This window comes from Pygocentrus nattereri, chromosome 2 (genome assembly GCF_015220715.1).
Source record: "Pygocentrus nattereri isolate fPygNat1 chromosome 2, fPygNat1.pri, whole genome shotgun sequence".
Lineage (NCBI taxonomy): Eukaryota > Metazoa > Chordata > Actinopteri > Characiformes > Serrasalmidae > Pygocentrus > Pygocentrus nattereri.
The window spans coordinates 21924020-21983517 of NC_051212.1; the positions used below are offsets into that span (position 1 = coordinate 21924020).

Genomic DNA, 59498 nt, shown 5'->3' on the forward strand with positions numbered 1-59498 from the left:
GCAAGTGTGCATAACCACAGATAACACGTCTAACATGATAAAGGCAGCCGACATAAACCAGTGGACCAAAACTTTCCAAGATTGAGCAGGCAGGCCCGCAAATATCTTTGTGCACCAGCAACAAGTTCACCCTCAGAAAGGCTCTTTAGTGCAGGAGGCAACATTGTGAACTGTCAGCGTTCATGGCTTAAGCCACAAAAGGTGGACATGCTCATCTTTTTGGGAAGAAACCTGTGATCACTGGTTTCTGTCTATACATGCAAACATTTGATGATGCTACTTTTGCCCTTAATGTGATTTACTGCTGTTTATTTTGTAGTTAACTAGTCAGTTACTGATGTTGCAGTTAAACCATTATGCGAATTTCTGTATATTTTGTTGTTCTTTAAAGGTGTTGAGTTTTAAAAATAAAACTGACAACTGCATTTAATCTGACAACCCTGACAATATTTTTTTATGTAGAAGTTTATTATAGTTAATTATATTTGATATTTGAAACACTAATACAGGTTTAGGATTTAATGGATTAAAAATAATCACAATTTAAATCGCAATATTCTGTCGAACAATCGCAATTAGATATTTTGCCCAAATCGTGCAGCCCTACACGGATGTATGCATTTTTTTATGTGAGAGGGAGAGAGAGAGAGAGAGAGAGAGAGAGAGAGAGAGAGAGAGAGAGACACAGACACGGATGTATGCATTTTTTATGAGAGAGAGAGACGGATGTATACATTTTTTATTTGAGAGAGACACAGACCCGGATGTATACATTTTTTATTTGAGAGAGACACAGACCCGGATGTATACATTTTTTATTTGAGAGAGACACAGACCCGGATGTATACATTTTTTATTTGAGAGAGAGACACAGACCCGGATGTATACATATTTATACCTACATACACTCAGAACACTCCGGCTCCGACTTACCGTTCCTGCTTTTGGATCTGCGACGCAAACACAACAAGGATTTTCAAGCAGTACTCGCCTTTTATAGCCTCCGCGACTGTGATGTCACCGCTGCCCGAACGCCCCGCCCACATTTCGTCACCATGGTTACATGTAAACAGTCGAGCAGCATCAGGTTTTTACTGTAAATGAATGAATTCCCAGACAGTATCAGCCGCTGGATCCGCTCAATCTATGGTAAACGGCCACCTCAACTCCAGTGACCAACAGTGATGTAATATAAAATCTTAGCAAAAGACTAAATATAAATATATATAAAATAATAAACAGATCCTTAATGTAACATTGAGCCTGAGACTTCCGGTGTGACGCAGCATGGTGTAGCCGTGTTTTTGCAGCTCTCCGCCGATCGGAGTTTTATTTTAATGTTTTGAGGCTCGTTTGCACTTCTTGGTTGGTTTGTCACTGCACTTAATGTCTTTGTGAACTTTGTGGACTTGTTTGGTGGTCATTATGCCTCCAAAAGCCGCTAAAGCTACCAAAGATCCCGGCCCCTCTCAGCTGCTTATACGGCCAGCTCTCCAACACACAGCCTCGCCGTCGAGAGCCGTTACTCACCCTACGGCTAAGTACCTCACTCCGGTTGAGACGCTGGACACCTCCACGCTGAGATCTGAGATCCCGCAGGCTGTGGCCGAAGACCTGAGGGCAGTGATAAAGTCCGAGCTCCACGACATGAAGGTTGAAATTATTCGCGATTTCACTGCTCTAAAAACTGAGGTCTCAACTCTGAAATCCACGGTGTCGGATATGGAGCACTCGTTGACCACGTACTCAGGGGATGTGTTAGCACTGGATGCTAAATGTGATGAGCTGGAGTCCAGGTCTCGCCGCCAGAACATCAGGATCGTCGGTGTCCCAGAGGGGGAGACGTTCTCGCTCACCAGCTCTGCAGTGTCAGAGTTGCTGCCGCAGGCCTTTGACTTGGACAAAGCTCCTGCACTGTAAACCCTAACAAGTTAAGTCTACTCAAATTATTTGAGGTAATTCGTTGCCTCAAATGAATTAAGTTTTCGAAACTCAGTTTTTTTTGTAATTTGTAAAACTGTATTGAGTTGAACAAACGCATGTCTTAAGTATCAAATCTTATTTATTGGAAAAGAGCAGCACACAAAGAGTTCACTTTGAAGTTTAATTTTACGTAAAGTGTAAAATCAACCAAATGTTTTTAAGGTTAACATTTGCACAACTTGGAGCTTTGTGAGTTCCTTTTACCTTTTTCAGTTTTATGAAACTGCTGCTCTTTTCCAATAAATAAGATTTGATACCATTGACTTTATGTAATTTGGATGTTTTTGCAGTTGTAATATTAGTGCCACCTGAATTTAGAATATTTTGGGTATAAAACCAGTACGATGTGCATATTTTGATGAGTGACAATAACTTTTTATAATAATAGCAATAAATTTACACAAGCAAGTTAGATCAGTTGTGCAATAGTTAGTATGACTTAAAAAGTTAAGTTACAGGTCCAGTACATATTGAGTGTCAATTACTGAAGGTTTGTCTGTTGAACTTAGACATGCGTTTGTTCAACTCAATACAGTTTTACAAATTACAAAAAAAACGGAGTTTCGAAAACTTAATTCATTTGAGGCAAATTACCTCAAATAATTTGAGTAAACTTAACTTGTTAGGGTTTACAGTGTGTAGTGGTTAACACCTCTGCCTTCTACACTGTAGACTGGGGTTCAATCCCCACCTGGGCAAACACCCTACACTATACCAATAAGAGTCCTTGGGCAAGACTCCTAACACCGCCTTGGCCTCCCTATGTAAAATGCCAAATGCCGTAAATGTAAGTTCAAGCTCGTTTAGCACAAGCTTGCACGGTCCTGTCCACAGATGTCCCCACTCAGCGGCCCGTTTTCATTTCCGGATTGTCCTGAGAACTTTTTGCCTTTAGTCTCTTGTTCGGTGTGTGAAAGGACACCCACTAGCAAAGCTCATTCAGTCAAGAACTTCCATCATTTTGGTTGTGACAGATTATCAGATGTTATCCCATTTTAGGACACGCAAACCAGAATAAGACCATATTAGAACTTAATCCTTTTTTACGATTTCTTTTAGCCATAGTGCAAAACAATACCATGGCTTGAGAAATCAGGGATCAACGTGTTACCTGAACACAGTGCTGCAGTGTCTCTACATGACCAAAGACTTCAGCAGTACAGAGGTATTTCAATTCATTCTCACTGCATCTTAAATTATAGTCCTGACTCCTATTTTTTATTTTTAAAAAATCAATTCTTTTATTTTTCTTTTTGATATAAATTGCCATTATTTTATTATTCTTTTTTTTATTTGGCCTAAGATCATATCTCACAAAAGTGAGTACACCCCTCACATTTCTGCAAATATTTTATCTTTTTGTGGGACAACACTATTTAAATGAAACTTGGATATAACATACTAGTCAGTGTACAGCTTGTATAGCAGTCTAGATTTACTGTCCTCTGAAAATAACAACACGGCCATTAATGTCTATATAGCTGGCAACACCAGTGAGTCCACCTCACAGTGAACGTGTCCAAATTGTGCCCAATTGTGTCGTTGTCCCTCCCTGGTGTTGTGTGACTTGTTAGTTACGAGGTTCCAGGTGTGAATGGGGAGCAGGGCTGTTAAATTTGGTGTTTTGGGTACAATTCACTCATACTGGCCACTGGATATTCAACATGGCACTTAATGGCAAAGAACTCTCTGAGGATGTGAGAAATAGGATTGTTGATTTCCAGAAAGATGGCCTAGGCTATAAGAAGATTGTTAACACCCTGAAACTCAGCTATAGCATGGCAGCCAAGTTAATACAGCGGTTTTCCAGGACAGGTTCCAGAAGTTGAGTTCGTTGGGGGAAACATGAATTCCAAAATGTACTGTGACATTCTGAAGCAGAACATGATCCCCTCCCTTCAGAAACTGCACCACATGGCAGTTTTCCAACACAATAACGACCCCAAACACACCTCCAAGATAACAACTGCCTTGGTGAAGGTAAAGGTGATGGACTGGCCAAGTCTGTTTCCTAAACCCAATTGAGCACCTGTGGGGCATCCTCTAGTGGAAGGAGGAGGAGCACAAGGTGTCTAACATCTACCAGCTCTATGATGTCATCATGGAGGAGTGGAAGAGGATTCCAGTAGCAACCTGTGCAGCTCTGGTGAATTCCATGCCCAAGAGGGTTCAGGCGGTGCTAGATAATAATGATGGTCACACAAAATATTGTCCCTTTGAGCACAATTTGGACATGTTCACTGTGAGGTGTACTCACTTGTGTTGCCAGCTATTTAGACTTTAATGGCTGTGTTGAGTTAATTTCAGAGGACAGTAAATCTATACTGCTATATAAGCTGTACACTGACTTTAAATTATACCCAAGTTTAATTTCTATAGTATTGTCCTATGAAAAGATAGAATAAAATAATTGCAGAAATGTGAGGGGTGTCTCACTTTTGTGAGATACTGAAGCAGGTCGTGAAGTAAGGAGGCTCAAGTTAGTGGAGAATCCCGCGGAGGGAAAACTTTAATTTAATGAGACAAAAACGAAACTCTCAACTCGCTTCCAAAACAACAACTGAACTTAAACCAACTAGAGCCTCCCCCCTCGAGTCTCTTAAAGGGCTAGACCCCGTTGAGTGACTTAAAGCCTGTCCGTTGCGGATTCGCTCCAGTCGCGAGTAGTAGCCCCTACAATACTGTATATTTAAATTGGCACGTTTAGAGTGACTTAAACATGTTTTACCTTAAAGTTTTTTTATTTTATTGTAATGTTAATTTTTTAGACTATAATTTAATATATATGGTGTCATTATGGCATATATGGTGACATTTCATTTTCTTCTCTTAATAACTGCGTATTAGCTTTAAACAAGGTCCACAGGACTCCAACCAGGGAAATGCTGGTCTGTTGTTACAGCTGCAAAATCTCTTTGGAGAGCTAAACAAGGTCAATGCCACCACTGAAGGAATAACTGAAAGTCTTAGCATCAACAACGGTGAGTTATTTTCCATGTTCTTAGTCACGTGCTTGTTGTCTGTGTTGTTTACATTGTCCTATTTATTTTTAGTCTATGAACAGCAGGATGCAGTGGAATACTATCAGAGAATCCTAAAACAAATTGTGCCACAAGTGTCCCAGGTAGGCTTCCTATCCTAAAATTCTCCAAAAGTCAGAGAGCACGCTTCATTTATTTAATACAGTCAAAACAACCATTAAGTGCAATTTATTAATTTTTCAGAATCAGGAAAAAGCTGAAAACATATTTATCAGAAAATTACACAAAAGACTCAACACCTAAATAAAACCTCAATTATTTATTGTGTTCAGCTTTTGCCTTTATCACAAATTCCATTTTTTGGGAGACTTGCTCAGTTTTAAACAGAAATCTGCGAGAAGTTTTTCCGCATCTTCTTAGAAGTTGGTCACATTTTTGCTTTTGTCAACCCAAGTAATGCCAAACACATTCAGTAATGTTGAGGTCTGGACTTTGGGGTGGTCAGTCCATTGCTCTGAGAATATCAGCAGCTTCTTTGTTTTATTTGCCTTTTTTGATCTATTTCTTTTTTCAGTAAGGGCTTCTTGAGAGCTACACATCGTTTTAGGCTCATTCATGAAGGTTTTCATTCCAAAATGTTTATACATTTGTAACAATTTTAAAAGTAAGCAGACTCTAAAAAAAAAATATATATATATATATATATATATGTGTGTGTGTGTGTATATATATATATGTGTATATATATGTGTGTGTGTGTATATATATATATATATATATATATATATATATATATATATATATATATATATGTGTATGTATGTGTGTGTGTGTATATGTATATGTATATGTATATATGTATGTATTTGTGCTGCTGATATAATTCATAGTATGGCTCTGATATTTCTTGTATGTTTAAAGCTCACTCACAGCAACATATATTACAAAAAAAGCTATAATGTGTTTTGTAAGGAACCCCTTCACATACTCTTGACTTCACACATCTGCTGTTTCAAGGTCTTTGAAGGAAAACTGAGTAACAACAGTAAATGTCCAGATGGACACACATATCAGGAGAAGTGTCCCTTCATCACAATCCCTCTTGCCATAGACACTGGACATGATAAAATATACAATGTGGTAAGAAGACTTAGTTGTGGTTTCTCTGATCAGTGGGATAAGAACAAATATCTGATATATCTTTTTAATATACACATGCAGTTGTTGAAAAAGTTTTTTCCTAACAGAAGGAGGGACTGGAGGCTTTTTTCCAATCTTCTCAGTTAGATGAAGACAACTGGTTGTACTGTGACCAGTGTGACCAAAAAACAGAAACGGAGACTGTGAGTACATCTAATAATCTGGGTAAACATCAATGCCATCTCAGTATGAAGAGGGCTGAAGTCATTCTCTTACTGTGGTGTATTAGTCAGTCCTGAATCAACCAAGCCTGCCTCCTCTCACATATTTTATATGGTGGCCTTATTATTCAATTCGCAGTGGAATGAAATAGAAGAGTTTCCCACAGTCCTGACTCTGCATCTGAAGAGGTTTGACTTTGACTACATGCAGATGAGGCATGTGAAAAAACACTGTCCCATGGAGATTTTTAACATTAAACATTAAACATTTTTAAACCAACTCATTAAATAATATCAGTATTAATGATCCAGTAACACAATTACAGAGAGACATACATATGACATTTTCCCTTAGCAAGAATTAGTACTAAAACGATCACTTCTACTGTTTCTGAGGTTAACTGTCTTTTTCTCCTCAGGATTATGAATATGATCTTTATGCAGTTGTTAACCACAGCGGTGATCGAAATGGAGGCCACTACAATGCTGCCATCAAGTCATTTGAGGATAATCAGTGGTACTGCTTTGATGACTCTTCTGTCACAAAGGTAGTTACAATAAAGTGCTTGTTATTGTCCTGCTTTGATTTTCTATTTTCTGTTATTTACATTCTTTTTATCTTTTGTGCTATAACGCCCCCCCAACAGTATTCAGTGGATGCCCTACAAAAGTGAGTACTATATTTTAGGAAATATTAAAAAATATTCATATTTTATGTAAATTTTTTGTTAAGTAAATTATAATCTAAATTATAAAATTATATTTGACTAAAATGTGTAATTTTCAATGTTGCAGGTCACGGTTGGCCTACTTACTGATGTACAGACAAAGTGAGTAAAAATCAACAAAATCAGAATAACTACATGTCTTCTGTAGCTTTTTCTTATGCTATTTTTCAGGCATTCAGGAACAAATATGTAAATTTTATAGTTATATTTGATTTATCTGAGCTTTTCCTTACAGCAGCACCAAGCCGAAGAAATTTTGCACTGCAAAAACTCCTGAAATTACCTCTGCACTGCACAATCGCATTATCATAGCTGGAGTTGCTTAGAAAATGGATGGATGGATGGAGTTGTTATAACGTGTCTGGTAACAGTCATGTGGAGAATGTTCAGGATAAGATTCCCTAAATCATAGTGACCATAAAATGTCACATTATCTATTATATGATCATTGATTGAACCTTCTTCAGGCAACTTCATTGCTCAACATGTTTGTGAAAGAAAATGAAAAATATAGATGACTCACTTCAAAAGTGCTGGCACATCACAGAACATTGAACAGATGTTTTGTTGAGAAGCCAGGCAGCCCATGATAGGCTAATCAGCTCTGTCAAATAATGATCAACTCCAGAGATAAACAACTTTGCTTTTATGTTCTGAATGTATGACTGAGCGTGGTTTGTTTGTTTTCTCTTTAAGTAATATTAAATTCATTCTGTATTCAGTATTTAGTCTTTTTTCTTTAGTTAAGTTACTTAGTCAAAAAACGCGCGCGCGCACACACACACACACACACACACACACACACACACACACACACACACACACACACACACACACACACACACATATATATATATATATATATATATATATATATATATATATATATATCAATCACTGTTGTCGGAATAAAACCTCATATCTCCATTTTTGTCATTTTAGACATAAATTGAAAATGGATGTGGGCCTTTGTATTGTGATTTTATTGGGATTTTATGTGATAGACCAACACAAAGTAGCAAGTGATTGTGAAGTGAAAAGAAAATCATACATGGTTTTCAAAATTTTTAATAAATAAAAATCTGAAAAGTGTGGTGTGCATTTGTATTCAAACCCCTGTACTCTGATATTCCTAAATAAAATCCAGTGTGACCAATTGCCTCCAGACGTCACCTAATTAGTTAATAGAGTCCACCTGTGTGCAATTTATTCTCAGTATAACTAGAGTTCTTCTGTGAAGGCCTCAGAAGTTTGCTAGAGAACATTAGTTATGAAAGAGCATCATGAAAGGCAAGGAACACACCAGACAGGTTAGAGATAACATTGTGGAGATGTGTAAAGCAGGGTTAGGTTATAAAAAAATATCCCAAGCTATGAACACCTCATGGAGCATTGTTCAATCCATCATCTGAAAATGGAAGGAGTATGGCACAACTGCAAACCTACCAAGTGTCACGATTGGCCCCTCCTGGTCTTGTTCATGTGTTCATGTTTTGTTTTGGTCTAGTATATGTGCCATTTGTTTTGAAGTCCAGCCCCTTGTTTGGTTACTACGCCCCTGATTGTCTCCACCTGTGTTTTCCACCTGTGTCTTGTGAACTCGTTAGCCCTCTTGTATTAAAGTCCTGTGTTTTCCTTAGTCTAGTGCTGGTCTTTGTTTGAATTGTTTGGTTGTATGCTCGTGCTGTTTGATTAGTTTGGTCTGTTTCTCCATTGTAAATTTCAGTCTGTGTTTATTGCGTCATGTCTGTACCCAAATCGATCCGTGTTGGCTACATGAACCTGGACTGTCTTGACCCTGATTTTGGATTTGCCCATAATAAATCTCACTTGTCTCTGCACATGCATCTGCCTCAACATAACTCCATGTTACACCAAGACATGGCCGTCCACCTGAACTGACAGCCCAGGCAAGGAAAGTACTAATTAGAGAAGCAGCCAAGAGGCCCATCCTCACTCTGGAGGAGCTGCAGAGATCCACAGTTCAGGTGTGAGAATCTGTCCACAGGACAACTAGTCGTGTACTCCATAAATATGGCCTTAATGGATGGGTGGCAAGAAGAAAGCCATTTTTTGAAAGCAAGCCATAAGATGTCCTGTTTGCAGTTTGCCCTAAGCCATGTAGCTAACACCGCAAACATGTGGAAGAAGGTGCTCTGGTCAGATAAGACCAAAGTTGAACTTTTCAGCCTAAATGCAAAAGGCTATGCATGGTCGAAAACAAACACCACACATCACCCTGAACACACCATCCCCACTGTGAAACATGGTGGTGGCAGCATCATGCTCTCGGGATGCTCCTCTTCAGCAGGGACAAGGAAGCTGGTCAGAGTTGATGGGAAGATGGATGGAGCGAAATACAGGGCAATCCTAGAGGAAAATCTGTTAGAGGCTGCAAAAGACTTGAGACTGAATGGAGGTTCACCTTCCAGCAGGACAACGACCCTAAACATACAACCAGAGCTACAATGGAATGGTTTAGATCAAAGCATATTCATGTGTTAGAATGGCCCAGTCAAAGTCCAGACCTAAATCCCATTGAGAATCTGTGGCAAGACTTGAACATTTATGCTCACATCCAATCTGACTGAGCTTGAGCTATTTTGCAAAGAAGAATGAGCAAAAATTTCAGCCTTTAGATGTGCAAAGCTGGTAGAGACATACTCCAAAAGACTTGCAGCTGTAATTGCAGTGAAAGGTGGTCCTACAAAGTATTAACTCAGGGGGCTGAATACAATGCACACCACAGTTTCCAGATTTTTATTTGTAAAAAAATTTGGAAACCACTAATTTTCTTTCCATTTCACAATTACTTGCTACTTTGTGTTGGTTATAAAATAAAATCCCAATTTCACAAAATCACAAACTTTCCTCTCTCTGAATATTAACTTATCCATTTGGACTAACCCTGACTGTAACGTGGAACAAGGCAGCGGATGCATGTGCTGAGTAAAGCGAGTTTTATTTTGGGCAAATCCAGGGTCGTAGTCAGAACAGTCCAGGTTCATATAGCCAACACGTAGCGATCAGTGGGCAGACATAACTCCAAGAACATACAACAGAGGAGACAGCACGTCAAATAAGCATACATACAAACAATCAGCACATACAAAGACCAGCGAAAACAAAGGGCAAACACAGGGCTTAAACACAAACAGGGCTAAAAAGGGACAGGCGGAAACACTCAGAACAATCAGGGGCGGAGTCACAAAACAAGGGGCCGGACTGGGGATCAAAACAGAAAACATGGACTAGACTAAAAGGTAAACTAAAGGACATGAGGAGACTGGGAGGGGCCAAGTGTGACACTGACTTCCTTGTAAAAAGTAAAAAAGCACTGCACTGTTCTTTCTGGATTGATAAAGGCATTATACACGTTAAACATATCTTTCATAACAATACCCTGGTATCATTCTCATATCTTCACCAGAAACACAGCATTAGCACCAATCAGTTCCTCAAATTCCACCAGATAAAATCACATATTAATATATTATTATATATTAATTATATAAATCATAATTAAAGGGACTGAAAATCTATTAGATCTACTCCTCGCATTTTCTGATTTTTTAAAAATATATCCTCTCCAAACACACTCTTATAGAAAATATACAACCTAGTTTCTAAATCAGAGGCAAAAATAACCTTGTCGATTACACAATGGAAAGAAGATCTATCCATCACTCCCAGTGACGCTTTCTGGCTACAGATAAGCAGAAATAACATAAATCTGATCTCAGGATCTAATCTGCAGATCATACAGTATAAAATCACCCACAAAATACACTACACTGAACAAAAGATGTTTAAAATGGGATTTAACAGCACTGAAATCTACTCTCATTGCACACTGAATACCACAGATAATTATATCCATGCCAAGTGGCACTGTACACCTATAAAACAATTTTGGCAAGAAATTATTAATCAGCACTCTGTTTAAATATCACTATCCCCCTATGCCCAGAATTATGTCTGTTAGGAGACATATCAACAATCAATATGACAAAGAAAACTTCCATTGCCCTACTCACAGCCCTAACCATCACCAAGAAAACCATCCTCATGAACTGAAAGACAAAAAACACCATTACTGTCACCCAATGGAAAAATTTACTACTGAGACATCTATATACGGAAAAAAAATCTACTTCCATCAGACACAAAAACAGTCAGTTTGACTCGACCTGGACTTTACTGGAAAAGCTGAGATCCAATACTCAGTTTCCAAACTACTCTATACAATCATAAACTCTCCCCCCTTTATTACCATACCCACAAACACACATACACATGCTGAATTCTATCTTTATACAACAAATCTAATTTTTATGACACTACTGGTGTTGTTAACGTTTGTCCTTCATCAAGTCCATTATTCTTACTATTATTATTATTAATCTTATGTATTTTTTTCTTGTTTTTTGTCTATCTAGCTGATTGTTTTTGCTTATATGTCATCCCTCATTTTTCAATTTCAATTCGATTTTTGCAGTGTAGCCAGGGTGATGTATTATTCAGTGTTACTTACGGCTGTAATGATTAGTGGAGCTAAGTTTTTGCCCCCTTCATTTTCACCAGGACTGAAATATGGGTAAAGCCTCTGAGAGAAAAACTGCCCAGTGAAAGAGTAAATGTGGTACTTGGCTTCAACATCATAAAAGGAGACAACTCCTTGCATATAATCCACAAAGACTCCAACTTTTTGGGGCTTCTCTTTCAGGGAGAGATGGACAGGCGGTATCTCATTTGCATCATACTTATTACCATTCCTCAGCCATATAGTCCAGGAACCGTTCTCAGGACCCAACTCAACATCCCCTTTCCTGTTTATAGACTCAGTGGCCATGCCTAAATCCCATTCGGTCTTCCCACTCACTTGGACCTCATAGTACAATCTTCCTCCAGAGAACCCCTCCTTTCCGAGGACACAGGAACACCAATCAAACCTGGCTGGACTGTTAGGGACATTTTGTGGTTTGCCTCCATTCCACACCTGCTTCCCATCATCAGTCAAGAGGAGTTCAGGATGGGCTGTGTCAGGGTCTAAAGTCACATCAACTGTGGGGGAGGTATTAAATACTCCTTGAATAGTCAATAAGGCAAGCCAAGTATTACATTATAGCTCTGTGAAAGGCTCATGTTATAGAAAATAAATGTAATAACAGAAAAATAAATCTTGTTTTAAGTAAAAGAGTTAACATTGTTTCAAAATGTACCATTCACTTCCCAGTCCATACAATCCATAAATGGATTGTATAATTTGTTCAAAGTCACAGTTGAAAACACATTTTGGGCTTTTAACAGAACATTTCATTTTGTCACTACCAAACAGTAGCAACCCTACCAAATCCTGACCAAATATTTCAGTAATGACAGTTTCAGTAGTTATAATTTAAGATAATTTTTTAACCCAAAAACATTATCCAGTACATGACTAACAAATGGGAAAGGGATGCAGTCTCTCTTCCTGCTCTAAAATGCAGAGGTGTGGCCTCTAGACTAAAACCTTTTGTGTTATGGTAGTGATATGAAAATGTGGGTAAGCATTTTTTTCAAAATAAAACTCATGAGAAATCTACACAGTTCAACTTTCCTTTTAAAGAAATCAGTAAAATCATTTAAAATTTTTAGTTGAAGTTCCATTAAAATGTGAAATGTAGGGGTTGTGGTTTGGGACAGCCGCCTCCCAACAGAAAGAACCCTACAAATGATGATTAAAGATCTCTGTTAATGTTTTGGATTTAAATACATCATAACATAGTCCTTGTATATATCGAAGGTTAGCATGTGTGATTGATTCTGTAGATTTTTTCACACTAGAAATAAGCTGTTTTTTATTTTTGTGTGTGATGTCACCAAAGCAATGCATTTACATATATCTGCCTATTCTGTAGTTTAGCCCTGCCCTTTCACATTGAAGTTGTAAGGAATGTGTCAGCCTGCTTTTTGAATGAGTCATAACACAGGGCAGCCAATCAAAATTGGTCATTAACATTTATCAGTATTAAATTCACTGTAGCAAAAATAGCCTGTTTAATTGGAACATATAAAGAAAATATATGGAAAATAAATTAATCATGACAGTTTTAGAAAAACAAAACCATAAAACTGTTAAGACCAGTATTTTTACAAATTATGTAGGATATGGGCATCAACAGAATGAAAAAGAAAATTCTCTGTACCTGAATACTGGCGGATGATGTTCAGCTCTTCAGAAACTGTAACATTAAGTGAAATTAATCAAGGAGGTCATTACAATCTCTTATTTACAAATCACTGCATTAGAATGGACAGTATTGTATTTTATAACCCATTAACATACCATATCTGTAGAAGGAAGTATGTTAACTGCAAAGACTTACCAATTTCTTTCATCTTCTCATCTAAGGCCTCCTGAAGTTGAGACAGCGTTAACCTTAAAGGTTCCAAATAAATATGAGTGTGGAAACCCACATCAGTTTGGAGCTTCCTGCTGCTTAGGTGGCTAGGAATCTAAAGCAGAGGACATTATCTCTTTTAGCACTGTGAGCGCTATGGTGTACTGTGTTGTATTGCAATGGAGCAGTGAAGAGAACGCTCACCTGCAGTTGGTAAGGGTGGTATTTGGGATTTGAAAGCCGGTCCAGCTGAGCATATTTCGTTTTTAGCTCACTGACTTCTTGTTCCAGCTCTGTGATCAGCTCTTCGGCTTGCCTCTCTGCTGCTTTCTCTCGTTCCTCCATAGTTTCAAGCAGCTCAGCATGGCTTCTTTTCTTGTAACTCACTCACTTTTGTTTCCTTATGTAAAAAGAAAAAAACATACTGAACATAACTACAACAGAATAGGCCATTCAAAGAACAACTTTGTTAAGTGTCAAAATCATACTCACTTTAATTAAGCTTAATGAATCTTTGATTTCTGCAATTGTCTGCTCTCTATGCTGAATCATCTGCTGCATCTTTATTTTTACTGTTGCTTGGAGAATCTGTGGAGAGACAGGAACATCTCCTTTTTAACAAGGAATTCCCCATAGTGAGTTAAAGGCTCACTGAGGCAACTAGTGTTGTGCTTTAATCTGGTTTCAGTCTTGAGACTGTAAATTAATGGTCTCAGTCTATTTTTTTTTTGTTCTCAGCATTATTTTGCCTCAGTTTCTGTCTCTGGGTAAGGTGGATTCAAAAATTGTCCTCAAGACCTGCTGAGCACAGTGCCTCACCTGAGGTAAGTGGAAACTGAACTTTTCTGTTATTTTCATGACTTTCTTCAAACATAACAAAACAGTTTATCTACATATTTAAATAAAATTGGTTGCAGGTTCAGGATCTACTCAATCTTTCCCACATTCTTAAAAAAGATGGTTCTTCAAGGGTTCAGGGAATAAAGGGTTCAAGGGTAAAGGGAATTTTATTTCAAGCATAAATACTTCTATAGTTCTATAGAGAAAAAAAAAGAGTTCTTCTATTATTACAATGTCAAGCTTGTAACTACAGAAGAATCGTTTTTTGGTGCCAAATAGAAAAGTTGACTTAAGGTTGTCATTTCAAAATCATCATTTGCTCTTTCCATTGTGTAACAATTTCATCGATCAAAACAAAGGGTCTATAATTACTTTGAAAAATATATAATATTAATCTGTGCTTTCTGGTTTTATCAGCATTTCACACACTGTCTGACTTTTTGGAACTGAGATTTGCACATTTTTTTTGCACATTTGCACAAATTTTGCTCAATGTTTGTGATATATTCTTTCTGAGATAATAAATGTCCTTACTTCACTTTCCTCATCCGTGGGAACAGTGTTGTGACTCTTATGGTCAGTTTCAGTGCAAAAATAACACACATATGTCTGGTCATCTCTGCAGAACAGTTCCAGAGGTCTTTTGTGCTTCTTGCATATGTAATCTTCCAGATTCTCCACAGGGTCAATCAGCTTGTGCTTCTTCAGTTTTTCTGCAGTTTTATGAGGTTCCAGATGAACCTCACAGAAAGATGTTTCACAGTGTAGACAGGATTTCAGAGCTTTCCGCTTTCTCTTGGAGCAGCTGTCACAGGTCACCTGCATCATCTTCCCTTTGATGTGATCTGAAATCTCTTTGACGGTTGTGTTTATCTTGAATTCAGATGACTCAAATGCCTCACCACATAGTGGACACTTGGAGTGTGGACTGTTGTTTCTGTGCCTTCTGATGCAAGTCAAGCAGAAATTGTGTCCACATGGAGTGGTGACAGGGTCAGTGAACACGTCCAGACATATTGAGCAGGTTACCTGCTCCTTACATAAAGAACTGCTGGAGGTAGCCATGTCTTTAATCCTAAAATCATACACACATAAGAAAAAGGATTGAAACAGTGATAAATAAGTGCCTGATGATGAATGATGGCAACATCAGTGTAGACTACATACTGTAAAGCTACTGTCTGAAACTATGCTGATTTATTTGTTTCCTATGTGCCTTGATTGTCAGACTATTCAAACATAAAGGTACATGGACATAAAACTGATGCTTCCAGGTTATTATGTTTCAGTGTCATGCGTTTGTCGTGTGCTCTGTCAACAACAATACCAAGCACGCCTATACAAGCCACCCCAGTGTGGATTAAAAAAAAGATTTTTTTCCAGTGTCAGACTTTGCACAAAGCGGTTCACTGCTGTAGGAAAGATATGTAGCTGGAAATAAATATATATATTTGTGAATGTGCATTTAACAGTTCAAACTGGAGGACTACAAGAGGACTATGAGAGCCAATTTTTTGGGGACACCCACCAAAATTGACCGTAAAGATTTTTGTGATTACATCTTTATACACTGCTTTATTCATCATGGACATCAGAGACACATTGTCCTCTCAGCCAGACAAAGATGAAACTGATGTAAGATTTCGAGCTAACTAGGTAGATGAGACCTGGCCCAATATGTGGCTCTATGCATGTTGTGTGGAAAATGCTGGAAACATGAGTTTTGACTCATGTATTAAATATGTTACAAAACCTGTTCTAAATGCTGGAAGATGTGCTGTGACTTCTTTCTGTTTCAGCAAGGGAGTGTCAGGGTTTCTGTACACTACCTATTATTGTTCTGGCAACATCAGTGAAAGTTGACGTGCTCATCGGTGTGAAAGGGATCAACCTTTGTACTAACTCACTGAAACAACCACAAAGGACAAAATAAATTATGGTGTAAATGCTAAGTTGTAAATTTAAGAGTGTAAATGCTATGACTGCTAAAACTATAAAATATGGTAGTACTATAAAGTATGGTAGTAAACCATCACAGTTGTTCTATGTCTTAAATGTGCACTGATATCTGTTCGTTCCTGTATCTGCACTGTGTTTACAGCATTAAATGGTAGTATAACACTTCATCTGCATCTCTTTAAACCTGCCTAATCATCCTACCACCTGTCTGGACCTCTACTGCTAGATGAAAACATAAATAAAGAGGAGAGAGGATTTCCTGCCATGTATTTATTTGCAGACCATTAAGCACTCATCTAAAGGTCACAAAGGAAAAAGGCAGTGAAATCCCTGTTATTAAGATATCTAAATAGTAGAAATGTATTTTACTGTTTGTGGTCTTGTAACAGGTAAACAATAAAACAATTACTGATAGGGACAAATTAATGGTCTAATGTCCAATAAAATTCTGTCTATCACTCGCTTTCTCTCTCTCTCTCTCTCTCTCTCTCTCTCTCTCTCTCTCTCTCTCTCTCTCTCTCTCAATCTTCAATGCATATGTTTTGATCACAGGTAAGCTCTCTCTCTCTCTCTCTCTCTCTCTCTCTCACTCTCTCACTCTTCACTGCACACGTACACTCTGTGTTTTTACTCACCAGTGTCCTGGCTATCTTTAAGAGGATAACAAACCCAAACAGACAGCAAAATCGCTGAGCTCTCCCTCAGACAAAGGAACTGACAAAGGCACCTCCCTCTCATCTCCCAGTTAACGACTTTGCATTCTTCTCTTCATGCCAGTGACATTTCGTAACTCGGGTATTTCATCCAACAGACTGTCAGTCCACTCTGACCTGTAGCACAAATAATTTCTCTCCATTTCAGACTTCTTTAAACATATGAATGAATCTTTCAACAGTCAACCAACATTTGATACTTCAAGAGGTATTACTATTCCGTCACACCAGTGTGTCGGTTGTTAAGGCAGATAGGCCAAGTGGGTAGATTAGACTTGAAGCTAAAGTGCTCAGGAAGGCAGATCTCTAAAAGTACAGTTGGTGCCCACTGCTCTAGAGCGACCCATGAGGCTACACTACTGCTACAGCTTTAATGTCAACATAACCATCACTTCATTATCTACTAAAAACCTAGCAGCAGCATTTGACTTGGAGTAACACTTGTCAAAATAAGGGAAATCTCTCCATGGTACACAAGCACATTTTGCTCCACTTTCTGCAATGCATCTCTCATGTGCCCAGCTCTGCATCTAGAGCTTTTTATTATGCAGCAAAGTTCCTCAATGAAAATCTACCAAGAAATGCTGGATATTAATCAAGAATGATTTCAAGTTGTGCACAATCTGCACAATATTAATTTTTACAATTGAAATCTCTTCCTGTAATACAAACACTGCACATGTATCACCATGTCTGTTGGTCCTGGCTATTCAGAACGTCCTAAATTTATTGTATGTCAAGACAAACTCAGAATATGAAAAGTAAAATAAGAGGGGAATTCCACTGATTTTTCAAAACACTAGATGCTGGAACCCTGCTATGTTATTGAGCTACTGGTGATCGCACTAGAAAACACAGTCCCACTGTTGCACAGTGCAATGCTAGGGGGGCTTTATTCCCCTCTTGCTTTAAAATTTTGGAGCAATTCAATTATTTAGATAAAACATTCAGAGTGGTTTGATGAACCAGGCATTGTGATGTCTACAATGCAAATAGAACCATTTTATTTACTATCCAAAACAACCAGTGAACCTGCATGTGTCTTCTGAGATTTTATTATATGTAATGATGGATAAAAGTAAAGCAGAAGTAACAAACAGGTTTTCTTTGGGCAATATTTGCCCTGCAATGATCTGGATGTACCTCTCTCATGAATAAATGTAAAATTTTTTTAGACCAAAATCTTATCTCAAATTACTTTAAACCTATGGTCACCAACCTTTATCCTTGAGATTTACCAACCTACAGCAGTGCCTGCTCTATTAGTATGCAACACAAGCATCTGCTGAGGGCCCCACAACCAGTGGTGGACAGTAACTAAGTAAATGTAATTCGTTACTGTACTTAAGTAGTTTTTTCGTGTATCTGTACTTTACTTAAGTATTTCCATTTTGAGCGACTTCTTACTTTCACTCCACTACATTTCAAAGTCAAATATCTGAATTTTTCCTCCACTACATTTTGAGAAATCTGTCGTTCCTTTTGGTTTTTGTGTGTATAAAAATGTAACATGTCAAAACAAAAGAAGTGCAAAGCAAGAGCACCAATCAGGGCACAGCGGTCACTTTGTTCTGAGCTTGTTTTGACCTGTTGGTCATACTGACCCAGTGCAGCGCGCGGTTCAACATCAGTGCAGCAGTGTAAAAATTTGGGAGCACATACGTCTAACTAAAAGATGAACTAACCTAACTTTGTGTAAATAGAGCACAATATAGAAATATGTACACATACGCAGTCGTGACTGGCGTGTTTCTTTTTTTCTGATTTCATACAAACACTTTCATTTTATAGTAAATCAGTTTGGGTTAGTTTATGTTTATGAACAGAGACCTACAGCTCAATATAGTAAAGGAAAACTTATTTGTGATCTTGAGTTTAAAGCAAGTTTTTCTTTCAGCTTGTAACTAATTTACAAAGCAATCTTAAACTGAAACTTTGCTTGTGTGTAAAAAGTGATTTCAGAGCCACTCGGTTCTCCCTGATGGAAACTGTTTACCTTCAATGTTTTGTGCTTATGATCATTTTAAAAGACGTCAGCGTCACTAATTAATGACGTTCTATTAAAAGACTGGCTTATCAAGAGAGACACTGGAGGATTTTCACCTAAAATGAGTTCATGAAGCAAGTCTTTGTTTTATAAATTTATAAAAATGATAACAGGACATCAGAGCCATAATTAATCTTTTAGTACTTTTACTTTCGATACTTAAGTACATTTGAAGGCAATTACTTGAGTACTTTTATTCAAGTTGAGGTCTAGAGTAAGGACTTCTACTTTTACTGGAGTAATATTTTACCTTGGGTATCTCTACTTCAACTCAAGTACATGATTTGTGTACTTCGTCCACCTCTGCCCACAACTATTAGACGGCCCTCTAACACTTTATGGGTGATTACCTTTATGTTGTAAGATACTTATGTGAGGGGAAGACCAAACAACTAGTTGGTCTCAAAAAAAGAGCATACTGTTGCATTTTATGCTGTTGAAGAAAACATGGCTGTTCCACATAAAACTTTTGGCTTTATTTAAGGCTATATTTGGCCACAGCCTTGCCTCAAACGTGGAATGATTTTGCTTACAATTCGCTCTAAGCCTAGAGTGGCCATCAGTGATAATTTGCTTGGTAATCAGCAACAGAACAGACTGAAGCAGCTGGTCCACAGCTATGCACAGTGAAAGAAATAGTAGAGAATGAAATTAAACACTGAAGGTTGGTCACTGCTTTAAAGTAGTGCATCACTGTAAAAACAGACATGTAGTAAGAGTGATTCAACATAAGAGGGCAGTGAAACCCTAAATGAAAAAATAAATGAACGTCTTGTTTCATTCACATGTCAGTTTCCCTCCTACTTAAGGACTTTACTTCATGCTTCTGTTTATATATTTTCAGCCATGTACTTTGTTGTCATTTTTTCATTCCTGTATGCTATTTTCTTAGTCTAAGTTACTGTATTTTCTGTAACACAACAATGTTTCGTTTTAACAGTTTTTCATGTTTTATAGACTAATTCTTCATCTTCCTTCTAGCGCCTCATGTCGGTCTGATGAACTTGGGAGTGACCTGCTATTTCAATGTTGTGCTGCAGACACTCTTTATGACCACTGAATTTAGTTTTAGTGAATTTAGGGTTAGTGCAAGTTGACTAGGTTTTTCAACAGTTGATGTATTTAATCAGGAAATGGGACTTTTAATGTGTTTCAGCATTCTGATGACATGAGAGCTGTTAGATGACCAGCTTAGTAAGCAAGACAGAGAGAGAACACACACACACAGACACACACAACCCTTCTAAGCCGCTTCTTCTTCTGGGTCGCAGGGGTTGCTGGAGCCTATCCCAACTGTCACCAGCCAGAAGGTAGAATACACCATGAACAGGTTTCCAGTCCATCACAGGGCAGACACACATACACATTCACTTACACCTAGGGGCAATTTACCATGTCTAATTGGCCTGAATGCATATCTTTAGACTGCGGGAGGAAAGCGACACAGGGAGAATCGAACCCAGGCCCTCCTTGCTGTGAAGCAACAGCACTACCTGCTGCGCCACCATGCCACCCATAAAATTACAGTACAAAAACCAACCTACAATCCTCATATTAGGTTTAACTATCAACATCCATTGAACACAGGAAGAGTGACAGCACTGAAATCAGCAATTTTCAGAATCATGAGAAGAATGAAGGTGTGGAACTGCTGTCCTCACTGAGAGAGCAGTTTGAAATCTTAAACAGAGAATCTGACCAACGTGCCTCTCTCTTAAGAGTGACCCAAAGCCTGAACTGGAACTGTAAATAGAGTTGTGGGTCAGACAAACTTGGCCTGCTACAATCCAAATCTTACATTGGTTCATTTTGTTCATTTTATCTTCTTTGAGGTGCTGAATTATTTCAAAAAGCATTTTAATACTTCATAAAGTTTAAGAATACAGGCTTTGAAAACAGTAATATTGTGTCAGTAAAATTTTATGAGCGTCAAAATTTTTTTCCATTCAACTTTAGCAAAAAATTTCCTTTGATACCTGAAACACATTTTATTTCTAGAAGAATTTGCACATAGATTTAGTATCATGTGATGCATTTCCCTCATGTGCATCTTACAGCATGGTTTAGAGGCAGAGCTGGACTGAGGAGACCAGAGAGCTTTTAAAGGAGTGCTGCCACTTTCAGCTCTTACAGAGACATGTCCAGAAAGGCTACAGCCTCTCTAAATGAAAGTGCTCCAACAGCGATTTGTGGCAGAAAAAAGAGATTTCTCACAGAATGGTTCAAAGAGATTAATGAAACAAACAGAATTTTCTGATTAGTATGTTACAGGGACGTCAGGGAAGCTGCAACATACATGAAATTAGAAATGGAAACATGGCTGTGTTTGAAATTGCCTACTATATACTGCACACATACTGCTCGTGCCAAAAAGTAGTAAACAGTATGCAGTATGTGATCAACATACTGACATATTATAGGCCTTTATTATCAGAATAAAACTTATAAGTCAACATTCTGTCATATAGAGCTGTTTGATCACTTTCCATTTAAAAAGGCTGCCATCTTTTCACATGTGTTTGTTTGTGTTTGCTGTAATTTCGTTTAATGTGAGGGAAACCTGTCACATGACATTTGGTTTTTGCATTGTTTATTTTATTTCTCCTGAAAAAAAGTCTTCTACACGTTTGCTAAACGTTTGCCAAACTTTCTAAAGCGTTAAAAATATTTTTCATAATCTTTCAAAATCCTTTAAAAGACATACTGTAAAAAAAAAAAAAAAAAAAAAAAAAAAAAATATATATATATATATATATATATATATATATATATATATATATATATATATATATGTAAATTGTTCTAACTTAAATCTTGTGCTCCTTAATTGAGTGATAGTTAAGCGACTTTTGAATAGTAAGTTAACAGAACAAGTGTTTTACAACCCCAATTCCAATGAAGTTGGGATGTTGATAAATGTTGTTGGGATGTAAATAAAAACAGAATACAATGATTTGCAAATCCTTTTCAACCTATATTCAATTGAACACACTACAAAGACAAGATATTTCATGTTCAAATGGATAAACTTTACTGTTTTTTGCAAATATTCACTCCTTTTGAATTTGATGGCTGCAACACGTTCCAAAGAAGTTGGGACAGGGGCAACAAAAGACTGGGAAAGTTGAGGAATGCTCAAAAAACACCTGTTTGGAACATCCCACAGGTGAACAGGTTAATTGGAAACAGGTGAGTGTCATGATTGGGTATAAAGGGAGCATCCCTGAAAGGCTCAGTTGTTCACAAGCACATTCAATGTTAGAAAACTAACATTGAATGCCCCTGGCCTTCGATCCCTCAGGCAGCACTGCATTAAAAACCGACATCATTCTGTAATGGATATTATCACATGGGCTCAGGAACACTTCAGAAAACCACTGTCAGTGAACACAGTTCGTCCCTCCATCTACAAGTGCAAGTTAAAACTCTGCCACACAAAGCGAAAGCCATATATCAACAACACCCAGAAACACCGCCAGCTTCTCTGGGCCCGAGCTCATCTGAGATGGACTGACACAAAGTGGAAAAGTGTCCTGTGGTCTGACGAGTCCACATTTCAAATTGTTTTTGGAAATCATGAACGTCATGTCCTCCAGGCCAAAAAGGACTGTCCGGATTGTTACCAGCGCAAAGTTCAAAAGCCAGCATCTCTAATGGTGTGGGGGTGTGTTAGTGCCCATGGCATGGGTAACCTGCACATCTGTGAAGGCACCATTAATGCTGAAAGGTACATGCAGGTTTTGGAGCAACATATGCAGCCATCCAAGCAACGTCTTTTTCAGGGACGTCCCTGCTTATTTCAGCAAGACAATGCCAAGCCACATTCTGCACGTTACAACAGCGTGGCTTCATAGTAAAAGAGTGCGGGTACTAGACTGGCCTGCCTGCAGTCCAGTCCTGTCTCCCATTGAAAATGTGTAGCGCATTATGAAGCGCAAAATACGGCTACGGAGACCCCGGACTGTTGAACAACTGAAGTTGTACATCAAGCAAGAATGGGAAAGAATTCCACCTACAAAGCTTCAACAATTAGTGTCCTCAGTTCCCAAACGCTTATTGAGTGTTGTTAAAAGGAAAAGTGATGTAACACAGTGGTAAACATGCCCCTGTCCCAACTTCTTTGGAATTTGTTGCAGGCATCAAATTCAAAATGAGTGAATATTTGCAAAAAACAATAAAGTTTATCCATTTGAACATTAAATATCTTGTCTTTGTAGTGTATTCAATTGAATATAGGTTGAAAAGGATTTGCAAATCATCGTATTCTGTTTTTATTTATGTTTTACACAACATCCCAACTTCATTGGAATTGGGGTTGTATGTGTCTGTGCTTTATGTCCTGTCAAGTATTATTTGAAGTTAAAAATGTTAAGTTACAACCCCATATTTTGTCTAAGGCACTGTAGGATCAATAATGTGGCATAAAAAGGCCGTACTGTTGATGATGGATTAAAAGCTGGAAGAGTCAATCTGTTGATGGCACCAAAGGAAAGAACAAAACTAAACCTAACCACACTTGCCTACTCTAAAACAAAAAATACTTACCTAACCTTAAAAAAGGAAACACAATCTTCCCTGGCCAATAATAAGGGAGCTTAGGGAACTAGACAGAGCAGACTTTTACGTGGCATGAATGTATAGGCGCACCTCTCTTACCTCAAACTTATGAGAGCACAAGGCTTTTTTGTACAGGAAATGATGTTGTTATGTAAAGCACTTTATCACTAAAAGTCAGTTTGATGAAAACACGTTGCTGAGTAGTAAAAATCGAAGTGTTTTTTACTAATTATTCTAGCTAATGACTGACATTTTCAGTTCAGTGTATGAGCAGGAGGATGCAGCTGAATATTTTCTTACAATTCTCAATGAAGTAGGCTTAGATGTGTACAAGGTATTCTCACATTTTTAAAAATAAATTTTGCAGTTTAAATGTTCCAGCAATTAAAGGACAGCATATACTATCTACTGTTGACAGTATTCAACATGTCAACATTTTTTAAATTAAAATATTTCCAATGCAGCTATTCATATGATATTTGAATAAAAGTCACATGCAAAGAAGTGGAATAACACAGGAAAAAAGTACTGAACATTAAGTGTATAAATGTATTTAAAACTTGATAAAAAAAAAGCACTTCTTTATAATGACAGCTTCAAGATGCTTCCTGTATGACGAAACTACTGTTCAGGTGGGGTTTTGGCCCATTCTTCTAGGTCTTTAAATCTTGAATGGTGAATCTTGATCTTCAGTTCCTTACACAAATTTTCTGTTAGGTTTAAGTCTGGTGATTGACTGGCTCATTTCAACAATTGGGTCATTTTAGCACTTTTACCTGCTGGACAGCCACCCATGTCTCATCCTCATCGTCCTTGTGGATGGCAATAGAGCCTTCTCAAGAATTGTCCAGTACATGGTTCCTTTAATCTTCCCTTCAATAATTTGGATTCTGCTGGTGACATGAGAGGGGAACCGCCCCATACCATGATACTTCCACCACCACACTTCATTATAGGAATGATATTTTCAGGGTCATATGCAGAGCCATTTCTCCTCCAAACATGACATATCACGTTGTTGCAGAAGTTTGATTTTTGTCTCGTCTGACCACTCTACATTTTCCAATCTACAAGCTTCTACAATGTTCTGCAGCAAACTTCAAACGAGCTTCACCATGCCTTTTCTTCAGTGATGGAGTCTTCTGGTTGATCACAAACGTGGTGGTGGAGCGCATTGCCTGTTGTTTTCTCTGTGATGACTGTACCCACAGCTTTCAGGTCTTTCTGGAGCTCTTTTTGAATGGTCCTTGGCTCTTGGGCTATTCTTCTGACTAACTTTCTGACTGTACAGTCAGAAATCTTGTAAGGAGCTTCTATGCGTAGTCAAGTGATGTTCCCTCCACTTGCAGATAACAGCTTCAGTGTTTCTTGGAGGAGCATTTAGGAGTTGAGAAATCTGTCGGTAACCAGGGTCATTGTTATACTGCTCAATTACCTTGTTGCAAAAGTGTTGAAAGAACTCTTTGACTCTCTCCATCCATTGCATAGTTTTGTTGAGGTAATACCAATATCTGGCGTATGTATCATGTGAATAGCTGCAAACGGAAATATGTTTAATTAACAAAAAATATTGAGGTGTTGAATATCTATTTCCCAAACTCTATATTAAAATCATGGTTCACCCAAAAATCTCAGTAGTTTTGCACTGGAACTGTGAGGCTAATATGGCTAAAATATAATGGAAGGCTCTCCACCAAAATCTTCTTCAGTAACATAGACTTCTAATATACAAGCCTTGTGTCTCCAGTACAAAACTAAAGAAGCAAACTCTTGTTTTGCTTTGCTGTGAGGACTGTGTGTAGTCTCTAGTTTTGTATTCTGCATATCTGAAGTACTGCATTCAGTGAGTGTAATTCAGATCAGGTATAAACGAGATCCAAAAATCTTTTAAATCTTTTAAAGATTACTGTTTTGAAGTTGAACTGATCATATTAATAATTGTATTAGGTGTTTGAAGTAACAGAAAAGCACAAATACATCTGTACAAACGACCATGCAACTGAATAGAATGAGACCAATATGAAGCTGATCATCCCTGTCAATGTCAGAAATGAACTGTACAGTGTGGTAATAAAGAAGTCTTTACTCAAACACTTGTTAAGAAAGAAAGAAAAACACATTCAAACATACAATATTTATGTCAAGAAAAAGTCTTCTAAATTAAACTTCATTGTTTATATTTCAGAAACAAGGTCTGCTATTATGCTTCACACCAGAAAAACTAGAATGGTATAACCAGATGTACTGTAACATTTGTAAAAAGCATGGTGACACAATAAGGGTAAATTATACCAATTCTGAATGAAAGCAGTTTTCATTATTCAGGTTACAGTGGGGTTTCTTTGACTCATTTTATCATAGATTATAAGTATGTTAAACACTTGAATTTCCTATGTTGATTTAAAATGAGCTTTTAAATCGAGATTTAAAAAAAAAATTTCATTAAAAACTCAAATTCCTGTTTTCAGAGTGTTGAAATACTAAATTATCCAACAATACTGTTGATGGAACTCCAGAGATACAAAAGAGCCAGAAACTCTGTCAGGAAAATTGATTGACCAGTCTATATACCTCTCAGCCTTTCTTTGGAGGTACACCACATGCCTACCTAAGCATCACCTAAATATTCAGTGTAGAGAATTAAATAATATACGAGACACGTTCACCCACACTGTTCTCCACAGAATCATGACTTTAAAATTTAGGTTGCGATCATAACTGAGATGATAACTGGTACCTCTTTGATGACACTCAAGTTGTAAAGGTAAAGGAAGATATTCATAACTTTCACGTAACTCTAGCTGTTCAGAATGTTTCATACACTGATGTTTGAATAGTTTAATTGATGTTCTAACACTGACCTCTTTTGCAAATAGTTTAATATAAATTTATTTACAGTGTTAGACATATTTTACTGCACATGATTTCACTCATGCGCTCTTTCACAGACGAATGAAAAGATACTGAAATGATACAGTATACTCTCATACAATCTGAAAATTCTTACAGAGTAGAGAAAATCATTGAGGACTATATCTATGCTTGGGTTTACCATGTACAGGATGAACTGTATAAAACTACAGCCCCTGGTAGAATTTTTGTCTTCAACACTCTTATAAAACATGATTCTTTAGTAAAGAAAATGGTTCTATATAGAACCATGAACACTCAAAAACTCTTTGCATGATTAAAGGTTCTTTGTATCATAAAAGGGTTTTTCAGATTGCTGGAAAATGTGCTGTATGTGGCTCTACATATAACCTTTTTGAAAAGGGTTCTATACAGCACCCAGAAGGGTTCTTCTAAAGTTACAATGTCAAGCTTGTAACAATAGAAAAAACCTTTCTGGTGCTATAAAGAGCCCTTTTCTAAAACATTATATATAGAACCATATACAACACATTCTCCATCAATTTAAAGATTTACTATTTAACGATTGTTAAAGTCACCAACCCCAACACATTTAATGTCTCAAAGTTTCTGGGTCAATAAATCAGAGAAATGTGGTCATCAAGAGAAATTTGAGAAAATAACAACAATGTAAAATGTATGCACTGTTGAATTATGTCATGTTTCCTGAATGACCACAACTTGTGATGCTCTTGCAGAAAGCAAGGCTGATGGGGGTGAAAAGACATCTGCTGAAGGAGTACAAACATCAAGAGAACACACTGCAAGAATGAAACATGATCTGTAATGTTAGTAAGCGGTTCTTGGTAACAATGATTTTGTGCTTTAGGAAGCTGTCATTACTGTTACCGTTTAGAAAGGTTTTCTTCCTTCATCTGACTGTCTGAAATAAAACCCAAACATTTTTTACAGAGGCTGTATTGTAAGTCCTTCAGAAATGTTGCTGCGAGAACAATTAGTAAAAAAAATGGTCACAAACTGTTTTTGCAACTTGGATTTATGACATATCACTGTAGTAAATTTACACAGGATACTGTTGAACTTTTAGTAGTGGAATTTGAGCGACTGCCAGTGGTGGATGAAGTACACAAATCATGTACTTTAGTTAAAGTAGAGATACCCAAGGTAAAATATTACTCCAGTAAAAGTAGTAAAAGTCCTCAATTTAGACCTCCACTTGAGTAAAAGTACTAAAGTATTTGCCTTCAAATGTACTTAAGTATGGAAAGTAAAAGTACTAAAAGATTAATTATGGCTCTGATGTCATATTATCAATTTTGTAACAACACTCTTGCTTCATTAACTCCTTTTAGGTGAAAATACTCCAGTGTCACTCTCAGTTATTATCATAATATAATCATTATTATCATAATTATCATAAGCACAAAACACTGATGGAAAACAATTTCCATTAGGTAGAACTGAGTGGATCTAAAATAACTTTTTACAAACAAGTATCAAACAAGTTTCAGTTTAAGATTTATCTGCAACTTAGCTACACGTTTAGTAAAAAACCTTAAACACAGGTTCACAAAGGAGTTTTTACTTGCCTTGAGCTTTTTTTGACAAGTTAGATTTTTATGCACACATAAGCCTAAAGGAATGATAGATTTTGCTTAATGTAGTGGAATAAAAAGATATTTGACTTTGAAATATGGTGGAGTGAAAGTAAAATGAAAGTAAAATTTCCACCTAAAATGGAAATACTTCTGTAAAGTACAGATACATGAAAGAACTTCTTGAGTAAAGTAATGAATTACATCACTGGAGATTACCATTGAAATCTGTACAATAATAATTCCGTAGCAATTTACCTTATACAGTTTGCACAACTAAAAGCTCCTTCAGTAAGAGTCATCCTGTTCAAATCAACCTGGATGCAATGTCAAAACAAAACCTGCTATCAGACAACAGCACCTCTGTTTTCAGTGACTTGGAGACAAAGTAAACTGCTAAAACAGCTCCAATTCGAAACAGGACCACTGTAATCTAAAATATTTTTATTTTTAGTGATGGAGAATGAAATTAAATGTGAAGGTACTTCTCAGTATGGCAAGTCCTGTTGAGCAAAGTTTAAATTTATTCTCTGGTGAAACAAATCCAGCTGAAATAGGGCTCAAGACTCAACATATTACTGTTAAATAAAGTCAATTTAAAAATGATTCATTTGTTGTGCTTTCATTAAGAATAGTGCTATTGTGTGTAGCACACCATGTGCATTTTCACATAGCTTACATTTGTAGTAGCATGAACAGACTGCTCTCTGAAACCTGTTCTGAGATCTGTACACTTGCAAAAGGTTTTGCCAGGTACACGTATGTGTGAGTGAAACTGAAGTTATGATGTATGATGATTTTACACACACACACACACACACACACACATATACGCACACTGTATACTATATATGTAATCTGTGAAATAATGTAAACTGTAAATATGTAAACTGAAATAATCATCTAGTTCTCTCTTCACTATTAGACAAATTTTTATTTATTTATTTATTTGTTCATTTGTTTGTTTGTTTGCCTGAAAGTCTTATAAATTGAGACCTTTTCAGATAAGCTTGTCCACTTTTTCTGGCAGTCACTGAGCTTAATATTTTTCTGAACTCTAAGCTTGTGTCGATGCACCAGCATTATTTTCCCTGAGCGCTTGTCCAAAACCATCAATAGAACAAGAAGATTTCAGAAGAAGGCTAAGAACACACTCTCTCTTGCCACAATTTTCCATTAAACATTCCAGCCATTAAAAAAAGACATCTCAAGAACATGTATACATATTTCTATATATATACACACACACACACACACACACACACACACACATTTTCTAAGCCAGTTATCCTTCTGGGTCACAGGGGAGCTGGAACTTATCCCAGCGGTCAACCCTGGGAAACACCCTGGATGGGTCACCAGTCCATACTGCTATATATTCTAAATATATTCATATACATTTTTGTATCACATGTCAAATTTCCTTATTTTCTTATGCTGCAAGAAACATTTGTTCGAGATCTCATTTATAAACATTTGTTTAAGTTGATGATATACAATTTTCAGCTGCTTGCCGAGACATTTATGACATTTGGCAGATGCTCTTATCCAGAGCGACTTACAATTTCATCATTATACACAGGTAGGCCAAGGTGGTTTTAAGAGTCTTGCCTAAGGACTCTTATTGGTATAGTGTAGGGTGCTTGCCTTGGTGGGGGAGGTGTTAACCACTACACTATACCAACCACAGGAGTCTAGAATTGAACTGCCATCCCGGCAATTAGTGAACAATCTGCTCGACCACCTGAGCCATGGCTGCCCCACGGCTGGGACAGATCACTATTTATACAGAATAACCTACTTATTTTAATTACCAGAATAAACTTCCTGAGGAAAAAAAGAAACAAACAAAAACCTCAATGTCACATTTTACATGTTACCAGTACTGGGAAATATCCTCTACAGTAATATGCTATGAGTATGTGTCCAAAGTCACCTACAGCCCAGGAAAGAGGTAGAAACTCTTTGAGAGTGTTGTTCTTTCTTTGCATGGCATTTGTCTGCGATGGGTCTCTTTAAATTTTTTGAGAACCTGTTGGTAAATATAACAATACATCACAAACATTTTACAATCAATGGAAGCAGTAATATGGTAAGTTACCATGTAATAATTAATAACAGCACAGAACTGCTACCAGACTGAAATATAATCAAGACATGCACCTTTCTAAACAACTCTTCAATGTGGTCTTGGTGGGCATACTGGTTGAATATTTCCACAATGTCCTGAATGAAAACAGTCCCTTTCTCTATATTCCTGTAGGACACAGTATCTGTATGTAAAAAAAATGAAAAAGAACAAGTTAGTTTGCATTAGTTATATTTTATTTGTCTGTTTTACACACTCTGGAATTTGTGTGACTGAATTACAGTAGGATTTCACATGAACACATTTCAACACCACCATCAGGTCTGCTGGACTTACGTTAAGTTTTGCCATTTTTATTTCTTTGTTCACTGAATACAATGAAATAAAAGACCTGAAAAATGTGTCTCCATAAATGTTTACATACATTATTTACATGTATTTTCCTCAAATGAATGGAGGAACATGCACCCATTTTCATTCATGTTCTGTTGGTTGCGATGTTAACATGATTGTGAAATCTAACAGCTGTGGAAAATAATTAAGGTCAGCAGTTCTTCTGCAGAAGAGATTTGTGAGTAGAAAGAACCTTTTTCTAAGGTTCAAAGAACCTCCACGTAAGGTAAAGGTTCTATTCCAATTTAAGCATTCTTCCTAAAGCCTTTATTCTGTGAAGGCTCATTAAGCTTCAAAAAGGTCCTTCAAACTCCTGCATCTCATTCACAACAAATGAACCACCCACTGAAAGATTTTTAGGGAACCAAAGGCAGTTCTTCTGTGGCATTTGGCAAAGAACCCCTTTTAACACCTTTGTTTACCTACTGTTTTCTGCTATTGCATACTGTAAGCTACTGTGAAGCCAAATTCCTTGCATGTGCAAACATATTTGGCCAACAAATTCTGATCCTGAATCAGTTGAGCTGCTGCACATTACAAGCCTTAATTTTCTGTTATGATTATTTTCTCAGATTTGATCTCTCTCCCTCTTAATGGTTCACATTACTGTTTGTAGTGACCCATATGTCTTCAGCGTAAACAGACCTCCATTCGGCCTGCATGCACAGGTTCTATTATGAAGTTAGCTGGACACTGGAGGATAAAAATGATAAGCGCATACACAGCGTAGTGTAATGCAAAGGGTGAATATTAATTCTGATCACAAGACCATATAAGGCTCAAAACTGGTTTGAAAAGATCAGACTCCCATGTTCAGACTGCTCTGAAAACATACAGTCTGTGTCATGTTTGGGCAGAAAACAGTTATGTGCAATATGAATGTAGCTTTTGATGCATAACGGGATTCTAATAAACTATCATTTGGATCGTACCTACATATTTCTTGTGTAGACAGAAATATTTACCTGGAGTACAGGATCTCAGGCAGCAGAAGTCTTTCTCACGATGTTCTGTATGTAAACGTTGATTTCCACTGTCTTGTACATACACATCACCATCGTCTTCTAAACATTTATAGATTTTTTGTTAAATTAATGTCTTAACAATAAACGCTAATGTCATTAAAACAGACAGAGAAGCGCAGTTGAACTGTAAAGAAAAAGAGTGCTGTGATGAGTGTGTTACTCACCTCCTCTACATGACTGGATGAGGATGATTTTTGGCTTGTCACGTAATCCTGCGCAGTTTAGTGTGTTCAGGTGCTTGAAGATATCATTAGTAGAGAAGACATCCTCACTTTCTTGGTTAAAAATTCCATTTAATCCAGAGGCACTTCCATGGGACATGAACACCACAAAGCAGCTGTCTGACAGTTTATGCTCTTCTCGCTGGGAGAAGTCTCGCATGGCGTCGTCCATACCCTGCCAAACAGACCAAAACAGAGCAACTCAGCAACTGATGATATACCACCTCATGGGCTGCCCTTGAAGACAATGTTATGCGCCTGATGTTTATTAGTAATTACCTTGGCAGATAGATTCCTTAGTGTTACTACAGTGTAACCCAGACCCTCAAACAGCTTCTCCATGCTAAGCTCATCCTTCTCCGCCCCGAATCTGTCATCCAAATACAGAAACTCAATGTTGTTGATTAGCAGGGCAAGGCGCTTTCTGGCAGGATTTTTGTCGGTCATTGGATATATCTACAGATAAAAATAAAGAAATATATGAAACTTCAAACACAAAAAGAAGAATCTCTAATTATATAATCACATAACATGAAAACATGTAGAATCTACTTACATCATTTTTCTCTTTCTGGAGTTTGTCCCTTTTAAACTCTGGCTGACATAATACAAGAGGATTAAGTGGACTGACCTGTTAAAAGATCATAAAAAAATGACTCTTCATTTGTGCATGTGATAATGTAAGATACATTCTTAGTAACACTGAGCATTTATGTTATGCCAATATAGAATAAAATTGATTCGGGAATTCTTATTTATTTCAAAGAATAAATAAAGCAATCTCTCTCTTCCGTCTCTCTCTTTGGTAGCGTTCAAGCATTCAGATTATATTCTGTATGCTGTTTCTCTGTAAATTGCAATTATTCTTTATTCTCATCACCATATTTACTTAATGAGTTTCAGTATAAATAACTCCATCTGTATTAATATGAAAATGAAAGTGTTGCATAGTGCAAATTTTAAAGCATAAAAATAAAAAAGTACTCCCTTATAAAGTATAAACTTGCTCAGTCTTTGATTCCCTCATTTTCTGTTGTACTTTATACACCATAACTGTTTTACAGATTTTACATTCAGATACACACCAACTGGCGGCTTCATTGAAACCACCTCATTGTATCTACGCACTTCGTCCATTTATTAGCTTCACTTCATGTTCTACAATTACAAAGTGTAATCCATCCGTTTCTCTGCATGCTCTGTTAGCCCTATTTTACCCTCTTTGTTAGTGGTCAGAGGACCATCATAGATCAGGTATTATTTGGGTGGTGGATCATTGGTGGATAATTACTGCAGTGACACTAATGTAGCTACTACTATTAATATTAGTAGTTTAATAACTTTGCAGGTAGCTTGACCAGAGGAGGATGGGTCCCCCCGTGTGAGCCTTGGTTCCTCCAAAGCTTTCTTCCTCAGCTCTGAGGGAGGTTCTCCTTGTCACTGTCGCCCCTGGTTTACTCACCTGGGGGTTTTTACATTCATGTTAAAACTTTGTCTTTTCTGGATTTCTGTGAAGCTGCTTTGTGACAACATCAGTTGTAAAAAGTGCTACAAATAAGTTTGACTTGACTTGACTAGTGGTGGTGTGTCAATTAGGCTAACAGTATGGAGAGAAACAGATGGACTACATTCTGTAACTGATGAACTACAAAGTGCACCTATATAGTAAATGGAGCTGATAACATGGAGAAAGAGTGTCGAAACAAGGAGGTGGTTTTAATGACGTGGCCAGTCAGTGTGTATTATTGCAGTCATAACCAAAGAGCCAGTCTACAATACTGACAGCTGGAAGAAGAATTTCGAATGAATATACCTACATTTAGGAAGCAGACCTACCTCTTGCTTTCCACAGCCATCGTTTGCACACGTCAGAGCAGTGATGACTGGCCCCTTCCACTCCCTCCTGCAGTTCCAGCAGAACTCATATGTGCACCCTGTCCTGGAGGTGCAGATGGTACAACGAACACACAAGTTTTTCTTATCTGCTCTCTCCACATAAGACTGGCATCCTGGACACTGATCACATCAGGTTTGGATGGGGGGGGGGGGTGTCAGTTTAATGCATAATAATAATAATAATAATAATAATAATACGCAGATGAAAAGCAGATGTAGTTTTAACAAAATGTAGTAAAACACTACAGATCTCTAGGAAAAAAAACTGAACTGAAAAATATCCTTACTGGTTTATATTCACAGAGTTTTGCAGCAGTTAATGCCCCAAGTCTTTCCTCAAAGTGTTCCTTTAGTTCGAGAGTTAGTTTCGCTTTCTGACACAACACCTGATACGGAAATCCCACCCCACATATTTGTTTCTTGCCCTCGTCAAATCTGGGACAGGTGAAGCAGTTTTTGTTCTACAATAAAGAAACAACATTAGAGGAGAATTAGGCTCCATTCACAACAGCCTGTAATGTTTATCTGTAAGGTATATAAAATAAAACGTCATGAACAGGCCACCTCTTTCACATCCAGAGGACGAGACTGTTAAAATGACCGCACCTGTTTAAGACAGTACTTGCACCACGCAATCAAGTAGTCCAGTGATATTTCATGACCACAAAGCAAAACAACGACTTCTGGTGGGAAAAAAGAAAATACTTTGTGTGTTAACGCGAGGCCACATGAAGGCTGGTCTGTGTTGAGAGGATGAAAGAGTTGAAACCAGTTTGTTTTAAATCCACTCACCGACTTCACCCAATTTCCAGTTCTCTTCAACTTTAGAAATTCCTGTATTTGGGGGAAATAATTTTTAAAAAAGTTAAAAATTAAAAGTTTGTTTCCTGTTGTTTAAACCGGTCGCTTTCACTTTTACTTTGTGAACCGGTGAATTTGAGAAGCTCGCTTTAACTCTCCGTGTCCGTCCCTTCAGCTCCACTGTGTTCATTATTCACTACGAACGAAGCCGAACTAGACGAATAAAGGAGTAAACAGCTCCGACACTCACTCAGATTAGAGAGGATGGATAAAGGAGCAGCGTCCTCTGAGTACCCGCCGTCTTCCTCAGGCTGGGACATGTCTCAGATATCACGTTAATATTCGGCTTTAAATTTCCCACTCTGGCTTTTCTAAAACTGTTTACAAGCCACAGCTTCGCCCGGGTCGAGCGAGGCAGGACCCGCTCCGAGCTCTGAGCTGCGCTGGACTTTATGCTGCGGCTGGAAAGCGAAACTCGCGGAACGCAGTTTGTCCCTCTTGCCTCCCCGTCCGGCGTCAGCTCTTCTTCAACATGGCGGCGCTCAGAGGCAGAGGGGTGCCCGTCTGTCTAACGACCTGTTTCTTCAAGCGGACACATTTACCGAGCCTCTCTACGGCGCAGCCTGCGTGGACGCGGAGCGGGGTGGGTCACTCTCCCTGTGTGCTGTGTGCGTGTGTGTGCTGGGGTCAGTCAGAGCTCTGCCGGGTGAAGGACCTTGCCGGCCGTGTTGAGTTAGCTGAGCTCATTTAGCGGAGAGAGAGAGACAGAGAGAGAGAGAGAGAGAGAGAGAGGTCAGAGCCGCAGAGAGAGAGAGAGAGAGAGAGAGGTCAGAGCCACACAGAGAGAGAGAGAGAGAGAGAGAGAGAGGTCAGAGCCGCACAGACAGACAGAGAGAGAGAGAGACAGGTCAGAGCCGCACAGACAGAGAGAGAGAGGTCAGAGCCGCACAGACAGAGAGAGAGAGAGAGAGAGAGAGAGAGGTCAGAGCTGCACAGACAGAGAGAGAGAGAGAGAGAGAGAGAGAGAGAGAGAGAGAGGTCAGAGCCGCACATAGAGAGAGAGAGAGAGAGAGAGAGAGAGAGAGGTCAGAGCCGCACAGACAGAGAGAGAGAGAGAGAGAGAGAGAGGTCAGAGCCGCACAGAGAGAGAGAGAGAGAGAGAGAGAGAGAGAGAGGTCAGAGCCGCACAGAGAGAGAGAGAGGTCAGAGCCGCACAGACAGAGAGAGAGAGAGAGAGGTCAGAGCCGCACAGAGAGAAAGGGAGAGAGAGAGGTCAGAGCCGCACAGACAGACAGAGAGAGAGAGAGAGAGAGAGAGAGAGGTCAGAGCCGCACAGACAGAGAGAGAGAGAGAGAGAGAGAGAGAGGTCAGAGCCACACAGAGAGAGAGAGAGAGAGAGAGAGAGAGAGAGAGGTCAGAGCCACACAGAGAGAGAGAGAGAGAGAGAGAGAGAGAGAGAGAGAGGTCAGAGCCGCACAGACAGAGAGAGAGAGAGAGAGGTCAGAGCCACACAGAGAGAGAGAGAGAGAGAGAGAGAGAGAGAGAGAGAGAGAGAGAGAGAGAGAGAGAGAGAGGTCAGAGCCGCACAGACAGACAGACAGAGAGAGAGAGAGACAGGTCAGAGCCGCACAGACAAAGAGAGAGAGAGGTCAGAGCCGCACAGACAGAGAGAGAGAGAGAGAGAGGTCAGAGCCGCACAGACAGAGAGAGAGAGAGAGAGAGAGGTCAGAGCCACACAGAGAGAGAGAGAGAGAGAGAGAGAGAGAGAGAGAGAGAGAGGTCAGAGCCGCACAGACAGACAGAGAGAGAGAGAGACAGGTCAGAGCCGCACAGACAGAGAGAGAGAGAGGTCAGAGCCGCACAGACAGAGAGAGAGAGAGAGAGAGAGGTCAGAGCCGCACAGACAGACAGAGAGAGAGAGAGAGAGAGGTCAGAGCCGCACAGACAGAGAGAGAGAGAGAGGTCAGAGCCGCACAGAGAGAGAGAGAGAGAGAGAGAGAGAGAGAGAGAGAGAGAGAGAGGTCAGAGCCGCACAGACAGACAGAGAGAGAGAGAGAGAGAGGTCAGAGCTGCACAGACAGAGAGAGAGAGAGAGAGAGGTCAGAGCCGCACAGAGAGAGAGAGAGAGAGAGAGAGAGAGAGGTCAGAGCCGCACAGACAGACAGAGAGAGAGAGAGAGAGAGAGAGAGAGAGAGAGGTCAGAGCTGCACAGACAGAGAGAGAGAGAGAGAGGTCAGAGCCGCACAGAGAGACAGAGAGAGAGAGAGAGAGAGAGAGAGGTCAGAGCCGCAAAGAGAGAGAGAGAGAGAGAGAGGTCAGAGCCGCACAGACAGAGAGAGAGAGAGAGAGAGAGGTCAGAGCCGCACAGAGAGAGAGAGAGAGAGAGAGAGAGAGAGAGGTCAGAGCCGCACAGACAGAGAGAGAGAGAGAGAGGTCAGAGCCGCACAGAGAGAGAGAGAGAGAGAGGTCAGAGCCGCACAGACAGACAGAGAGAGAGAGAGAGAGAGGTCAGAGCCGCACAGACAGAGAGAGAGAGAGAGAGAGAGAGGTCAGAGCCGCACAGAGAGAGAGAGAGAGAGGTCAGAGCCGCACAGACAGAGAGAGAGAGAGAGAGAGAGAGAGAGAGAGAGAGAGAGAGGTCAGAGCCGCACAGAGAGAGAGAGAGAGAGGTCAGAGCCGCACAGACAGAGAGAGAGAGAGAGAGAGAGAGAGAGAGAGAGGTCAGAGCCGCACAGAGAGAGAGAGAGAGAGAGAGAGAGAGGTCAGAGCCGCACAGACAGAGAGAGAGAGAGAGAGAGAGAGAGAGAGAGAGAGAGAGAGAGGTCCTGTTTTAATAACTCCTGCCAACTAGTGTTGCGTTCAGAACCAGTGATTCTGAGACGTCATGCTGACCCAAGTCTTCCAGTCGGAATGTCTCCTTTAGCTTTCTACATTATTCAGGTTATTGCCATCACTCTGAATTAACTTAGCTTGGTTAACTCTACATGTGTCAAGATAGAGTCCTCGCGGGCCAAAACACAGCGTGTTTTCTTCAGCATGATGTCTCATTAAACATGCCTGATTCCGCTCATCAGCTGATTAGCAAGGCCTTCTAGGGCCGAAGTCAGAGCGCTGAATGAGGGTAAATGCTAATATCTCCAGCACTTTGGCCCGGAAGGTCACAGGTTTGACATGCCTGCAGCCGTTATTCTTAAGACCCTTAAAGGGCCCTTATCCTGCTTTTCTCCCCTGTAAGTTACTATTTGAACTCTGCTCTGACTGTTCTGTATTGCTCCTCTTTTACAAAGCAGTCCAGGCTGAAACACTTCATATGACGTAGGCGTGAATGAACAGAGCTGAACTGCTGTAAGCTGAAGAGGTGGAAAATGGCATCACGAAAACTGACTCAGGACAGCCGTTTTTGCAGTTTGGTTTACATATATTGCCTGAATGGATGGAGAACTGAATGCTATGAACCCTTTAACCTGAGGTCTGAGTGAAATCCAGAGAGAATGTTCAGACTGAGAATTAGATTAGAAATATGATATTGGCTTAGTGAGATAGGTCAGAAACACTGCTCATTCTGATGGGAAAAAAGCATTGGATTTAAACAAGAATAAGGCGGCTAGAATTTAAGCAAGTTGTAATAATTCATCTCATTTTTGGATTTCAAAGTCTGAGACGTGTCAGATTGGAATGTATATGCCATAAATTACATGACAGCATGTCACAATGTGCTTTTCTGAACATATTTTGGATATCAGTGCTTAAATAACGCTTCCTAATCGTGTGTTTGATTAAAAGGAACAAAACGGGTCCTGTTTTGTTGGATTTAGTGCAGCATGTGTGTGAAATTGTGAATACAAATAATTGGATTCATAGTTTTTGAGAATATTTTCAAAATGTTAGTTAGAACAAAAAAGTGCCACTAGTTGTCAAAAAAATAAATAAATATTGGGAATATATTGTACATTGTAAAAAAAAAACAAAAAACTTACAGATCTATTGTGATACAATTTTTTTTTTCATAACTTTAACATGACTATTAAATAGGAGGGATTTTGTCGAGGGGAATTTTGTTAGTGTTAAGTTGTAGGAATGTAACAATGCATTGTATATTGTGTAATTTAATAAAGCCGGTCTTCAGTACACACATCAAACAATACACTCAACAGACAGAAGCAAATACTCTTGTTAATACTTATTATATTGCATAAGTACAATAAAAATTAAACAAGCAACCCCACAATGAGGGAAGACCCTCCCTCCTCTGAAAACAATGTACTTTCTTTATCACAGAAAAAGAACAGAGGAAAAGCACCTTCCATGTCAGCTTGAGGCTAATATATTAGCTTATGGTACATAATAGCACATAATTGTAAAATATTGTAACCCTGATAGTTCAAATAAACTGAAAATAGAAACACAGAAAAAAACTAGCAGAATTTCAAGCACTTCTTTTTTTATGTATTGTACAATCAAATTGAGACATCACTGTATTTATTTAACATCTTTGAATTTCTCTGTGTGTCTTAGTTTGCATGTGTGTTTGCGCACCCAAGTTGAATAATTTATGTTCTTGCATGATTTCATGGACAGCAATAATGCTCTCTTCACTTTCATCCTCCCATCCCCCCGGCAGTATTTTGAACAGAGATCACATCTTCACACAGTCAGAAGAAGCAGGGGTCCTTTAATCCGGGCTCTGGGTGGGTGTCATAATCATGGACAGTTACTACTGGTCAGTGCTGTGGCAGTCCGCCATAACAGCTCACAGGTGTGTTGGCAAGAAACTGTAGCCTCTTTGAAATATGAAGTGTTTTATGCTTTCCTACAGTGACTTTTTTAGTGTTTATACACCCTTGATGACTGTATATATATTCCTTTGATTGATTCTGCTGTTTCTGTCTGCCTTTGAAACACTATTATTCTCTCACACTTTATATTCTGTAGACACTTGGTGAAACAGTTCCTACTGTTAGCCCAGCAGCAGATGTCTCATCGTCTGCTCCAGTATCTGTCCCTGTCACGGACCCCACACCAATAGTTACACAGCCAATCACAGAACAAGTGACTGAGGCCCCTGTCATGGCATTGGATATCCTGCAGGCAGCAGGAGCAGAGCCCAGCCTAGCAGAATTAGGTCTTGGCAGCTTTACTCCTGTGGGCCTGATTCAGAACTTACTGGAGTTCATGCATGTTGGCATTGGGCTGCCCTGGTGGGGTGCCATTGTTGCAGGTGGGTAGGAGAGTAGGAAGCAGCATGCAGTACAACTTAACATGCATTAAAACTTTTGTTTATGGTTTAAGTGAATTATATGAATGGAAGGTTCCTTTGCTAATTGATTTTAATCTTGCAATGTTTGATTCTCAGGCACCATCATAGCTCGTTGTGCAGTTTTTCCAGTCATTGTAAAGGGCCAGAGGGAGGCAGCCAAACTGAACAATGTCCTCCCAGAGATGACCAAGCTCACAAATCGCATGAATGAGGCTAAGCAGAGTGGCAACAAGTTTGAGTGTCAGTGTCTCTTCACAGCTATTGTTCTTCACCTTCTTCTAAATTCTCTTCATGTATTCTGACTACTGGAATTTACAGAAAGCATTTTTTGTATTCTTTTCTGAGTTTTATCTCATTTTTGAGACAGTTTTGACTTGGTTAACATGTAATAGGAGCCTCAATTATTTCTGCTGTTTTTTATTTAGGTAGTAGATTATTAACTACTAGCTTCGTTATCTGATATGTTTAATTATTATGATTTTTAAAACTGAGATTTTAACTGTACATTTCTGCTTTTCAGTCTCAAAGGCATATTCTGACATGATGTTGTTCCAGAAGAAGCATGATGTGAACCCTCTCCGAGGGTTCCTGGTGCCTTTGGTACAGGTCAGTATGGAATCCTGTACTCTTTTATTACTACTGTAATACCTGACTTTGCTATATTTAGAGCTAGATTACTATTGCCACAACAAACTTAAGTTCTGCTGATACATTTCACTGAGTATGTGTTTTTTTCTTTTTTCTTTTCTTTTCAGGCACCAATTTTTATCTCATTTTTTATTGCCTTGCGTAAGATGTCTTATCTCCCAGTGCCCAGTCTGCAGACTGGAGGATTATGGTGGTTCACAGATCTAACTGCAGCAGATCCATTTTACATCCTCCCACTGGCTGTCACTGGGACGATGTTTGCAATCCTAGAGGTACTGCCAGCAGTTCAACCTTTGACCATTTGAGTATAATAATATGATCTTGTAAAGCTGACAGCATTTTGTCAAGCATCACATTCAAAGTTAGCAAAGATCAATTTGAATGTTAATAAAAGGTAAAATTAATATTTTTTTGGATGGGAGACAGTAAGGTTTATCAAATATTTTTCATTTAATGCCTTGAAAATGTATGTGGCAGTTTTATCTAAACTGCCTATTAACCCCATTAAAACAACACTGTCTCTTTCCCTAAACAAGTGTTTCTGAACCCTGGTCTTTGAGGCCCCCTGCCCTGCACAAATGATTCCACTTATCAGGTCATTAACAGTCTGTTATTGAGTTGAAGTGGTGTGTAAAAGCAGGACAAGCACTAAAATACGCAGTGCAGTGGGCCTCCAGGACCAGGATTGAAAAGCACTGCTCTCAAACATTTTTCCAACTTTTAGTTAGGAGCGGAGTCTGGTGTGGACAACCCTAATCTGAGAGCAATGAAAACTGTCTTCAGAATTATGCCATTTATCATCTTGCCCATGACTATCAACTTCCCTACGGTCAGTCAGTCTCTCTCTCTCTCTTTCTCTGTCTCTCTGCATTTTTCCTTACATTCATCTGACCCCTGTAAGTGTAACTTTGTGTATGTGCATTCTTCCCTAGGCGGTGTTTACCTACTGGATGACTTCAAACCTCTTCTCTCTCGGCCAGGTGGCCCTGCTGAGGCATCCCACAGTGAGGCGGAAATTTCGCATCCCAGACCGCATCACTCATCCCCCCTCTGCCCTGCCTCCCAATGAGGGCTTCGTTGAGAGCATCAAGAAGGGTATAGCATAGCTCCGTGCCATGTGGAGTGTTTGTGTGATACTTTTGTCTCTCTGTTTCTCTCTTTAAGTTATTAGTTTCTATTATACATTTTGCACAGAATTTCTGAAAGTTGAGCACCATATACTGTCAGGCAAACACCATATTATATCACCTAATCCCTGTACTAGGTGCTGTTCACAAATACAATGCTTGCTGTGATTTGGTGCATGTGTTCCATCTGTCCCTTCTCATTTAGTTTTTCTTCTTTTTTACTCAAAAAAAACTGTCACACATTTGTTCTGCCCACTTAGTTACTTTCGTTACATTGTAAATAGGAATCATTGTGAATAGGCACATGCCAGTATGAAAATTCTGGGTGGTAGCCAGTTATCAGTATTTACATGTCTGTAACTTTTAATACAATTGGGATTTCTTGCATTTAATCAAAATTATGGACAGTAACACCAGTGACCTGACTACATATTGATTCAAGGCTAATTAATGGTAGCAAGGACACAATAGTATCATTGATGCCAAGCACTACTTTTACAGAAGCACCAATAGCTGATTGAGTGCTAATAGCCACTTGTGGAGAAGGGCTAGGTGCATGTGGCGCTTCATGTGCAAAAGCTTTATCAAAACATTTCCAGTAATGATTAGAAGCTGGTAATGTGATTTTAAGCAAACAGCAATGGATTCTGACTTATTACAGGTATCTACATATTAACTCGTATTAAGGCTGATGCACAAAGGTAGCAAATTTCTGCTGTTTTATTTACCTTTTTTTTTTTTTCCTAATAATTGAAGTCTCAGAGCCATGGCTTTATTTGATATCTAACAAAGAGGGAAATCCAGAGATCTTTATTCACGTTGTCACAGACAACCATTTTGAAAAAGAAAATGCATGAACGGGAATTTAAGCCGCTCTTCAATCACTCTTTATAATCACTGTTGAATAAATCAGTAATAAGTGCTTACTGCTTTGAGTTCTGTTCAGAATGAGCTTACACACTTGCTTGGGGGAAAATAAAAAACATGGAAATAAAAAACAAGAAAGAAAGCCTCGTGCATATTTTATACAGTGACATAAACCATGGTAGCACAGAAAGTTCTAGTTCTACACACTGAAATTGATCAAACATTTTTACTGTTATCAGTGTGGCCCATTTAAACAGACGGCGTTCTGTGATTTTCTTTGGGCCCTGTAGAGCTTAGGTTTTAGAGCTTAGGGTCAGGTTAACATGGTTATCATTATTTTATGTTGTCTTTTGTTCTTCCAACTTGTTTCTCATAGGTTGGAAAAACGCTCAGTTGGCTCAGCAGCTGGAGGAGAGAGAGCGGAGGATTAAAGGACACCTTGACATGGCAGCCAAAGGTGAGCCTGAGTGTGCACCTTTGTGTCAGTTATTGAGAGAGTATGGTTACTGTATGTTTTTAACTTTCCTCAACCACCTGTCTTTTAAGGCCCCCTGAGGCAGACCTTTACCCATAACCCCCTGCAACAAGCGTCAGCACCCATGTCAACAGCAAAATTGGCCAGTCCAAAGCAAGGACAACAACCAAAGGGTGGAAAGAAGAGGCCCTGGGAGGAGACGATAGGCTAACGGCTAGTTAGCATACATTTCATAGTCTAATTTGTATATAATTATGAAGAAACTGAGGAAGTGAAAGAGTGGGAGGATAATGAATGCTGGGTTGGATACAGGTATCATGCTAAATGCATTACTGTACTAATATTAAAGGGGAAACTGATCACCTTATTGCTCATTACCCTTTTTCTTTTTTTCTCAAAAAAGTAAAGGACCGGTTTGGTTGACTGATCAATAAGTAACTCACAAATCCCCAGGAAGTGCTGCTGGGCGTCCCTGCATTAAAATGTAATTTACTTGTAACATATGAAAATATTCAGAATACTCCAAAACAAGTGAGAAAATACATAAATATCTGCAGCAGGAAATTAAATTGTTTTTTTTTTTTTTTAGTCCTGAAGGAATGTGTATGTTATTGAGAAATGTCATTCAGGCAGCTGTATAAATCAGTACCCACAAAGCTTGTTACATCAGTCAAATTACCCCACTGGTGATCATGACTGAGTCATGAAGGATTCTGCATACTGTGTGGACATTTCTTGTCATCACTGTTACTCCATTTTCCCTTCATCTGTATCCATCTCTGTCAGCACACAGTAGCAAACCTTCTGAATCAGCGTACCGGATGATGCTGAAAATATGCATCAAGAAAAAAAATGGATTAATTGTTATCAGGTACAGGCCCTGAAAACAACTAACAAACAATGGTGCTGGTGACAAACTGCAGTAACTTAATGCGATCTCACCAATAAACTTGCGCAGCCACAGTGGCCTGCGCATGGCTGGGGTGTAGCAGCAGAGGAAGTAGACAGGTACACCAGAGAGGGCGATTCCAATGCCAATCAAGGAGTTGATGGTGTCACTATAAAGCGGGACCACCACAAGGAAGATGGTGCAAAAGCAGAAGGTAATCGGGAAGACAATACTGAGCTGAGAAAGAGAAGAAAGGAGGACAAACAATTAAAAAGATGAAAATGTAGCATCTGATTCTGATAACTAAATATTATAATGGAAGAGTATCACTAAAAGAATTGTTTTTAAAGCACTGGACAAATGAAAATTCCCTATGATCATCCTCTAGAAGGTTACAAAGTCAGACTGTGTATACCTTCAGTGGGCGTGGTCTATCTGGCTGTTTCCAACGCAGGTACAGCTGACCCAGAATGGAAAGACCCACAAAGAACCAGTAGCTGAAGCTGTAGTAGTTGATCAGCTTAAAGATGTCCTCCACACATAGATACACCAGAGCCATGGCACCCTGTAGGCCAGCACAAAGCTATTACTCAAATGCATTATTAATAATAATGTTTCCTAAATGGTTCTTGCCTTGGACATACAGTTTGGTTTTTACTTTGAAAGACTTTAAAAGGGTTCTGTATTCTCAAGCAGTTCCTTCCTGTGGTTCTTTAAAGAACCATTCAGTGAAAGATTCTTTATGGTAATAGTCTCCAACTGCTGATGCAGTATTAGGATTTCATTGTATTTTTTTTTTTATGTGCACTGTTCTCTGAATACATATGATAATAAACTAAGAGTAGGCGATATGGCAAAATACAGTCATATGCAAAAGTTTGAACACAAAAGTTTGGATTTAGTGCACACACTGGACTAAATCCAAAACAGGATTATTTTTTTAATTTTGGTTCTTTAACCTTGAATTTAATCAGGCAAGTCATTAGAAACATATTCATACTTACAATGGTGGCCTATGTTATTATGCTGTCTTTGTAATGAAACATGCTGTCAGTATTCTTTAAGTAGTGATGATATGATCAGAAAAGTATATTGAGAAATAATGTGACACAGTTTATATAATGATAAATATCATATTGCCCACCCTTACAATAAACCTAACTTGACTTGAAAATATGCAGGACAGGGGTACTCTTGGACCAGGTTTGAGTACCATAAACATTCACAAGGGTCTTTACAGATTCAAAGTCAATAGGGGATGTATACAATTAGCAACCAGAAGAATGGAAGGTGACTGACATTGAAGAGCAGGGCGGGGATAGGGGTGAAGCGGCTAACGTGAATCATGGACAGGTACTCAGGTAGATGGCCCTCTCTGGAGCCAACGAAGAACAGCCTGGAGAACGACATGCACATGACACATCAGACACAACAGCACAGGATGATGATGTTGTAAATCAGAAATGTTGAACATTTAATGATTTCCCTGTTCACACACACATGATTCAATTCATGACTTAAAGCAAGACACTACAGGCAAAAATGGCAATTTTGGACCTGTCAGCATGTAAACATGATGTCTATAATAATGGAAATGAAAAAATGTTTATTTCCTTGTGTTTTGTCAATTCATATACATTCTACATTGTACAGTTCTTCTTTTCTAAAAGTTATCAACTTTAATGAAAGCTTGGCCTGTTAAAAGGTTTGTTTTCTGTGTGTGTGTGTGTGTGTGTGTGTGTGTGTGTGTGTGTGTATATATATATATATATATATATATATATATATATATATATATGAAAATATCAAATTTTGCATGCTTAATATGACCAGTCACATGTATGGACAAAGTAAAAGGACCATTTTGACCATTATTAGGGTTCTTGAACAGGGAAATCATCAAATTTTACTGGACACCAACCTTCCAGGGCCTAAGTTTGACACCCCTGTCATTAATCACGTTATTTGTTCAGAAGTGCTATTGAACATCACTCACCTTGAAGCAGCCAAGATAGATGCATTTAGTCCCCCAAAGCAGGAGAGGGCGACAGCCAGCGGGATGGTCCAGTTAAACACACCAAAAACTCTGTCTGCAAAAGTCTGTTACATTTCACGTAGATTAGTCAGCTACCAACATACTGAACTTTATTTTTCACATGAAAAATGTAAGTTTAAAGTTTGTCACTGTGAACTGTTCCTGCATTATTCTTTAATTTGAATCTGTGATCATGGTCAGGACCAAAAAAGGGCACTCACCACAGCCACAGCATCACTGTCCAGGATAGCAGGAATAGGCAGAATAGTATAGTAGGCCACATTGGTCAAGATATAGATCACTGTGACAATGGGCATGGAGATGGCAATGGACAGCGGCAGGTTCCTGTATTACATAAATGTGCCCACCAGAGGGCAACAGAGGGTGTTTGAAATGTTTCAACACCAATGTCCCTTAGGTACAAATTAACAGGTACAAATGACCCTTTCAGGGCTGACCTCAGACCATAAACAGACCTCAAATCTCAAATGAAAAAAAAAAGGTTTATTCTCAAGTTCTAGTTAAAGTTTGAGAGAACCTGAGATCATTAGCAGAGTGCAACCCGCATGAAATTGGATAAGACTAACGATTTCAGTCCAATATCAAATCAAAATTTTAAACTGTATCACTGACACACCTTTGGTCTCTTCTGAGGTTCTCTCGTTGTCTGATTTTTTGTTGAAAGCACTGTCAATGATTAAAAACTAAGCATTTTGGTGCATCATATCAGAGTAAAGTGGGAGGGGAAGGAGGAGGGACATGTGAAGGATTTAAAATCTGGATGCATTTTAAGGTCCCAAAAAGAGGACAAATTCTGGAAAAAAGGACGTATGATCACTCCTAAATTGTAGAGGAATATTTTCTTTACTTTTGGGAATACTTACTAGTGCAGCATTAAAAAAGCTGTATGAGAGCTCTATTTCTAAGTCCAAACAATCAGGGCTGTGTTTCCCAAAATCATATTAGAACAAAGATCTTGCTTAAGTGGTAGAGGAAGCATGACATTAAACACTCTCTCCACCTTGTAAGACGATCTTAACATTAAGATACTTTTGGGAAACTAGGCCCTTCCTAGTACATAACTATAATATAACTGTTTTGATGCTCTTTTGCATCAAAACATAGAAAATTACATCAAATCCTGAGCCCAGAATGGAAAATCAGAAACAAAGTGTTAAAATATGAAAATAAGTACATTGTTACATCCTTAAAATTAGGTCTTCAGTATGCCCAAAGGACAATTTATGGTATATTTATTTCTCTGCTCTTGAGCACAGAAAGTTTTTATTTTTACTTTTATTGACTTAATTTTTATTCTTCTTACTTGTCGTTTGGGATTTTTGTCATTAATAAAGACATAATTGGAGTTTGAAAGGAGTTAATTTAAACCAGCAATCTCAAACTTAAACACTGAAGAGACATCTTATTCTAAATGATCTTTTGAGCATTGCTGAGTGTAGAGACAGGAGGTCTTCAGCAGTCTGTACACTGGTCTCTCTGAACTCATTTCACTTTATGAAACAGTTGAAATAAAACTTTAAAACAAACTATATGAAGACAGTGTATACTGTTCCTCACCTCTCAGGGTTTTTGATCTCCTCAGTTACAAAGTTGAGGGTGTCCCAGCCAGAGTAGGAGAACAGAGCTGAATACAGAGCCAGGGCCACATCGCCAGGGTCATGGGACGAACCATGAAACAACTCCTCAAAGTTCTGGGTGTAACCTGAAGCACATGTAAATACAAAGAATAGCATTAGTGTGTACAGCACATGCAGTCTTTGTTTAGAGGTACTAAATAATAAGAGGAGGATAGATTGTGTGCTTACCCTGGAATATCTTGACCAGGCCAGTGATGATAACGGCAATGAGAGCGATGACTTTGGCATAGGTAAAGAAGTCCTGTACACGAGTCCCCCACTTCACATAGGCACAGTTTACAAAGGTGAGCAAACCTGCAGAATAGAGTCATGTCCCATAATTGTTTAACATATACTGTCAAATACACTGTATCTATGGAGGAACTTTACAGATGTCAAAACCATCTTCTAATGTAACTTAAAGGGTTTGCTTCTTTTCAAAATTTCTAATATTACTCATTTTTTGGTAGTGACATGGTCCATTCTTCATGGAATTTACACACAATAAAAAAGGCAACAGGCATTTTCAAATTATGACAACAGCATTGACAATTCTTCTGACAACAGCAACATAAATCTAAATGTTTAAACTTTTCCTTAAAAGAAATCAAAAATATTTTTTTACTGTGGGACCACAGTTTGAACCAATTCAGTAGAATTGTCTATATAACTATATTGGCATCAGCATCAGCAGATATGCACATGAAAAAAAATGAGAGGTTGGCTGATTTGCTGACAAATTCCATATAGGTTTTTCCATAATACCATGTTACTTATTTATACTGAGAGAGTTTTTCATATATGACAGTTGCCATATTCAAAGCTCCAAGACTACAGCCTTCAGCAATTTACAGAATGGAAGGTTCAGCAGGTTGAAACTTGAAGTGCTCCTGTGTGTTTGACCAGGTATCTTTGAAAGGGTTACACTTAATATAAAACTAAACCACTGTTTTGGCAAAGCTCATCCAACATTCCAATAACACAGACCAGTCACAACACTGATATCCTTGAGGAAAGCTGGCTGAGTCTGAGTCTGTTTTGTTATTAGATCAGTGAAACTGGAGCCAGTGCATACTTCTAATTTTCACAGGCTTCATTAAAATCATGGTGTGATGTTTTAGAGAGACCAGAAACTGGAGAGAGAGGGGAGAGAGAGAGAGAGAGAGAGAGAGAGAGAGAGAGAGAGAGAGATGGTGTGCTTGTGTATATATCTTGTGTAAGATTGTCTGCTTGGCTTGAGGAAGTGGGGCTGCTGACATCAGCACTCCTGCTGTCTGTTTTTCAGGGAGTGGAAGAATGATAAAGCTTAGAACAGCATTTACATGAAGCAGAGAAAGAGCAAACAGCTGTGATTGTATGTGTATTGAATGCATTTTTACATGGTTTTACACAGTGTACACATATGGGAAAACATTCTTAACTTTGAATGGAGCAAGATTTTTCTCAGTAATTTTGGAGCATTTCAACACAATGTAAAGAGAGACTGTTATTTATATTTCCATATAAAAAAGCCAAAAATTAATATAGTAGGGTTGAAGCCACTAGTGAAAATGCTTTTATTGTGCATCATTTTGTAATGTAACACATAATAATACATTTTCATTACAACTTTTCAGTATTTACTATGTCTCCATTTTTTTCCGCTTTAATGAAAGTGAGCAAATGAGCTGGCATGAATTCTACAAGCTTGTGCAAAAGCCTCTGATGAGCAGATTCACTTCAGTTGATTCACTTGAGTCATCTGACTCAACAAATCCCTCAAACATCTTAAAGTTCTTAAACTTTTAGTCCCTAATATATATGTACAGTGCTATACACAAGTCTTAGGACTACAGCCTTAAGCCTCAAAAGACAATCCATATAGTTCTCTCTCTCTTTTCTTTCTCTTGCACTCTTTTTCACAGACACACAGAAAACCTTCACTGTTTCCTTTCAGATATGGCTTACCATCCCAAGAAAACATTTGGTAACTTTGTTGTAACATCATCTTATCTCTCCTCTTATCAGTGTTTATTACCCTAGGTGCATGAAAAGTCAATCTACCATGCTGTCACTGTTTGGTTAAGTATGATTAAAGACTCAGGCATCCTCTGCAAAAATGCTCTATTTCCATCCCAGCCCCCTGACTCAGGCTTATTCAATACCAGCTCCTATAAAGGGAAATTACACTTAGTTAGTAGGTGCTTTGTATGCTCTGAACTGAGGTGTAAATAATGAAGCGGCTGGATACCAACGGAGCTCACTAAAAGCCTAGGGGTCACTGCATCTCCGGATTGGTCTATTGTAAGTTTGGTCAGTTGTAACTATTGTAAGTTACTGCAATCTTTAAGTGGATAATTACAGATAGGAAACCTTAAATAGAGCAAAGTTCAGCAATGTCCTACTGCAAGACTCTGATATTGTAAATGAAATCTGCTTCTGGCTCTCTGTGGATAGATAAATATTACTCTCTCCTGACCTGAGAATTAGAGACACCACCTGAAACAATCCCTACCAAAGAGAGTGTGAGAGTAACTGTGTTCTGGGATAGCTCTGCTCTCTCTCTCTCTCTCTCTCTCTCTCTCTCTCTCTCGCTCGCTCTCTCAGTGCATTACATGCTGATCTGTCATTAGTGATTAGCACAAGGGTCAGAGTCTTGTGCGGAGGACTTTACCTTCCTAGTATCAGCACATTCACACCCTCTAAAAAACTTCTTTTCACTCTACTTGTGCTCTGTATGTGTGCACATCTAAGTGAGTCATCTAAGACTCATCGACACTAATATTACTTTTGGTGTTTATGTATGTAAATTGTAAGTTTATTCTCAAAAATAACTTTGCACCACAGTCCATTACTTTATAATAAGCTTTAGAATGTAATAAGGCTCAGATTTGTAAGGGGGTAGCCCCCAAACCCTAAGAGCCACACTTTAATTTCTTCCTCTTATAACTTATCTATGAGTTTCATACTAGTAACCGAATAATTCATAGCAATTACAACATAATACATGGTAGTAACTGAATAATTCGTAGTAATTACAGCATAATCCATACTAGCAACTGAATAATAAAGTAATTACTGTAATTATTGTATAAATCATAGCTGTCCCTGAATAATTTGTAGTATTTATTTATATATTTAATAGCAGTAACTAAATAAATAATAGTTGTTATTGTATAATTTGTGCTAGTAACATAATAATTCATTATAATGAATGTATAATTAAGAGTAAAAACTGAATATTCCATAATAATGAATGTATGGTTCATAATAGTCAATAATTCAATGTAATTACTATATAATCCATAGTGGTGACTAAAGTCATAATGCTTCTCATATGATTCATAGATGTAACTGAATAAATCATAGCAGTTACTATTCAAGTCATGGTAATAACAGAATAATTCATACTAGTTACTAAAGATACTAAATAATCCATAGTAATCACTATATATTCATAATATGCTAAATAATGTTTTAGAATTAAGTACTGAATAATATAATAATATAATAATAACACAGCATGTGTACATTGAGAGGGCTCCTTGGTGCCAGAAAGCTACATGTTGTTCTGTCCCTGTTCTGTGCTAAACGGCCCAAAATGACCCTAATACAACAAGAGTAAGTGATACTTTTTTAATCCCACAAATGGGGAAATTCCACCTCCGCATTTAACCCATCCGTGAAGTGAAGGGGGGCAGTGAGAACACTTGCCCGGAGTGGTGGGCAGCCCTATCCACGGCACCCGGGGAGCAATTGGGGGTTAGGTGTATTCCTCAGTCATGGGCTGGAGGTTAGGGAACTGGCCCTGTGACCGACAGCACATGACTGCCCCACTGCCCCAATGCCCCAGTGAGTAACCATCTGATTAATTGTTCAGGTCCAGGGGAAGACAGTATTAGACAGAATCATGTGAATGTCAGTGATTCACTTTCTGCTGTCAGCAAAAGCCCCACATGAACCACTATCCCCTCCTTCTTTTTACCTCTACCCTTTACTCACTTTTCAACTTTCTGTCTTGTCTACCTCTTTAGCTTTTTTAATCTTTAACAGCAGCGCACCACAACTTCCTTTCACTCTGCTGAAATAACAGAATTCAGTGTATATTCCAATACAGATCTCTACTGTATAAGTATCATCAGGTAAACTGGCTTTAATAACGGTCTGTGTCAGCATAAACATGCAGGAAACTAAAACTCGTGCCTTTAGTCTCTGTCAGCTTTCACGTTCCTCTTTCTCTTGCCTCCTACCTCTCCATAGCGCTGATCAATACATCATGTCACGCTGCTTGTCTCACTACCCTTTTCTTGCCATCTGAGCACACTTTCTTCCTCTTTGTGCTACCGTCCAAGACTATGGACAAGCAAAATGATCAATATCCACATACAATGAAATAACAACTGCATCAAAGATTCAAACTGACAGACAAACAAACACAGAGACACTGGCTTTTGTCTTCTTCTCTAAATGAAAGCCAACTAGACCAAAACCTCAGCATTGACACAGGCCGATAAATGTTGGTGTATTTTGAGGTGTGGTCTGTGTTGAGCTTTATACTGAACTGAGGCCCTGCTTTACTACTCAGTGAAGATGAAAGCCATCTGATACCAGGAATTGGTATCAATATGGTCAATATTAGAAATGCTTCAATTAAAAAAGGCTTATTTTAAAGCTCAGTAGTTTTTAAAGATGAAATATCAGATCAGAATTGGTATGAAGGATATATAAATAAGGGTTGGCAGGCTTCAAATCAAGTTTGTAAAATGTATTTTATGACATTACACTACATTATATTACTAAAATACTTAAAAAATACAAATGATAAAGGAAGTTCTCTCATTGGGCGAAGGGGTGAGTTTAGGGTAACTTTCTGACAGGCCAAATTAAAAGTCCTCATGGACCAACTTTTGCCTGTGGGCTATACTTTCACCAGTGTTTTGATAAACCTAACTATCAAGAATTTTGCATCTACACCTGGATTCAGTGGAATGTCACTATGGAATTGAGTGACGTAAGTTGAAATGACTATACAAGTGGTGGAAAGTTGTGCTGCCCCATTCCCTAAACTACTTTACAGTGATGTTATGTGTCTTGGTCATATAGTTTTGTGGACGTTTATAATTTTGATGGATTTGTACCTTCCTGATTAAAATGATCTCTCCACTAAGGTATATGAGGTACATATTTATGTGTGCCACCAGTGGCAGTGGTAAGCGACACTAAATGGTGTGTTTCAGCCCTACAGGTTGTGCCCTCACCTGCAGAAAAATATATCACTTTGCTCTTCTCAAACGCTCTCTGAATGGTGGGTAAAATGAAGAAGAAATTATTTTGTACTCATCACTGGCTCTACCTAATAAGCAACATAAGCAAATGCTTAGAGCCTCGCAAGCTCCAGGGGGTCCCCTAACAACTTTCTGGGTTATTACTGTTCCATTATGCTATTTAAGATTCTCAAGTTAGGCTGGAAAAGCAACTGCTTGATCGTGTCTCAAAAAAGAGTGTATGCATCTGGAACTAAATCACAAAAGAAAAAAAGAAAACATTATTTCCTTCATATAACTCTCGATCTGTATCCCAACACTGGGAACCTTTGTTTGATTTGAACCCTTTTCAGAAATCTCTCATTTCTTCTATATATTCACAGCTCATGACATTTACTGAGACTACATTACTTAAAACTAGACAGACATGTGAGCGTGAGTTAGGGATTAATATTACGGATGACTTGTGGAATGGGGCAATTAAAACAATACGTACAGGAGCGCCCTGTGTCAGACTTCAGTTTTTACAGTTCAAGGTTCTACATAGAGTACATCAATCAAAGTCACAATTATCTAAATTTTATCCATTATCAGTAGATGATTGTTGTAACAGATGTGGCAATTCCCCTTGTGACCTTAGTCACATGTTTTATTTTTGCCCTTCATTGACTACTTTTTGGACCAAATATTTTGATTCCCTCACTAAGATCACAGGTGTAAACATTGCTCCAGATGTTTTCCTTGCCATATTTGGACATTCCGTGAATCTCCCTCATTTGTCAGCCATGCACTCTGGGGTACTAGCCTTTACTTTGGTAATGGCCAGACGTTGTATTCTCCATCTGTGGAAATCTCCCAGTCCTCCCGTAATTTCTGTTTGGCTTAGGGATGTGTTACAAGCTCTAAAAATGGAAAAGATACTGGCAACCTCCAATGGCCGTGTTACCAACTTTTATGACAAATGGCGCCCTTTCCTTTCATATATTGCATCATTGTCCTCTTTGTCTGTCGATTGAGTACCTACCCCCCACCCCCCCACCCCCCCTTTTTTGTTTTTTTGTTTTTGTTTTGTTTTTTCTTTTTCTTTGTTCTAATTAAAAAATAGAGACCCATATTTATGTTAATTCCATACCTGACAAGGTTTTGTAATTTATGCTATTTACAATATTTTGTACTTTATGCTCTTGCATCTGTTTGTAATTTTGTCTCTATCTATAAAAAATAATAATAAAAAAAAAGACAATAAGGAGACAAAATGTAAAGATAAGAATATGCTATGTCATTTGTTTTAGCTTATAGTCGGACAACAAGAAGTAGCTCATCCAGGACAAGTAGCTCAACCTGTCTAATGAAGCAGGTTCAATGTAGACATTCTTTCTGACTTCAGCTTCAAAAAACCTAACAAACACATCTGTCAAAAAAAAATCATCAAAAAGTTTAATCAGCAGCAGTTAACTTTAGAACAGATCCCCATAGTGAATGTCCACTAATCAGCTATATACAAATTAGCCAATTATAAATGTGTATAATTTAGCCAATTTTTCATTGGTGTTATTAGTTAGCCTCTAATTTTATAGTATAGCAAGCAAGATGGGGGCACCCAAATTCTGCCTAGGCTTTACTTCACTGAAGTAACCACACTTTCACTTGAGTAAGGGTTTCAGCTACTCTACCCACCTCTGCCGAAATCTAGACTTATCTTATTCTTGGGACTCTTTCACAAAGAGACATGTGCTTACACATACATGCTGCGTGATTACTCACATATGCAGGCTGCAGCCAGCAGGCGGTTGGCCACATAGGGTGCGACACAGGTAGGGAAGATGGGCTGCACCATGTAGTTAGAAAAGGTGATAGCTATCACAGCCTGACTGGTGGGCTCGATGATGAGAAGTGATGTCCACAGACGGATGAAGGCCAGGAACCCTCCGAAGGCCTCCAGGATGTAGGCATAACTGGCACCGGACTTTGTGATAGTGGTTCCCAGCTCGGCATAGCAAAGTGCCCCAAACACTGAGAATATTCCACCAATGGTCCACACTACCAAAGACAGGCCATAGGAGCTGCTGTACATCAGCACGCCTTTAGGAGAGACAAAGATGCCCGAGCCAATCATGTTCCCCACAATGAGGCAGACGCCATTGAGCAAGGAAATCTCTTTCTTTAATTTTATTGACTCCTCAGAACCAGACGACTTCAGTTTGCCGTTGGAGACCTCTGTAGAAGACTCTTGCATAGGGGCAGGGCTGTAGCTAGCCATTTTTGCACAAAATTGGAGGGCCGGTGGTTTAACAGGAACGCTGACTGAATCAGCTGACAGTCACTTTCAAAAAGTCAAAATTTATTTGGAAGGCCTGCTTATGTCTGAGTCAGAAGTCTTAAGGGAGCATCTGAGGAGGAAAGAGAATGTTTTGTCAGTGCAAATAATTGTAACGGCGATCTAATTATGCAAGCACACACTAAAAATGTTTTTAAAAGTGAGCAAATGTAAAGATTTAGAGAGAGATGCTGAATGGAGGAAAGAGAAACAACCAGTTTCCATGTAATTTCATGCCTTGTACAGTGTTGGGCTGCAAGTACAGTTACAAAAGCTGCAAAAGCTGACGTCACACAGGAATATATGCCATGAACCTTACATATAGTAACATAAGCATGCAGTAGTGAAAAAAAGCCATAAAAATGGACATCACAACATAAACACATAAAATGCTGAATGTGGAAATCTTATAATAATAAATATATAATGCAACATTCAAAGAAGAGGGATGTAATTAACTGAAAAAGTGGACCATTAATAGACACTTGGTTGAACATTGTAAAGTTAAAATGCTGACAATGTCTTACTTTACAAATCATGTGCATGGTTTGCTGAGCATGACATGAGCAGATTATGGAAATTCCATTTAGATAGCACTATATAAGGTCTAATGCAGTATGCAGTAGATAATAAGCAACTACATCATCTGTGGTAAACATGTACAGATGCCTTCTTAGTTTAACTGAAGTATGTGCTGTTCTATTGGGCTTTTAGGTTGTTAAGAAAGCACAGTATGAGATCTGAAGTAGTAGTTAAAAACAGTAGCCCACAATACTTCATACATGATACCTACACCATGCATGTATCAGGCTATACCTGACCAACCGTGGAATGTATTACAGTTTATTACTGTTGCTGCCTGCTAACAATTTTTCAAGCTTTGGAGAGCACTGAGAGAAAGCAAGAGAAAGCAGAATGTATGAATATTATTTCTCACTTCAAAATACTTCAAAATAGAATATAAAATGCTATTGATCCCAAATATTGATCCCCAAGGTAATACTATGCTATATTTTTTAATGTGCTACATTTTGTGTGACATTTCCAGTGCATTAAAAAGAGCAGTAAGAAAGAAAGAAAAAAAGAAAGAGTATTACCAAGCAGGAGGAGAAGAGGTAAGGCCTGCACGTGTTGATAAAAAGAGAGAGAACTGTAGTTTCTACAGGTCTTAGGCACCAGAGTGGGAGATCAAGGTCCATTCAGCACTGATAAGCTCTCTTAGAAAGCAGCTATAAAACAAATGACTTAAGATTACACAGGGAACGAGGTTTTCTGTGCAGCATAGCTTTGTTGATATGTGACTTTCAGAGAGTGTCCCAGTACAGGGGCCACAAGAGATGTAAGGACAGACCAAACCATGTCTTAACTAAGTAAAGCATGAAAGTAAAACTGGTTTAAAGAACACAGATCTGGCCCATGTCAACAGGTCAGCCTTGGACTAATGTATACTGTCAGCTGAGATTCCCCACTGAAAATCCAAGCTCTGGCTTAATCTGTACCTGTAAAAATCGTCGTCATGGTCTGTTTACGTTTGATAACCAGCGAATTTGAGTGACATTCATGCTCTTTTAACGCCCCCTCAAGTTCACAGAAACTCATCAGTGTCATTATTCGAAAAAGCGTGGATCTACAACGTCTCACATATTTTTGATAGCCTGCAGGCTAAATAAACAGATGAGCCACCTTCGCGTTTAGGCTAAACAGATGCGTTCGCTTACCTTTCTAAGGTGACCAACGGGAATACTCGGGTTTCTGCTTCCACTCCAGTGGTTTGGCGCTCCTTGTTTTCAGGCTTCTGCAGGTCATTCACATCTGCTGCGGAGAATGAACACAGATGTAGCTGTCATTTTAACATGAAGCAAGGCTGGAAACGGCGAGTCAGGTTTGATTACTGTCTTCGTTAAACGCTCCTGTACTTTTGCAGCCCCCCCCCCCCCCCTCTCTCTCTCTCTCTCTCTCTCTCTCTCTCGCTCTCTCTCTCTCTCTCTCGCTCTCTCGCTCTCTCTCTCTGCTCTCTGTCTGGAAGGTCTGCTCAAGTTTGATCAGCTGATGGACTTCTGCTTTCATGCGGAGATGAACAAATAGGCATAAAACACGAAATGAGGCGGGTTAAAACCTTTCATGTGATTTAACCAACCTGCCAGACAAAGACACTTTCGTATTCATGAGCCTCCTTAGCAGCGTTGTTCATTTTATAAGGTGCGTCTGAGGATCTTAAGAGGAGCTTGCAGCATGAAACTGTGTGTAAATAACAAGAGAACTGCCATAAGAACAGACACTTAGAGGAGGCGATGCTGTTGACTGGTACTAAATGAAAGCCTCTGTATGATCATGATACTACTGCTACTTTAAAAGTCTTCTGTTTGCTTAAAAAGAGGAACCCTGTGATTTCTATACTGCGGACATAGCTACGCTTTATTACTATTGCCCATTTCTGGACTTTTCATGGACCCAGTTCTGGCAGCTTTGCGTTTGTGTGACTGTCCTGCATGAGGAACAGAGACAGAGAGCGGAAGGGAAAGTAGTTCTTGTGCCACAGAGTTGTTTGCTGCCATCATTTTTTCCCCACCTTTTGAGCATCAAAATGCATCCATTTCAGGGAACTGTAGTATTGAAACGGAAAACCAAAGAAGATACTTTTTTTTAAAATTCCGAAATGGAAACGTCGGGAATAACGGAAGTAATCGATACCTCGGTATCAGTCCGCCACAGTTTAAGTATTTGCTTCAGAAGCATCTCTCAGTCGTATCGGTTGCTGTGCGTTAATAAAGGACTAATTTGACTAAGATAGTTGATGGAGTTGGCCTGTTGTGGTTTAATTTAGCTGCAGTTAAAACAGTTGTTTAGCTGCTGGGGAAGATGCTGTAAATGTCCCTAGTTCAAGTAATTGCTAAACCAAGAGCTAACTCAATACTTTAAAGCAGTAAACTATGAATATTCTCCCAGAAGCGTTTTAAGTAAGATAAGCTAAGACACCAAAGCAGCAAGGGTTTAGTTGTTGAAGCTTGCACTAAAGCCCTGGGGAAGAAATTAAACTTACTGCGAATCATGGCAATCAGTCTAAAAACTACACATTTTCATCGTGCCATTTTAGAGCCTGGCCTCATATTTCAGCGGTGCACCTGTTGCTCCCTCTTGTGGACAAAATCTGCTATTGTTGACTTTGCTTTAGGTGAACTCCATTGACTGAATCCTAAGCTTGTTTTACAAAGAGAGCCAAACATGTCTAACTTGTAATGTAAAAAATGTAGAATACAGTCTGGTGTTTTATAGAAAACATTTAAAACTTTAAATGAATGTGTGAACTTTCTTGAATAAAGATTAATACATCTTCTTGTGCTCCTACATCTATTTTCAATAGCATAGGTTTGCTGAATTAACTCCTGACCATGTTCTTGAGCAGATAGGGAAGATTACAGACCTTACCAGAAATTGACAGAGCACAGAGAAACAAAGCATACTGTACTGAACAGCTACAGATCATTCACTTAGTACCTCTCAGTGTCTTAGTATCTCTCAGTGCTGAGTGAAATGTATTTGGTATTGTCTCTCCTGTATTTTTGATTGAGACGTGCCTCATGTCGTTTCTGAAAGCGTGTGGACAAACTTCTAACACATGCCTTTTTTCTGGGCCCATTGTGCCTCTCCCTCTCAACCTCTACATTCTTCTCCTTGGTTACCAGTTGTCATGGTTTCAAGGGCTCTGCAGAGGCAGGATTAGGAGCCATTTTGGGGACAGCTGGCTGGGTCGGTCCCCTCCGTCCCCCCCACCCTCACCCCCCCCCACCCCCCGTCCCGCTCAGAGACGCTGAGAGGGGGATGAGGGGGGTTATTGTGCAGGGATTAGAGCTTCCTGTGTGTCAGTCCCATTACATAGGGAGGGGTGGAGGATGGAGAGAGACTGAAAGAAAGAGAGAATGAAAGAGAAAATGAAAGAGAGAGCATATGAAAGCGAGCATGACACAGGGAGAGGGTGTCGGAGAGAAGGGAGTGGGTGGAGGGGGGTCTATACAGCTGCACACTCAATCACTTTGCACTAGTTCACGCACACACATTATCATGGACACACAGTGTACGCGCATGCACCCATCAACATGCACACCACAGATCTGGTGAGCTAAGCCATATGAAAGGAAACAGACTTTGAAAAGGGGCCAAAAAGGTACACAAAAGATCTCTGGAGCAGACATACAGAGTATTGAAGCTGAGAAAACACGAATGCAGACAAATAGAACACAGATAGAAGAATGACTGCTATGGCAGCAGGACCAGGGGATGAATTTTGGACTGAAATACAGTTCAGTAAATAATCTCTTCCTATTCTTAAAGGGCCCGGATCATGGGAAACTTGAGTTGTCCTTGCTTTCTTAAAACAGTTTGAAACAGTAAAATTTCAGAACACAGTCCATACATATATCGAAATTAAGCTTTAAAACAGCCCGTTTTTAATTGTGTCTTTTGTGATGTCACAAAAGGTGCATATATGCATGTTCAGCATGATCTCCTGATTATAAGACCCAGCCTGTTTGATTCCAAGGGATGAAGAGAGATTGGAAAATG

The 59498-nt window shown here is 38.8% G+C and overlaps 5 protein-coding genes and 1 pseudogene across 7 annotated transcripts in view; 2 read left to right on the top strand and 4 right to left on the bottom strand.

Moving 5' to 3' along the window:
- Positions 1-6628: 6628 nt before the first annotated feature.
- Positions 6629-7365, top strand: LOC108428535 (ubiquitin carboxyl-terminal hydrolase 9-like). The gene is made up of 6 exons (XM_037543728.1): positions 6629-6636; positions 6691-6712; positions 6745-6873; positions 6973-6995; positions 7121-7155; positions 7289-7365. The coding sequence occupies exons 1-6, from the start codon at positions 6629-6631 to the stop codon at positions 7363-7365; spliced, it is 294 nt and encodes a 97-aa protein (XP_037399625.1).
- A 4204-nt stretch (positions 7366-11569) lies between these two features.
- LOC108428532 lies at positions 11570-15341 on the bottom strand (annotated as a pseudogene).
- A 12102-nt stretch (positions 15342-27443) lies between these two features.
- On the bottom strand, positions 27444-34906 carry casp23 (caspase 23, apoptosis-related cysteine peptidase). 2 transcript variants are annotated; one of them, XM_017699599.2, is made up of 11 exons: positions 34694-34906; positions 34435-34476; positions 34249-34325; positions 33930-34103; positions 33583-33762; positions 32303-32377; positions 32026-32202; positions 31690-31921; positions 31466-31561; positions 30182-30291; positions 27444-30050 (listed from the first exon to the last, which is right to left on the bottom strand). In XM_017699599.2, exons 1-11 carry the CDS (start codon positions 34761-34763, stop codon positions 29955-29957), a joined length of 1329 nt encoding a protein of 442 aa, XP_017555088.1. In that variant the 5' UTR covers positions 34764-34906; the 3' UTR covers positions 27444-29954. The 2 variants fall into 2 exon arrangements, with proteins under 2 accessions (XP_017555088.1, XP_017555087.1); XM_017699598.2 differs by having other exon boundaries at positions 31466-31564.
- A 22-nt stretch (positions 34907-34928) lies between these two features.
- Positions 34929-43184, top strand: oxa1l (OXA1L mitochondrial inner membrane protein). The gene is made up of 10 exons (XM_017699597.2): positions 34929-35086; positions 39065-39199; positions 39376-39661; positions 39797-39940; positions 40221-40306; positions 40456-40620; positions 41073-41177; positions 41281-41443; positions 42719-42799; positions 42889-43184. Exons 1-10 carry the CDS (start codon positions 34976-34978, stop codon positions 43026-43028), a joined length of 1416 nt encoding a protein of 471 aa, XP_017555086.1. The 5' UTR covers positions 34929-34975; the 3' UTR covers positions 43029-43184.
- A 188-nt stretch (positions 43185-43372) lies between these two features.
- slc7a7 (solute carrier family 7 member 7) lies at positions 43373-56861 on the bottom strand. 2 transcript variants are annotated; one of them, XM_017699596.2, is made up of 11 exons: positions 56657-56861; positions 56036-56167; positions 54386-55011; positions 47568-47693; positions 47320-47464; positions 45963-46086; positions 45703-45806; positions 45006-45102; positions 44122-44271; positions 43760-43943; positions 43373-43644 (listed from the first exon to the last, which is right to left on the bottom strand). In XM_017699596.2, exons 3-11 carry the CDS (start codon positions 54879-54881, stop codon positions 43565-43567), a joined length of 1506 nt encoding a protein of 501 aa, XP_017555085.1. In that variant the 5' UTR covers positions 54882-55011; positions 56036-56167; positions 56657-56861; the 3' UTR covers positions 43373-43564. The 2 variants fall into 2 exon arrangements, with proteins under 2 accessions (XP_017555085.1, XP_017555084.1); XM_017699595.2 differs by lacking the exon at positions 56036-56167.
- A 2493-nt stretch (positions 56862-59354) lies between these two features.
- The window catches only part of si:ch211-212k18.5 (sal-like protein 4), a 7947-nt gene continuing 7803 nt past the window's right edge, over positions 59355-59498 (bottom strand). Inside the window, exon 3 of the mRNA XM_017699600.2 lies at positions 59355-59498. This exon is cut by the window's right edge and continues 2084 nt beyond it. The gene's annotated coding sequence lies outside the window, so the exon portion shown is untranslated.

Coding starts and splice junctions, on each gene's coding strand:
- LOC108428535 (XM_037543728.1), top strand. Junction 6,713..6,744: donor CTAAAACGATCACTTCTACT/GTTTCTGAGGTT, acceptor TTTTCTCCTCAG/GATTATGAATATGATCTTTA. Junction 6,874..6,972: donor ATGACTCTTCTGTCACAAAG/GTAGTTACAATA, acceptor CCCCCCCAACAG/TATTCAGTGGATGCCCTACA.
- casp23 (XM_017699598.2), bottom strand. CDS start 34,763: ATGTCCCAGCCTGAGGAAGACGGCGGGTACTCAGAGGACGCTGCTCCT. Junction 31,922..32,025: donor TAAGGAATCTATCTGCCAAG/GTAATTACTAAT, acceptor TCTGTTTGGCAG/GGTATGGACGACGCCATGCG. Junction 30,292..31,465: donor CCTGAGATCCTGTACTCCAG/GTAAATATTTCT, acceptor TTTTACATACAG/ATACTGTGTCCTACAGGAAT.
- oxa1l (XM_017699597.2), top strand. CDS start 34,976: ATGGCGGCGCTCAGAGGCAGAGGGGTGCCCGTCTGTCTAACGACCTGT. Junction 39,200..39,375: donor TCCGCCATAACAGCTCACAG/GTGTGTTGGCAA, acceptor TATATTCTGTAG/ACACTTGGTGAAACAGTTCC. Junction 42,800..42,888: donor CCTTGACATGGCAGCCAAAG/GTGAGCCTGAGT, acceptor CTGTCTTTTAAG/GCCCCCTGAGGCAGACCTTT.
- slc7a7 (XM_017699595.2), bottom strand. CDS start 54,881: ATGGCTAGCTACAGCCCTGCCCCTATGCAAGAGTCTTCTACAGAGGTC. Junction 45,807..45,962: donor ACAGTGATGCTGTGGCTGTG/GTGAGTGCCCTT, acceptor GAAATGTAACAG/ACTTTTGCAGACAGAGTTTT. Junction 43,645..43,759: donor GTGGCTGCGCAAGTTTATTG/GTGAGATCGCAT, acceptor GCATATTTTCAG/CATCATCCGGTACGCTGATT.